The sequence below is a fragment of the Somniosus microcephalus genome, chromosome 1 (genome assembly GCF_052327205.1).
Source record: "Somniosus microcephalus isolate GS21.2 chromosome 1, FLI_Smic_1.0, whole genome shotgun sequence".
NCBI classification, from domain to species: Eukaryota; Metazoa; Chordata; class Chondrichthyes; order Squaliformes; family Somniosidae; genus Somniosus; species Somniosus microcephalus.
Genome location: NC_140987.1, coordinates 162,972,912 through 163,045,000, shown reverse-complemented (window position 1 = coordinate 163,045,000; position 72,089 = coordinate 162,972,912).

The window sequence follows — 72,089 nt, the reverse complement described above, 5'->3', positions numbered from 1 at the left end:
CATTGAAAAACATATACACCAAACAAAAAATGGGAAAATATTCGCCTGTTTCATCGACTTCAAGAAAGCCTTTGACTCTATATGGCACGAAGGGCTCTATTATAAACTTCTTCAGTGTGGAATAGGGGGCAAAGTCTATGACCTTATTAAATCAATGTATCTGAAAAACAAATGCGGGGTCAAAATTGGAGACAAACGCACCGATTTCTTCACCCAGAGAAGAGGCGTCCGGCAGGGCTGCAATTTGAGCCCGACCCTGTTCAACATATACATAAATGAATTAGCAGGAATGCTGGAGCAAAGCGAGTCACCAGGTCTCCGTCTCCTGGATGGAGAAGTGAAATCCCTGTTCTATGCGGACGACCTGGTTCTGCTGTCTCCCACAGAACAGGGATTACAGCAACAACTAGACCTACTCGACAAATACTGCCAAAATTGGGCTCTAACAGTAAATCTAAAGAAAACCAACATCATGATTTTTCAAAAAAGGCCCAGATGTCAGGAAAACAAATACCAGTTTACCCTCAGTGATACCACTATAGGACACACTATGAGCTACACCTACCTTGGTCTAACTATTACAGCATCAGGGAGCTTCAGCATAGCAGTGAATGCACTAAAAGAAAAAGCCCGAAGAGCCCTATATGCAATAAAAAGAAAATTCTACAACATCCAAATCCCAATCAAAATCTGGCTCAAAATATTTGACAGCATAATCCTGCCCATTGCACTGTACGGTAGTGAAGTATGGGGCCCGCTAAATCACCAAAGCTACACTAAATGGGAAAAACACACAATAGAAGCCCTACATGCAGAATTCTGCCGAAGCATCCTTCGCACCCAAAGAAAAACGCCAACAAATGCATGCAGAGTCGAACTAGGCAGATACCCACTGATAATAAACATCCAAAAACGAGCACTAAACTTCCTAAATCACCTCAAATCTAGCTCCCCAGACACCCTTCATTTCAAAGCCTTTCAGACCCAAGAGCTAAACCCAGAAAAGAGTCCCCTGAGTCAGCTGCTACTGAAACTAAGTACTCAGCCGGACCCTGACCAGCCCCAGACCAACACAGCCGTCCAAACACCAATCCGAGTGAACCAAATCATTAAAAAATGCAAAGAAACCTACCTGGAACATTGGAACAAAATAACTGAAAGCCAAAGCAGATTAGAATGTTACCGGGCCCTAAAAAGAGAATATAAACTGGCAGACTACCTCACGACCATCAGGGACACAAAACAGAGACAGACCCTCACCAGGTACAGACTAAGCGACCACCAACTGGAAATTGAAAAAGGCAGATACAAGAAATCCTGGCAGCCTAGAGAGAATAGAATATGCGATCAATGTCTGGCCGGCGAGGTTGAAACAGAGATGCATTTCCTCCTAAAATGCGAAAAATTCAACACATCAAGAAACATATTATTCAACAAGCTAAGCCAAACAACCCCAGATTTCAAGGAATTGGATGACCTGTCAAAATTGAGATTAGTCCTAGGAGAAGGAGACAGACCATACCTTGGGGCCAAATATGTAACAACATGTCACAACCTGAGGACTGTTTAAAAATTAAGACTGTTTAAAATTAATATTGAGCGTACCAAATGAAGTACAAAGACTGTTTAAAATTAATATTGTTTAAAAGTAATATTGTATGTAACCAACAAATGTCAAATCGATTGACACCTACAGAATGTTGGAAAACTGTACCTTTTTGCTATGTAAGCTTTGGCAATATGGTTCTCTGTAAACTTTCAAGCCAATAAAGCATTTGAATTGGAATTGAATTGGAATTGGACTACAGACCCTAATTGACAAACACGTTCACCATAACAAAAGCAAAATCTACGCATGCTTTATAGATTTCCAGAAGGCTTTCGACTCCATCTGGCATGACGGTTTATTCCTGAAACTTATCGAAAGCGGTGTAGGAGGAAAAACATATGATGTAATTAAATCAATGTATACAAACAACAAATGTGCAGTTAAGATTGGAGACAAACAAACAAAATACTTTCCACAGAGGCAGGGGGTGACGCAGAGCTCGCCAATCTCACCGACACTCTTTAATATTTACATAAATGAATTGGCAAAACTACTTGAGCAATCCACAGCACCCGGCCTCACCCTATATGAATCCAAGGTTAAATTCCTCCTCTATGCAGACGACCTGGTTCTGCTGTCACCAACTAAGGAGGGTCTACAGCAGAACCTGGACCTGCTGGAGTCGTACTGCCAGACTTGGGCCCTGACAATAAATCCCCAAAAAACCAAAGTCCTTGTGTTCCAGCAAAGATCCTAACATCAGGGACCCAAAATAAATTTCACACTAGGAACAACCAAAATTGAACAAACCACTAACTACACATACTTGGGCTTAAAAATCAGTTCTACGGGAAACTTCAAACTGGCTGTGAATGAACTGAAAGAGAAAGCAAGAAGGGCTTTCTATGCCATCAAAAAATCAATCCAAATAGAAATCCCAATTAGCATTTGGCTCAAAATTTTCAAATCAGTAATTGAACCAATTGCACTCTATGGCAGTGAGGTATGGGGACTGCTAACACAACAAGAATTTGCAAAATGGGACAAACACCCAATTGAGATCCTACATGCAGAATTCTGTAAAAGTGTCCTCTGGACTCAAAGGAAAACAGTAAACAATGCATGCAGGGCGGAACTAGGCCAATATCCATTAATAATCACTATCCAAAAAAGAGCCACCAAATTTTGGAATCACCTACAAATGAGCAACCCCCAATGCTATCACTATGACGCCCTGAAATGCCAAGAGCTGACCATAAAGAAGAATACCCTCAGTCAACTAGTCCTGGGACTCAGTGAAGTAACTACTAACAATACTAACAACAACCAGCCCCAGGACAGTGACAGGGTAACACAAAGAATTCGACCCAACACAATCGTCGCTAAGCAAAAGGAAAAATATCTGACATATTGGGCAGAAACAACAAAAACCCAAAGCAAACTCAATTGCTACTTGGCCCTAAACAGACAATACAACATAGCTGATTACCTGACCATGGTAAAGGATAACAAACTGAGAAGAACCTTGACAAGGTACAGACTTAGCGAACATAGCCTAGCGATCGAAAAAGGCAGACACAGGCAGACCAGGCTGCCAAGAGAAGACAGGATATGCTCTCACTGCAGTCAGGGAGTAGTTGAGACAGAGATGCACTTCCTCACAGCCTGCCGAAAATATCAGGGCATCAGGGAGAATTTCTACCAAAAATTCTCACAAATATGCCATGAATTCAGAAATCTGAATGACAACCAAAAACTCCCATACCTACTCGGGGAGGAGAGAAGCTGTGTAACACTGGCGGCACACTATGTTACAGCTTGCCATGAACAGAGGGACAACCAGTAAACTAAGAAAAGAGTATATATAAATAATGCGATTGTATATTTATACACTCAGGGATATACCTGTTTATACACAGTATGAATAGAACTGCGTTTATGTGTTCAACCATAAATGTATTATGATGCTTTGGCAACATAAGATGTACCTTATCATGCCAATAAAGCGATTTGAATTTGAATTTGAATTTGAGAGAGAGAGAGAGTAGAGAGACTGGGGTGAGAGAGAAGAGAGAGACTGGGGAGAGAGAGAGAGACTGAGGGGGGAGAGAGAGAGCGACTCAGGGGGAGAGAGAGAGACTGGGGGAGAGAGAGAGACAGATGGGAGAGAGAGAGAGAGAGAATTTGCAAAATGGGACAAACACCCAATTGAGATCCTACATGCAGAATTCTGTAAAAGTATCCTCCGGACTCAAAGGAAAACCGTAAACAATGCATGCAGGGCAGGACTAGGCCAATATCCATTAATAATCACTATCCAAAAAAGAGCCACCAATTTTGGAAACACCTAGAACTGAGCAACCACCAATGCTATCATTACGAAGCCCTGAAATGCCAAGAGAGGACCATAAAGAAGAATACCCTCAGTCAACTAGTCCTGGGACTCAGTGAAGTAACTACTAACACTACTAACAATAACCAGCCCAGGACAGTGACAGCGTAACACAAAGAATTCGACCCAACACAATCGTTGCTAAGCAAAAGGAAAAATATCTGTCATATTGGGCAGAAACAACAAAAACCCAAAGCAAACTCAATTGCTACTTGGCCCTAAACAGACAATACAACATAGCTGATTACCTGACCATGGTAAAAGGGATAGCAAACTGAGAAAAACCTTGACAATGTACAGACTTAGTGAACATAGCCTGGCGATCGAAAAAGGTAGACACAGGCAGACCCGGCTACCAAGAGAGGACAGGATATGCTCTCACTTCAGTCAGGGAGTGGTGGAGACAGAGATGCACTTCCTCACAGCTTGTAGAAAATATCAGGCATAAGGAAGAATTTCTACCAAAATTCACAAAAATATGCCCGGAATTCAGAAATTTGAATGGACGACCAAAAGCTCCCATACCTACTAGGGGAAAGAGAGAAATTGCGTAACACTAGCGGCACACTATGTTGCAGCTTGCCATAAACAGAGGGGCAACCACTAAATATAAGAAAAGAGTATATATAAATCATATGAAAGTATATTTATACACTCAGGGATATATTCTGTTTATACACTGTATGGATAGATCTGTATTTTTGTGAACAAAACATGAATGTTTTCCGATGCTTTGGCAACATAAGATGTAACTTGTCATGCCAATAAAGCGATTTGAATTGAATTGAAATTGAGAGTAGAGAGACTGGGGGGAGAGAGAGGAGAGAGACTGGGGGGAGAGAGAGAGAGACTGGGGGAGAGAGAGGAGAGAGACTGGGGAGAGAGAGAGAGACTGGGGGAGAAGGAGAGAGAGAGACTGGGGCAGAGAGACAGGGAAGAGAGAGAGAGAGACTGGGGGAGAGAGAGAGAGAGAGAGAGACAGGGGAAGGGAAAGAGAGACTGGGAGAGAGAGAGATAGAGAGACTGGGAGACAGAGAGAGAGAGATAGAGAGACAGGGAGCGAGAGAGAGATTGGGGGAGAGAGAGAGAGACTGGAGGAGGGAGAGACTGGAGAAGAGAGAGAGAGAGAGAGAGAGAGACTGGGAGAGAGAGGCTGGAGGAGGGAGAGTCTGGAGGAGAGAGAGACTGGGGAGACTGGGGGAGAGAGAGAGTGGGAGATAGAGAGAGAGAGAGAGAGAGAGAGAGACTGAGGGGGATGATGTGCCTCAATAAATCGAGACTCGATGTTAGCAAAACAAAACAAGGCTTTTATTGACTTAGAAGGTAACACACAGAGGAGAATGTATCTTCCATCCCGAGGTCTGCCATACTGGATGTGCTGCAGGCTGGGCCAGCTTACATAGGAGCCAGGTATGGGCGGAGCCCTACACACAGTACAATACAATGGAAATGAAACTGAAACCAACCACAGTCACAGGCAGAGAAATACTGATGAGTGATGAATGGAATATTTCATCACAGGGGAGAGAGAGAGAGATGGGGAGAGAGAAAGAAACTGGGGGAGAGAGAGAGAGAGAGACTGGGGGAAGAGATAGAGAGACTGGGAGACAGAGAGAGAGAGACTGGGAGACAGAGAGAGAGATAAAGAGACAGGGAGAGAGAGAGAGATTGGGGGAGAGAGAGGGAGAGGGCTAGAAATTCGGTATCGCCCCATTTGGAGAGGGAAGGATAGAGAGACAGAGAGAGAGAGGGAAGGAGAGAGAGAGAGAGGAAAGGAGAGAGAGAGAGAGACGGAAGGAGCGAGAGACAGAGAGAGAGGGAAGGAGAGAGAGAGACAGAGAGAGAGGGAAGGAGAGAGAGGGAAGGAGAGAGAGACAGACAGAGACAGAGAGGGAAGGAGAGAGAGAGAGGACTGGGGGAGAGAGAGAGAGACGGGAGAGAGAAAGAGTAGAGAGACTGGGGGGAGGGAGGGAGAGAGAGAGAGACGGGGAGATAGAGAGAGAGAGAGAGAGACTGGGGAGATAGAGAGAGAGGACTGAGGGGGGAGAGAGAGAGGGACTGAGGGGGAGAGAGAGAGATTGGGGTAGAGAGAGAGAGACAGGGGAGAGAGAGAGAGTAGAGAGATTGGGGGGAGAGAGAGGAGAGAGACTGTGAGAGAGAGAGACTGGGGGAGAGAGAGAGAGGGACCGGGGGTGGGGGGAGAGAGAGAGACTGGGGGAGAGAGAGAGCGACTGAGGGGGGAGAGAGAGAGAGAGAGAGACGGGGATGAGAGAGAGAGGGAGAGACTGGGAGAGAGAGAGAGGGAGAGACTGGGGAGAGAGAGAGAGAGACCGGGGAGATAGAGAGAGAGAGACTGAGGGGGAGGAGAGAGAGCGACTGAGGGGGAGAGAGAGAGACTGGGGGAGAGAGAGAGAGAGACGGGGAGCGAGAGAGAGAGTAGAGAGACTGGGGGGAGAGAGAGGAGAGAGACTGGGGAGAGAGAGAGCAAATGGGGAGAGAGAGAGAGAGAGACTGAGCGGGAGAGAGAGAGCGACTGAAGGGGGAGAGAGAGAGAGAGAGATGGGGAGAGAGAGAGAGGGAGAGACTGGGGGAGATAGAGAGACTGGGGAGATAGATAGAGAGAGACTGAGGGGGGGAGAGAGAGAGAGACTGAGGGGGGAGAGAGAGAGAGACGGGGAGAGAGAGAGAAACTGGGGGAGAGAGAGAGAGAGAGACTGGGGGAAGAGATAGAGAGACTGGGGAGATAGATAGAGAGAGACTGAGGGGGGAGAGAGAGAGAGACTGAGGGGGGAGAGAGAGAGAGACGGGGAGAGAGAGAGAAACTGGGGGAGAGAGAGAGAGAGAGACTGGGGGAAGAGATAGAGAGACTGGGAGACAGAGAGAGAGAGAGACTGGGAGACAGAGAGAGAGATAAAGAGACGGGGAGAGAGAGAGAGATTGGGGGAGAGAGAGGGAGAGGGCTAGAAATTCGGTATCGCCCCCGTTTGGAGAGGGAAGGAGAGAGAGAGGGAAGGAGAGAGAGAGAGAGAGGGAAGGAGAGAGAGAGAGAGAGGGAAGGAGAGAGAGAGAGAGAGAGGGAAGGAGAGTGAGACAGAGAGAGGGAAGGAGAGGAGAGAGACTGGGGGGAGAGAGAGAGAGACGGGGAGAGAGAGAGAGAGTAGAGAGACTGGGGGAGAGAGTGGAGAGAGAATGGGGGAGAGAGAGAGAGAATGGGGAGAGAGAGAGAGAGAGAGAGACTCCCCCAGGCTCGCCCATCTCACCGACACTCTTTAATATTTACATAAATGAATTGGCAAAACTACTTGAACAATCTACAGCACCCTGCCTCACCCTCTATGAATCCAAGATAAATTCCTCCTCTATGCAGATGACCTGGTTCTGCTGTCACCAACTAAGGAGGGTCTACACAGAACCTGGATCTGCTGGAGTCATTCTGCCACACCTGGGCCCTGACAATAAATCCCCAAAAAACCAAAGTCCTTGTGTTCCAGCAAAGATCAGACATCAGGGACCCAAAATAATTTCACACTAGGAACAACCAAATTGAACAAACCACTAACTACACATACTTGGGCTTAAAATCAGTTCTATGGGAAATTTTCATCTGGCTGTGAATGAACTGAAAGTGAAAGCAAGAAGGGCTTTCTATGCCATTAAAAAATCAATCCAAATAGAAATCCCAATTAGCATTTGGCTCAAAATTTTTAAATCAGTAATTGAACCAATTGCACTCTATGGCAGTGAGGTGTGGGGACCGCTAACACAACAAGAATTTGCAAAATGGGATAAACACCCAATTGAGATCCTACATGCAGAATTCTGTAAAAGTATCCTCCGGACTCAAAGGAAAACCATAAACAATGCATGCAGGGCAGAACTAGGCCAATATCCATTAATAATCACTATCCAAAAAGAGCCACCAAATTTTGGAAACTCCTAAAAATGAGCAACCCCCACTGCTATCATTACGAAGCCCTGAAATGCCAAGAGAGGACCATAAAGAAGAATACCCTCAGTCAACTAGTCCTGGGACTCAGTGAAGTAACTACTAACACTACTAACAATAACCAGCCCCAGGACAGTGACAGCGTAACACAAAGAATTCGACCCAACACCAATCGTCGCTAAGCAAAGGAAAAATATCTGTCATATTGGGCAGAAACAACAAAAACCCAAAGCAAACTCAATTGTTACTTGGCCCTAAACAGACAATACAACATAGCTGATTACCTGACCATGGTAAAGGATAGCAAACTGAGAAAAACCTTGACAATGTACAGACTTAGTGAACATAGCCTGGCGATCGAAAAAGTTAGACACAGGCAGACCCGGCTACCAAGAGAGGACAGGATATGCTCTCACTGCAGTCAGGGAGTGGTGGAGACAGAGATGCACTTCCTCACAGCTTGTAGAAAATATCAGGGCATAAGGGAGAATTTCTACCCAAAATTCACAAAAATATGCCCGGAATTCAGAAATTTGAATGACGACCAAAAACTCCCATACCTACTAGGGGAAGAGAGAAATTGTGTAACACTAGCGGCACACTATGTTTACAGCTTGCATAAACAGAGGGACAACCACTAAATATAAGAAAAGAGTATATATAAATTATATGAAAGTATATTTATACACTCAGGGATATATCTGTTTATACACTGTATGGATAGATCTGTATTTTTTATGAACAAACATGAATGTTTTCCGATGCTTTGGCAACATAAGATGTACTTGTCATGCCAACAAAGCGATTTGAATTGAATTGAAATTGAGAGTAGAGAGACTGGGGGGAGAGAGAGAGAGACTGGGGGAGAGAGAGAGGAGAGAGACTGGGGAGAGAGAGAGAGACTGGGGGAGAAGGAGAGAGAGAGACTTGGGCAGAGAGACGGGGAAGAGAGAGAGAGAGCCTGGGGGAGAGAGAGAGAGAGAGAGACAGGGGAAGGGAGAGAGAGACTGGGGAGAGAGAGAGATAGAGAGACTGGAGACAGAGAGAGAGATAGAGAGACGGGGAGCGAGAGAGAGATTGGGGGGAGAGAGGGAGAGACTGGAGGAGGGAGAGACTGGAGGAGAGAGAGAGACGGAGAGAGAGAGAGACTGGGAGGAGAGAGACTGGAGGAGGGAGAGTCTGGAGGAGAGAGAGAGACTGGGAGACTGGGGGAGAGAGAGAGTGGGATGATAGAGAGAGAGAGAGAGGCGAGACTGAGGGGGGAGAGAGAGAGAGATGGGGAGAGAGAGAGAAACTGGGGGAGAGGAGAGAGAGACTGGGGGAAGAGATAGAGAGACTGGGAGACAGAGCGAGAGAGACTGGGAGACAGAGAGAGAGATAAAGAGACAGGGAGAGAGAGAGAGATTGGGGGGAGAGAGAGAGAGAGAGGAAAGGAGAGAGAGAGAGAGAGAGGGAAGAAGCGAGAGACAGAGAGAGAGGGAAGGAGAGAGAGAGACAGAGAGAGAGGGAAGGAGAGAGAGAGAGAGAGGGAAGGAGAGAGAGACAGACAGAGACAGAGAGGGAAGGAGAGAGAGAGAGACTGGGGGAGAGAAGAGAGAGACGGGGAGAGAGAAAATGGGAAAATATTCGCGCCTGTTTCATCGACTTCAAGAAAGCCTTTGACTCTATATGGCACGAAGGGCTCTATTATAAACTTCTTCAATGTGGAATAGGGGGCAAAGTCTATGACCTTATTAAATCAATGTATCTGAAAAACAAATGCGGGGTCAAAATTGGAGACAAACGCACCGATTTCTTCACCCAGAGAAGAGGCGTCCGGCAGGGCTGCAATTGAGCCCGACCCTGTTCAACATATACATAAATGAATTAGCAGACATGCTGGAGCAAAGCGAGTCACCAGGTCTCCGTCTCCTGGATGGAGAAGTGAAATCCCTGTTCTATGCGGACGACCTGGTTCTGCTGTCTCCCACAGAACAGGGATTACAGCAACAACTAGACCTACTCGACAAATACTGCCAAAATTGGGCTCTAACAGTAAATCTAAAGAAAACCAACATCATGATTTTTCAAAAAAGGCCCAGATGTCAGGAAAACAAATACCAGTTTACCCTCAGTGATATCACTATAGGACACACTATGAGCTACACCTACCTTGGTCTAACTATCACAGCATCAGGGAGCTTCAGCATAGCAGTGAATGCACTAAAAGAAAAAGCCCGAAGAGCCCTATATGCAATAAAAGAAAATTCTACAACATCCAAATCCCAATCAAAATCTGGCTCAAAATATTTGACAGCATAATCCTGCCCATTGCACTGTACGGTAGTGAAGTATGGGGCCCGCTAAATCACCAAAGCTACACTAAATGGGAAAAACATACAACAGAAGCCCTACATGCAGAATTCTGCCGAAGCATCCTTCGCACCCAAAGAAAAACGCCACAAATGCATGCAGAGCCGAACTAGGCAGATACCACTGATAATAAACATCCAAAAAACGAGCACTAAACTTCCTAAATCACATCAAATCTAGCTCCCCAGACACCCTTCATTTCAAAGCCTTCAGACCCAAGAGCTAAACCCAGAAAAGAGTCCCCTGAGTCAGCTGCTACGGAAACTAAGTACTCAGCCGGACCCTGACCAGCCCCAGACCAACACAGCCGTCCAAACACCAATCCGAGTGAACCAAATCATTAAAAAATGCAAAGAAACCTACCTGGAACATTGGAACAAAATAACCGAAAGCCAAAGCAGATTAGAATGTTACCGGGCCCTAAAAAGAGAATATAAACTGGCAGACTACCTCACGACCATCAGAGACACAAAACAGAGACAGACCCTCACCAGGTACAGACTAAGCGACCACCAACTGGAAATTGAAAAAGGCAGATACAAGAAATCCTGGCAGCCTAGAGAGAATAGAATATGCGATCAATGTCTGGCTGGCGAGGTTGAAACAGAAATGCATTTCCTCCTAAAATGCGAAAAATTCAACACATCAAGAAACATATTATTCAACAAGCTAAGCCAAACAACCCCAGATTTCAAGGAATTGGATGATCTGTCAAAATTGAGATTAGTCCTAGGAGAAGGAGACAGACCATAACTTGGGGCCAAATATGTAACAACATGTCACAACCTGAGGACTGTTTAAAATTAAGACTGTTTAAAATTAATATTGAACGTACCAAATGAAGTAACAAAGACTGTTTAAAATTAATATTGTTTAAAAGTAATATTGTATGTACCCAACAAATGTCAAATCGATTGACACCTACAGAATGTTGGAAAACTGTACCTTTTTGCTATGTAAGCTTTGGCAATATGGTTCTCTGTAAACTTTCATGCCAATAAAGCATTTTAATTGGAATTGGAATTGGAGTAGAGAGACTGGGGGGAGAGAGGGAGACAGAGAGAGACGGGGAGATAGAGAGAGAGAGAGAGAGACTGGGGAGATAGAGAGAGAGACTGAGGGGGAGAGAGAGAGCGACTGAGGGGGAGAGAGAGAGACTGGGGGAGAGAGAGAGAGACGGGGAGAGAGAGAGAGAGTAGAGAGACTGGGGGGAGAGAGAGGAGAGAGACTGGGGAGAGAGAGAGAGAATGGGGAGAGAGAGAGAGAGAGACTGAGCGGGAGAGAGAGAGCGACTGAAGGGGGAGAGAGAGATGGGGAGAGAGAGAGAGGGAGAGACTGGGGAGATAGAGAGACTGGGGAGATAGTTAGAGAGAGACTGAGGGGGGAGAGAGAGAGAGACTGAGGGGGGAGAGAGAGAGAGACAGGGAGAGAGAGAGAAACTGGGGGAGAGAGAGAGAGAGAGAGAGACTGGGGGAAGAGATAGCGAGACTGGGAGACAGAGAGAGAGAGAGACTGGGAGACAGAGAGAGAGATAAAGAGATGGGGAGAGAGAGAGAGATTGGGGGAGAGAGAGGGAGAGGGCTAGAAATTTGGTATCGCCACGTTTGGAGAGGGAAGGAGAGAGAGACAGAGAGAGTGAGGGAAGGAGAGAGAGAGAGAGAGGGAAGGAGAGAGAGAGAGAGAGGGAAGGAGAGAGAGAGAGAGGGAAGGAGAGAGAGAGAGAGAGAGGGAAGGAGAGAGAGACAGAGAGAGAGAGAGGCGGGGAGAGAGGGAGAGAGTAGAGAGACTGGGGGGAGAGAGAGGAGAGAGAATGGGGAGAGAGAGAGAGAATGGGGAGAGAGAGAGAGAGAGAGACTCCCCCAGGCTCGCCCATCTCACCGACACTCTTTAATATTTACATAAATGAATTGGCAAAACTACTTGAACAATCTACAGCACTCGGCCTCACCCTCTATGAATCCAAGGTTAAATTCCTCCTCTATGCAGATGACCTGGTTCTGCTGTCACCAACTAAGGATGGTCTACAGCAGAACCTGGATCTGCTGGACTCGTTCTGCCAGACCTGTGCCCTGACAATAAATCCCCAAAAAACCAAAGTCCTTGTGTTTCATCAAAGATCCAGACATCAGGGACCCAAAATAAATTTCACACTAGGAACAACCAAAATTGAACAAACCACTAACTACACATACTTGGGCTTAAAAATCAGTTCTACGGGAAATTTTCATCTGGCTGTGAATGAACTGAAAGAGAAAGCAAGAAGGGCTTTCTATGCCATTAAAAAATCAATCCAAATAGAAATCCCAATTAGCATTTGGCTCAAAATTTTTAAATCAGTAATTGAACCAATTGCAATCTATGGCAGTGAGGTGTGGGGACCGCTAACACAACAAGAATTTGCAAAATGGGACAAACACCCAATTGAGATCCTACATGCAGAATTCTGTAAAAGTATCCTCCGGACTCAAAGGAAAACGGTAAACAATGCATGCAGGGCAGAACCAGGCCAATATCCATTAATAATCACTATCCAAAAAAGAGCCACCAAATTTTGGAAACACCTAAAAATGAGCAACCCCCACTGCTATCATTACGAAGCCCTGAAATGCCAAGAGAGGACCATAAAGAAGAATACCCTCAGTCAACTAGTCCTGGGACTCAGTGAAGTAACTACTAACACTACTAACAATAACCAGCCCCAGGACAGTGACAGCGTAACACAAAGAATTCGACCCAACACAATCGTCACTAAGCAAAAGGAAAAATATCTGTCATATTGGGCAGAAACAACAAAAACACAAAACAAACTCAATTGCTACTTGGCCCTAAACAGACAATACAACATGGCTGATTATCTGACCATGGTAAAGGATAGCAAACTGAGAAAAACCTTGACAATGTACAAACTTAGTGAACATAGCCTGGCGATCGAATAGTTAGACACAGACAGACCCGGCTACCAAGAGAGGACAGGATATGCTCTCACTGCAGTCAGGGAGTGGTGGAGACAGAGATGCACTTTCTCACAGCTTGTAGAAAATATCAGGGCATAAGGGAGAATTTCTACCCAAAATTCACGAAAATATGCCCTAATTCAGAAATTTGAATGACGACCAAAAACTCCCATACCTACTAGGGGAAGAGAGAAATTGTGTAACCTTAGCGGCACACTATGTTACAGCTTGCCATAAACAGAGGGACAACCACTAAATATAAGAAAAGAGTATATGCAAATTATATGAATGTATATTTATACACTCAGGGATATATCTGTTTATACACTGTATGGATAGACCTGATAGATCTGTATTTATGTGTTAAACCATGAATGTTTTTCGATGCTTTGGCAACATAAGATGTACCTTGTCATGCCAATAAAGCGATTTGAATTGAATTGAATTGAATTGAGAGAGAGAGAGAGGGAAGGAGAGAGAGACAGAGAGAGAGAGAGAGAGAGAGAGGGAAGGAGAGAGAGAGACAGACAGAGACAGAGAGGGAAGGAGAGAGAGAGACTGGGGGGAGAGAGAGAGACGGGGAGAGAGAAAGAGTAGAGAGACTGGGGGGAGAGAGGGAGAGAGAGAGAGAGACGGGGAGATAGAGAGAGAGACTGGGGAGATAGAGAGAGAGACAGAGGGGGGAGAGAGAGAGCGACTGAGGGGGAGAGAGAGAGACTGGGGTAGGGAGAGAGGGACAGGGGAGAGAGAGAGAGTAGAGAGACTGGGGGGAGGGAGAGGAGAGAGACTGGGGAGAGAGAGAGAGGGAGAGACGGGGAGAGAGAGAGACTGGGGAGATAGAGAGAGAGAGACTGAGGGGGGAGAGAGAGAGAGAGACGGGGGAGAGAGAGAGGGAGAGAATGGGGGGAGAGAGAGAGAGAGAGACTGGGGAGATAGAGTGAGAGAGACTGAGGGGGAGAGAGAGAGCGACTGAGGGGGAGAGAGAGAGACTGGGGGAGAGAGAGAGAGACGGGGAGAGAGAGAGAGAGTAGAGAAACTGGGGGGAGAGAAAGGAGAGAGACTGGGGGGAGAGAGAGAGAATGGGGAGATAGAGAGAGAGAGAGAGAGAGGCAGATACAAGAAATCCTGGCAGAGAGAGAGAGAGAGGCAGATACAAGAAATCCTGGCAGCCTAGAGAGAATAGAATATGCGATCAATGTCTGGCCGGCGAGGTTGAAACAGAGATGCATTTCCTCCTAAAATGCGAAAAATTCAACACATCAAGAAACATATTATTCAACAAGCTAAGCCAAACAACCCCAGATTTCAAGGAATTGGATGACCTGTCAAAATTGAGATTAGTCCTAGGAGAAGGAGACAGACCATACCTTGGGGCCAAATATGTAACAACATGTCACAACCTGAGGACTGTTTAAAATTAAGACTGTTTAAAATTAATATTGAACATACCAAATGAAGTACAAAGACTGTTTAAAATTAATATTGTTTAAAAGTAATATTGTATGTAACCAACAAATGTCAAATCGATTGACACCTACAGAATGTTGGAAAACTGTACCTTTTTGCTATGTAAGCTTTGGCAATATGGTTCTCTGTAAACTTTCATGCCAATAAAGCATTTGAATTGGAATTGGAATTGGAGAGAGAGAGACTGAGGGGGAGAGAGAGAGAGCGACTGGGGGAGAGAGACAGGGAGAGAGAGAGAGAGACTGGGGGAGAGAGAGAGAGAGAGAGAGAGATGGGGAAGGGAGAGAGAGACTGGGGAGAGAGAGAGAGAGACTGGGGAGATAGCGAGAGAGAGACTGGGGGAGAGAGAGAGACCGGGGGCGGGGTTTTGAGAGAGAGAGGGGTGCCTCTCTCCCTCACACTCCTCCCACACACACTCCCACTCTCCCTCACACACTTCACCACTCCCTCACATTCTCCCTCTCTCTCACCCCCTCTCCCTCACACACTGCCCCTCTCCCTCACACACACACTCCCCCTCTCTCCCTCACACACACACTCCCCCCTCTCCCTCACACACACACTCCCCTCCTCTCCCTCACACACACACCGCCCCCCCTCGCACACACACTCCCACCCTCTCCCTCACACACACACTCCCCCCCTCTCCCTCACACACACACTCCCCCCCTCTCCCTCACACACTACCCCCCTCTCCCTCACACACTCCCCCTCTCTCCCTCACATGCTCCCCCTCTCCTCTCCCTCCTTTCCTTTCTCTCCCTTCCTCCCCTCTCCCTCGCTAGCGCCTCAGGCCCGGTCGGACTCACCTTGGTAGCAGAATGGAGTCAGTCCAACAACGGGAGGCCGGGTGCCCAGCGCTCCGAAGTGAGCCCGGGGTTCCTGCTGGTGAATGCGGCGGGCCTTTGGACCCGGTTGGCCGGGCGGCAGACGAACGCCTTTCGCTGCAGACTCCCGTGTCTGATTGCGATCGGGGACAGCTGTTTGGAAAGTCCCGGTTTTGCCGGTCCCGCACTCATGGCAAGAGAGAGAGGGAGAAGTAGAGAGAGAGAGAGAAGGAGAGAGAGAGAGAGAGGGAAGAGGAGAGAGAGAGAGAGAGAGAGAGAGAGAGAGAAATGTTTTGAGCTTCAGGCCTGCCTGCAGCGGGCAGAGAGCAGCCCCGAGTCCCCCCTGCACGAGGGTGAGGAGGAAGGGTGGACGGCGGCGGTTAGAGCGGAGCGCTGAACTCGAGGCCCAGGCTTCCCGCGCTGCTGGGCCGCGGCTTCGCACATCCACTACAATAAAGAGAGATTCCTAAATATTAAAGTTCAGGTTTTGAAGCACCCCATAGCTAAGAAGACAACTGCACAAAAGCACCTAACGGGGTACACACAGAAAGTGGGGAAAATAAAGACACAGAAAGTGTGGGGAAAAAATCGTAAAGAATCAAGATGGCGGCCACTCACCTCGGTTCAGAATGATAAGGCCTGCCCACACACGCACCGATTGGTCAACCATCAGGTCACTGAACTGTAGGATTGGTCAATCGTCAAGTCACTCAACACTCAACTGTAGGATGGCCCGCCCGCACGCGCAACGAACCCGCCCCCGTGATGCAGCGATTGGTCAACCGTTGGTCAACTGTCAGGTCGCTCAACCGTACGATTGGTCAACCTTCACGTCACTCAATGCTAATGAGCAAATGAGCAGAACTTTTCCCATTTAATGAGCAGAATTTTGAACGTTTTTTGGATACCGAGGGCACAAATTTTGTCTGACAGAAAAGTAAATATGCTTATGACCGATCCGGAATCGTAAGCTTTCTTTTGATGAAACACGCGTGTAGGTACGCTCTATAACTTTCGAATGTATAGAAGACAGACAGACAGACAGACAGAAGAGCAATATTTATATATATAGATGGACTCCAGCATTTTCCCCACTACTGATGTCAGGCTTACCGATCTATAATTCCCTGCTTTTTCTCTACCACCTTTTTTGAATAGTGGGGTAACATTAGCTACCCTCCAATCCATGGGTACCGTTCCAGAGTCTAACGAGTTCTGGAAGATGACCAGCAATGCATCTACTATTTCTAGGGCCACTTCCGTAAGTACGCTAGGATGTAGATTATCAGGCCCTGGGGATTTATCGGCATTCAGTCCCATCAATTTTCCTAACACCATTTCCCTACAAATACTGATTTCTTTCAGTTCCACCCTTTCATCAGACCCTATGTTCCCCTGCATCTCTGGGAGGTTATTTGTGTCCTCCTTTTTGAAGACAGAACCAAAATACGTATTTTGTTGGTCTGCCATTTCTTTGTTCCCCATTATAAATTCCCCTGATTCTGACTGCAAGGGACCTACGCTTGACTTCACCAATCTTTTTCTCTTCACATATCTATAAAAGAATTTACAGCCAGTTTTTATGTTCCCTGAAAGCTTACTCTCATATTCTATTTTCCCCTTCTTAATTAATCCCTTTGTCCTCCTTTGTTGAATCCTAAACTGCTCCCAATCCTCAGGATTATTGCTTTTTCTGGCCAATTTTTATGTCCTCTCCTTGGATCTTATGCTATCCCTAATTTCCCTTGTTAGCCACGGTTGAGTCACCTTTTTTGTTTTATTTTTATGCCAAACTGGGATGAACACATTCTGTAGTTCATCCATTCGGTCTTTGAATGTTTGCCATTGCCTATCCACCGTCAACCCTTTGAGTGACATTCTCCAATCAATCCTACCCAACTCGCTCCTCAGACCATCGTAGTTTCCTTTATTTAAATTTAGGACCCTAGTCTCTGAGTCAACTACTTCATTCTCCATCTTAATGAAGAATTCTATCATATTATGATCGCTCCGACCCAAGGGGCCTCGTACAAGATTGCTAATTAATCCTTTCTCATTACATAATACCCAGCCTAAGATCGCCTGATCTCTGGTTGGTTCCTCAACATGTTGGTCCAGGAAACCATCCCGTAAACACTCCAGGAATTCCTCCTCCACAACATTGTTACTCATTTGGTTGGCCCAATCTATATGTAGATTAAAGTCACCCATGATGACTACTGTGCCCTTATTGCACGCTTCTTTAATTTCCCTTTTAATGCCATCCCCAACCTCCGCCTTACTGTTTGGAGGTCTATATACCACTCCCACTAATGTTTTCTGCCCCTTAGTATTTCTCAATTCTACCCATACTGGTTCCACATCATCAGAGCTAATATCCTTCCTTACAATTGTGATAATCCCTTCTTTAACCAGTAATGCTACCCCACCTCCCTTTCCTTTTTGCCTATCTTTCCTGAATATCGAATACCCCTGGATAATGAGTTCCCAGCCTTGGCCATCCTGAGCCACGTTTCCGTAATCCCAACCAAATCATATTCGTTTACCTTTACTTTTGCGCAGCCAATTCATCCACCGTATTACGAATGCTCCTCACATTAAGACACAAGGGCCTAGAAATTCATTAAGGCGCCGGCAGCTTTGCGGCCAGTTACCGCCTAAAGAGGGCTTCTGCGCCAATACAGGAGGTAGCGCTGCGGTAATGGCGGCGGTAGCCGTTAGCGCTGCGCTGGCACCGATGACGTCATCGGTGTGCGCAGTGCCCCGGTTCCGCCCCGATACCGGCCCGATCCCCATATTTAGTTGCGGCCGCCTCTTCCGCAGCGGCCGCAAACAGCGACCAGAAAACGTGGCCGTACTGTAGCCTTAGTGGGGCGCTTTAAGGTGGAGGTGCGGCCGGCTGCTTTTTCAGCGGCTGCCTGCCCGCACCTCCTTCCCCGGCCTCCTCCACGCACCCCCCCCCCGCGGCATTGCCGGCTGCTTTCCGCGAACCCGGCACTTCTCCGTGGTGCCGGGCTCATTTGCCGGCACTATCCAGCGGCGATCTCCCCGTGGCAGGCACCTCCCCCTTAAGAGAAGGAGGAGGCCTGCAGTACCGCAGCCTGCCGCTCCGCAGCAGGTGGCGCAGCGGCGCCTAGAGCGCTGAAATTCAGTTTCAGCGCCCCAAGCGGGGGCGGGCACACCCTGGAATAGCGCCCGGTTCTGACTTGGGGCGCAAAAACTGAATATCTGACGGTCGCAACTGGCTCCGCGCCCAGCGCTAACTTTTGGGCGCTAGCCAGCTGGCGGGGCCATAGTGAATTTCTAGGCCAAGGCCTTCAGGCTTGTTTTTTTAATGCTCTTAGACCTATTAGAATTATTATTTACTGTGGCCACGTTTGATTTAAATCGTTGATTTGTCTGACTGCCACTTTTGTTTTTCTCCTTCCTATCTTTTGCTTTCATCCTTGTTTCCCTTTCCTCTGTCTCCCTGCTCAGGTTCCCAACCCCCTGCCATTTTAGTTTAAACCCTCCTCCAGAGCACTAGCAAACACTCCCCCTAGGACATCGGTTCCAGCCCTGCCCAGGTGCATACCGTCCGGTTTGAACTGGTCCCACCTCCCCCAGAACTGGTTCCAATGTCCCAGGAACTTGAATCCCTCCCCCTTGCACCATTCCTCTAGCCACGTATTCATCTGAAATATCCTTCTATTTCTACTCTGACTAGCACGTGGCACTGGTAGCAATCCTGAGATTACTACCTTTGAGGTCCTATTTTTTAATTTACCTCCTAACTCCCTATATTTCACTTTTAGGACCTCATCCCGCTTTTTACCTGTATCGTTGGTGCCTATATGCACCACGACAACTGGCTGTTCACCCTCCCCTTCCAAGATGTTCTGCAGCCGCTCTGAGACATCCTTGACCCTTGCACCAGGGAGGCAACACACCATCCTGGAGTCTCGTTTGCGGCCGCAGAAACGCCTATCTATTCCCCTTACAATAGAATCCCCTATTACTATAGCTCTACCCCTCTTTTTCCTCCTGTGCTGTGCAGCTGAGCCACTCCTGGTGCCAGGAAGTTGGCTGCTGCTGCTTTCCTCTGATAAGCCACCCTCCCCAACAGCACTCAAAGTGGTGTATCTGTTTGAGAGGGGGATGTCCACAGGGGACCGCTGCACTACCTGCCTGCGCCTAGTACTCTGCCTGTTAGTCACCCATTCCCTTTCTTCCTGTCCAACCTCTACCTGCGGTGTGTCCAACTCCGTAAACGTGCTATTCACAATGTCCCGAGCATCGCAAACGCTCCAGTATGCATCCAATCGCAGCTCCAGTGCCGCAATGTGGTCTGTCAGTAGCTGCAGCTGGATGCACTTCCTGCACATGTAGTTGTCAGGGACACAGGAAGTGTCCCTGAGTTCCCACATATCGCAGGAGGAGCATACCACGTGGCCGGGCTGTCCTGCCATGACTTACACTTTAATTAATTGAATTTGAATTAAATCAATCAATCCCACTAATTACAGTACAGTTAAATGGTTTACCAACAGCCCCCGCTACAGCAGAGAGACCTTAGTAACTATGAACCAGGGTTGAAGTTTAAAAAAGAGAGAAATACTTACCAACCAATCACTTACCTGCTACCTGGTGACGTCACACTTTGATTACTTTTTACCTCTCTCCCCCGCTGCTGAATTGGTATGCCTCGTTCGCTGGCACTTTTAACTGCCGCCGCGCTCCTCAATCCACCCCTAGTTCCACTCCGGCCGTTGTGGTCGGGCCTCGTTCGCTGCTGCTTTTAACTGCCGCCACACTCCTCAATCCACCCCTAGATCCAATCCAGCCGCTGTGGTCGGGCCTCATTCGCTGCCGCTTTTAACTGCCGCCGCGCTCCTCAATCCACTCCTAGGTCCGCTCCAGCTGCTCTGGTCGGGCCTCACTGATGCCGTCGCTTTTAACTGCCGCCGCGCTCCTCAATCCACCCCTAGTTCCGCTCCAGCCGCTGTGGTCGGGCCTCGCTGATGCCGCCGCTTTTAACTGCCGCCGCGCTCCTCAATCCACACCTAGGTCCGCTCCAGCTGCCGTGGTCGGGCCTCGCTGATGCCGCCACTATTAACTGCCGCCGCGCTCCTCAATCCACCCCTAGGTCCGCTCCAGCCATTGTGGTCAGGCCTCGCTGATGCAGTAACAATATTGCAGAGGATTGTGATACTGCTCAATGAATATCATCTGGCTCTACACTACACTTAACTTTGGAATCCTCGTAAAAATATCTTAAAGCACTTGGACTCTTCCTTAAATAGTAAAATTCTTGAGCTTTAAAACAGAAAGAAAAACTAAATAATTTATAAACTAGGAGCAAAAACCTGATTGTAGTTGGAAGAGTGTTTTACTATGTCCCAGTTTGTTTTGAATGTTGTTTCAATTCTTTCTGCATTAATTTTGCTCATCGCTCCACATGTTCCTTTTTAAAATTTGTTCTCCATCTATGAATAACTCCTCCATTCTCTGCACACTCGCAGTCACCCCGGTTGCAAAACCTGTCAGATCCTCCTGCACTTGTTCCTGCAGCTCCAGGATCGCCCTCTTCCTTGATGGCCCCTGAGGCTCAGCGTCTGCATGCAGCTGAGCAGAGCTAGGAGACTCCTGTGCCCTCCGACAAGGTGTCTCCACTGCTGACCCTGTCTCCACCATCTGCTCTTGCTCACGTGTGATGTGTGAGACACCAGGTGACAACATCACTATATCTCGTGACGGACCCACCGAGGTGATTGTATCTGTGCTGGTGCTGGCTTGCCTTGTCTCAGGTGATGCTGCACCCTCAGTGGCTGGAGCCTCCTCTGAGGTGTGCTCCTCCAGTTCCTCATGGACATTGGGAGGGGCTCTTGATGGACCTGTGGGAGAGTAAAGACATCAGTTAGATAAATGAAATGTACATTGCATACACATACCATTATGCACATTATGAGCAATCAATTCCTGTTGACATCAGCACCAATATGAGTGACTGATGAATGACATGTAGGTGTATGGGAAATGATTCTGTAACCAGGTTGTTCTGATGAGCCCCTCTCTCCGTCCCCCACTTCTGGCTGGTCCACCGCTCCAGTGATCCCCAGGCAGCCTCCTCTGCAAGAGTCAGAATGGCCAATGATTGAGGGCCACCTCCCCTTCTCACCCTCTCCCTCTTGTTGTGGGCTCTCTTCTCCTGCAAGAAGGGCAAGAAGAGAAGGTTGCGTGAGAGTGATGGAATGAGTGTAAGGAATGTATGTGTTAGATCTTTATAGGGAGACTATGGCCCAGAAATTCGGGTCCCAATGCGTGAGTACGCACGGGGTACTCACGCATTGGCCCAACGAAAGTGCCGGTTTTGTGCATGCACTGCGCATGCACGGGAAACCGGCACTTCCATTCCCCTGAAAGAAGTGGTTGACAGGTGGCACTCGTGCGCCGGAGAGGCAGCGCGTACACATCGAACTTACGGATTTCTTGCAGGTTTCTCCGGGATGGTAAGTCTCCAGCAGTTACACTTTTAAAAAGCAGGTGCAAGGCCTGCTTTTAACAAGGTAAGTGGTGAATTAATTAAAGTTAAAACATTTTTCCCACAGGTTTATTATTTTTAAATACTTTTTTTTTAGCCCCGTTAGAAAATAAAATTATTTTTTCAAAAATTTAAATTATTGTTTAAAATAGTTATTTCATGTAATTTATAGTTATTTTAAAACTGTGATTTAAAAAAAAAATTATTTGAAGTTTTAGTGATGTTTTGGGGCTTACAGTATTTATAGGTTTGACAGCTCTTCCTGTCAAACTTATGAATGAAGCATTCCCTGTTACCATTGGCTCTCCATGGCCCACGTGATCCCAGGGGACGCATCGAACTAACTGCACCCCGGGATACGCAAGCACTGCGCGCCAGCAGTTGGAGGAGGCCCAGGATCGGAATCCCACGCGGGCCCACAGCTCAACGGCTGGCGCGCTAGGTAAGTGCAGGTCAAGGGCTTGCACCCGTGGGAAGCCCCAGACCCGAATTTCTGGGCCTATAATGGAGTGGGGTGGCTGTAACAAGTTGCCTCCTTTAGTGTTGCTAGTTAGTGGCATTCCATTAGGATGAGGGTGAATGTTCGGGGTGCATAGTAAGATGGGGATGCAATACTGTAGATAGATAGAGAGGGACAGCTGAAGGTGTATGAGATGTTGCATTGATTTGTGATGTGCAGGAGTAGAGTTGGGAATGCTGAATGATGGGGAAGTGATAACAGACACAGCAACATGAAGGTAAGTGTGGCTTTATACTCACTTTTCTAGATCGTAGAAGATCATGAACATGCTTGCGGCACTGAATCCAGGTCTCATCACCACACACCTGCCTGTTACCTCCTCAGTTATTTGCAGCCAGGCTGCCTTGTTCTCGTGGGAAGTTCTCTTCCACCCACTGAACATGGAGGGAATCATCACTGAAGTGAGGAGCAGCCCTCTGTCTTTCTGAGGCCATTCTTGGAGCAGAAAAAGGTATATCTGTAATGCACGCTTTAAATGGAACAAATGAAATGAATTGGGGCCATGAGCCCTTTAAATAAACCGGCAAAAGAAGCGTCAGCGCTGACGTCACCTGACCCGCACCTTGTAATAGGGTCGGGGAACACGAAGGGCGGGCTTAACAAGGTCCATTAATGGAAAATCTTTTTTCTAGGCAGGATGTAGATGGCAGCGGACACGTAGCCCGACAACGACTTCTCCGGCCCCGATCCCGCCTCGGTTGGCAAGATCACGGCCATAGTGTTTCCAGGCTCGCTTGAATCTCCTCCATTTCTCTGCAACATTCACGTCGTGGATTTTGAGAGCCCAAAGTGGTGGTAGAGCGCCAATGCCATCGTTCACACACCAGTTTTTGCATAACTTTGCCACCATGTGTCGATACCTCTTTAAAATAGTAGGCGTAGCCAGGCATTGATGTAAAGAGTATCAACGTTTTATTTACATGTATAAAATAACAAGTTAACTCACAGTAGTTTCAGGAGCTGCAAGTTTTTGCTGCTCACCAGATCACTCACAGAGGACAGAGAGAGAGAACAAAGGAATCACCTGACTCATCACCTGATGAGTCACATGACAAAGCCCATGATGATGATTCAGACGCTACGTACCTACAGCCAACATGTGCTTCATGTCACAGGATCTACCACCCAAAGCAAGGCCAAAGCCTTGGCTGGATACCCCTCCTTACCCAGGACTTCCTGCCCACAAACCTGGATCCTTTCCACGACTGGCAATCTGCAGCTGAGAAATGTAACCTGAAACCTTTGGCAGCTCCCTTCCCCATCAGGCCATACCACAGAAAAGTGAGAGAGAAGCAGAAAGGATTGGAATGTGAGAGAGAACCAGAAGACAAGAGAAAGAAAGAGACTGAAGCAGAAGAGGAAAGAGACAGAGAATTGACAGCATGTAGATGACAGGCTAAGTGAAGCCATATACTCTGAATTACCATGAGTAGCTCCATAGGAGATCCTCTAGTGTGTAATATATATAAATATATATAAATATATACAAACACACCACATGCAATCTCCTTGTAGTCAATTGCAAATGACTTTCACGTGGGTTTGCAGTAAATTGGCCCAGAAATTCGGGTCGGGGGCTTCCCGCGGGTGCAAACCCCCGACCTGCACTTACCTTGCGCGCCGGCAGTTGAGCTCTGGGCTCCCGTGGAATTCCGCTCCGGGGCCTGGCCCAGTTGCCGGCGCGCTGTGCTTGCGTGTCCCAGGGGCATAGTTAGTGCGATGCGTCCCCTGGGATCACGTGAGCCATGGGCAGTCAATCGGAGGAGGGAAAAGCCCATTCATCAGATTGACAGGAAGACCTGTCTAAACTTATCAATACTCCGGCCCCAAAATAGTAGTAAACCTTCAAATAAATTTTAAAAAATCGTCACTCTTTTTAAATAAACTATAAATTACATTAAATAACTATTTTAAACAATAATTTAAATTAAAAAAAATAATAATTTTATAAAAAAACTGGGCTAAAAATAAACTTACCTTGCTTTAAAGTATTTAAAAATAATAAACCTGTGGAAAAAAGTTTTAATTTTAATTAATTGACTACTTACCTTTTAAAATGCAGGCCTTACGCCTGGTTTTTACATTTCTAAAATCTAAAGACTTACCCTCACGGAAAAACCTGTAAAAAAAACGTAAGTTCAAAGCGCACGCGCAGACTCCCGCACGCACGCGTTCGACCTCTGAACCCCTTCGTTCAGAGGAACGGAAGTGCCGGTTTCCCGCGCATGCGCAGTGCATGCAAGAAACCGGCATTTCCATCGGGTCCACGTGTGAATACCCCGTGCGTACTCACCCGTTGGGACCCGAATTGCTGGGCCAATATTGCAGAGGATTGTGATACCGCTCAATGAACATCATCTGGCTCTACACTACACTTAAACTTTGGAATCCTCGTAAAAATATCTTAAAGCACTTGAACTCTTCCTTAAATAGTAAAATTCTTGAGCTTTAAAACAGAAAGAAAAACTGTAAATAATTTATAAACTAGGAGCAAAAACCTGATTGTAGTTGGAAGTGTTTTACTATGTCCCAGTTTGTTTTGAATGTTGTTTCAATTATTTCTGCACTAATTTTGCTCATCACTCCACATGTTCCTTTTTAAAATTTGTTCTCAGGATTTTGCTGATGCTGGCAAGGTCACATTTATTGCCCATCTTTAGTTACATGGATGGTGTAAAGTCTGTGGGTTGTGCAGTTAATAAATACACAGACTTCAGAAGTAACAAACAAACAGGTCTTTACCATTCGAAGGTCCGGGCGAATCTGCCCCAGCAATCATGCCACAACACTTATATACTGGTGTGGTCACTATTGGTATTACAGTATACAGAAGCCAAACAAATAGTGCCACCCGAAAGTAGTCCTCTTAAAGGTGAACGGTTACATTCAATAGTTCCCTTAAAGGTAGACGGGTACATACACTACAATCCTCCCTTTTTAGCTTATTACTTACTAAGTCCATAGTGAACATACATTCTAACATATATACAGGTTTATGTAAGACAGTTCATAGATTCAGTCTTTCCGGGGGTTTCCGGATTCTGTCAGGATAACGCCGCAGTGGTGTCGTCATTTTAGGCGGGCTAGGAGGTGCTTCTGGCAAGGTTGATTCGGCTTGAAAAGCCGTGTCAGGTTCAGCTGACTCCAGTATCACTAGATCGGAAGTAGGTGTTCTGGGTATCTCAGTTTCAACATTACCCGGATAAGGTGGTGAAGTCGGTGGCCCATTTGTGGCGGACCCTATGATTTGGTCAACATGACGCCTTATTATATTGTCTCCAATGTCCACGGTGTACATCAATGGCCCCAGCCTTTTCCCAATAGTTCCAGGCTGCCATTTCTCAGTACGGTAGTCCCGGGCCAAAACTCGTTGACCGATCTGGAAAGATCTAGTGACCCTGTCGTTCATGCCCTGGAATTGCCGGTTCTCTACGTCTCTTCTGACGTTTGGTTTTAGTAAATCCAGCCGGCATCTTAGGCGTCTATTACAGAACATCATTGCGGGAGTTTGATTTGTGACCGCATGTGTCGCATTTCGGTATGCCAACAAAAAGCTATCCACCTTATGTTGCAGACTTATATTTTCATTACTCATGGCCTTTACGGCCTTCTTGAAGGTCTGGACAAACCTTTCAGCCAATCCATTGGAGGCGGGATGGTATGGGGCTGACGTGTAATGTTTAACCCCATTGCTCTTTAAGAATTTCTTGAATTCTTCGGACACAAATTGTGGTCCATTATCAGAACAGATCTGTTCTGGCAGGCCATTCCGAGCAAACATAGTCCTTAACACTGCGATGGTTTTTTCCGTCGTGGTGGTGGTCATCTTAATTACTTCCGGCCACTTGGAGTGGGCATCCACCGCTATTAGAAACATCGAGTCCATAAATGGACCAGCAAAGTCGATGTGTACTCTTTGCCAAGGCGATGAGGGCCACTCCCATGGATGCAGAGGAGCCTGGGGTGGCGCGTTCTGAACCCTCTGACATCCTAGGCAGTTCTTCGTGATCTCCTCTATGTCTCCATCAATGCCTGGCCACCACACAAACGCTCTTGCTAGATTTTTCATCTTTACTCCCCCCAGATGTCCTTCGTGCAGCTCCTTTAGCACCTTCTTTTGGAGTTTGGGTGGAATCACCACTCTAGATCCACACATCAGGGTTCCTCGACACACTGACAGTTGTTCTTTCCTCTGTGCAAATGCGTGCAGTGTTGGGTCGCTCTGTGCTGGCCATCCCTCCACCGTTACATCATAGACTCGTGAAAGAGTCGGGTCATTCCTTGTCTCATTCTCAATCATTGAGTTTGTTATCGGTAGACACTCCACTATGGATGAGTGGAACAACTCTACTGGGTCCACTATACTCGCTTCTTCTACCATCGGCAATGGCAAGCGTGACAACCCATCAGCATTTCCATGCTGTTTAGACCTTTTGTACTCAATTTCGTATTGGTGTGCCCCAAGTAACACGGACCACCTTTGTAACCTTTGTGCTGTCATGGTGGAAACGGCCTTATTTGGGTTGAATATGGACACCAACGGCTGGTGGTCTGTCAGCAATGTGAACTTTTTACATTGTAGGTAATGGTTGAATTTCTTCACGCCCCACACAAGACTGAGGGCCTCCCTATCTACTTGGGCGTAATTTCGCTCCGCGGGTGTCAATGATCGGGACGCGAAAGCCACTGGCCTTTCCGAGCCATTTGGTAGCCTGTGCGAGAGTACTGCCCCAATTCCGTACGGGGAAGCATCGCAAGCTAGACGAAGGGGTAATGCTGGGTTGAAATGAGCCAACACTTCTTCAGAGGTAATCAACTCCTTGCTCCTGCGAAAAGCCTTTTTGCATTCTTCACTCCACTTCCATGGTGTTTCTTTCCGCAACAGGTCATTCAGCGGATGCAGTACCGTGGATAAATTCGGCAGAAACTTGTGATAGTAATTAATCAACCCCAAGAATGATCTTAACTGAGATACGTTTCCTGGAGCGGGGGCCTTCACAACCACTTCTATCTTTTCGGGTGACTTATGCAGTCCCTCTCGGTCAATGACATGACCGCAGTATGAGATCCGTTTTTGGAAGAACTCACACTTCTTGCGATTAACCCGAAGGCCATACTCCTTCAACCTGGTGAGTATCAGTTTCAAATTCGTGAGGTGTTCTTCCTCATCTTTTCCCGTGATTAAAATGTCATCTAAATAGCACTGCATGCTTGGAATTCCTTGTAACACCTGTTCCATGGCCCTCTGCCAAATTGCTGGCGCCGAAGCTACCCCAAAGACCAGTCTATTGTAGCGATACAAGCCTCTGTGAGTGTTGATGGTGAGGTACTGGCGTGACTCTTCCTCGACCTCCATCTGTAGATATGCTTGAGCCAGATCTATTTTCGTGAAATGTTTCCCTCCAGCCAACGAAGCAAAGATATCTTCAATCCGCGGAAGCGGGTATTGTACCGTGTGAAGCACCGGATTCACAGTAATCTTGAAATCTCCACAGATACGGACCTTTCCCGGTCCCCCTGGCTTATTACTCGGTGAGGACTTCATGACGGGAACAATGGGCGTGGCCCACTCACTCCAGTCCACTTTTGACAGAACCCCTGATCGTTCAAGTTCTTCCAGTTCTGCCTCCACAGCTGGTCGTATTGCGTAAGGTACTGATCTGGCCTTAAAAAACTTTGGGCTTGCATTTTCTGCAATCTTAACCTTTGCTTTAATACCTCGCAGTGTTCCCAGTCCCTGCTGGAATACCTCCTTAGCTTCGTCCAATATTCTGGACAACCGTTCAGGTTTGACATCCTCTTTTTCGGAATCCACCGTCATGGTGTTTAGTGACTGCCAGTCCAATTTTATTTTTCGGATCCACTCCCGTCCCAGAAGTGGTGGTCCTCCCTCAGGCAATACATACAGGTCCAACCGGTGATGATCTTTATCCTTGTATCTCACCTTGACTTCTATCATTCCGATGGGGAATACTTTGTTCCCCGTGTATGTCTGTAGTACTAGTTCCGTATCCCGTAGTGGAATATGCTTGAAAAATTTCTTATAGTCATGCTTATTCATGACCGTCAACGCTGATCCGGTGTCCACTTCCATTTTTACTTGGACCTTTGCAATCTGTAGCGTTATCCAGATAGTTTGTCGGTCAGCTTCATTACTCACGTTGTGAATTCTCAGACTGTCCAGTCCTTTGCATTTGGAGTGTGAGACCGACTTCTGTTCCCTCACACTCTTCTTAGTCACCTCTTGTACCTTCCCGTACCATTTTTGTGGTGACTTCTTATTGTTGTACGTTGCTCCTGACCGGCATACCTTAGCTATGTGCCCGATCTTGCCACATTTCCTGCATTCTTGGTTTTTACCCCAGCATTGATTCTGGTCGTGTGTTGTCTTCCCACAACGGTAGCATTTTGTTGTGCTCGAAGTAATTTGGTCCACCCCTAGTGCCGCCGCCTTTAGCTGCATTTCCGCCGTTCCTTTCACTGCGGCTTCATGCGATGCAGCTATGAGGACAGCCCTGTCCAGTGTGAGGTCATTTTCTTCCAGTAGTCGCTTCTGCGTTCCTTCTTTGGACAATCCGCATACGAACTTGTCCCGCAGTGCCTCTGTCAGATTCCCTCCAAACTGGCAGTATTTCGCTAGCCTACGCAGTTCGACCAAGTATTCCGCATTGCTTTCGTCTTTCCTCTGCGTTCTTGCGTAGAATTTGAATCGTTCAGCCAGCATCAACGGTGTGGGGTTCAAGTGATCCTTCAGCACTGCTACAATATCATCGAAAGTCTGATCTGCCGGTTTAGCTGGTGAGAGAAGATTCTTCAACACCCCGAATGTTTTCGCACCCATCATATTAAGTAAGGTTAAAGCTTTTTCCTCCTTAGCTATTTTGTTAGCCTTACAATGTATCTCAATACGTTCTACGTACGTGGCCCAGTCTTCTATCTCCGAATTGAACTCGTTGATGTCCGCCCGCTTAGGCATCTTTCTTTCCTTGGGTACAACACAAGTATTTCTTCAAGTATTCTTATTTATTTGTTTATTTCTAAGATGGCGGTTTTCCCGCGAAAATGGCGGTTTCCCGCTCTTTCCTTCTCGCCCCGCCCACTTCAATCGTCTTCCCCGCCTAATGGCGGCTTCCCGCGTTTCTTCCCTGGTGGAAGGGGTACGCTTTCCCCACAGCGGACAGGTTCAGCCGCTGGGCTGGCTTCCGCACAGCTCCCCTTACTCGGCTCTGTCTTTTCCTCCCGCCCGCACGGCTCTACCGGCGCTGGGTACACCCCGTTAACGGAGGACAGTTCAGCCGCTGGACTGGCTCTCGCGCAGTCTCTCACCCCGTTTTCGGCTGTGTCTCTCTCTCACTCCCGCACGTACGGTTTTGCCGGCTCTGAGTACCCCGTTGGTGGAGAACAGCTCAGCCGCTGGACTGGCTCCTCGCAGTCTCTCTCTCCGCACCCGGCTCTCACCCGCACGGTTCCCGTTCGCCTCCCCAGCCCTCTCGCAGACCGGTGTTTCCCTCCCCGGCTGCGGCTGGGTTTCTCTTCCCGCGCCTACTCGCAGGCTCAGCGCATCGTGGCTGCGGTCGCTGCCCGGATTTTTCCCGCCGATCGCGGTCCGGCTGTCACCCGACGCTGTTGGACCCGACTTTTGGCCGGCACAGCTCCCCCTCGACCGAGGTCGAGTGCTCTGCCCTTATCCTCCGGATACTTCTACACCTTCCCCTACTCACAGTCTCTTCGGCCGCCTTGTTTCTTGCTGGTCGGCTCACTCCGCACCGTGGCAGAAGGGTAGTCAGTGCCTGTTGCTGATACGCTTTTGTTGTTAGTCTTCCTGCTTTCTGATGTTGCAGCCTCGTGTTTTCTTTTGGTAGCACGACGAGGGCGGTTGTCCCTCTTCGACGCTCTTCGTTGCTTTTGGTAGTCTTGCCGCAGGGTACGATCGGACTCGTCGCCACTGTAAAGTCTGTGGGTTGTGCAGTTAATAAATACACAGACTTCAGAAGTAACAAACAAACAGGTCTTTACTATTCGAAGGTCCGGGTGAATCTGCCCCAGCAATCATGCCACAACACTTATATACTGGTGTGGTCACTATCGGTATTACAGTATACAGAAGCCAAACAAATAGTGCCACCCGAAAGTAGTCCTCTTAAAGGAGAACGGTTACATTCAATAGTTCCCTTAAAGGTAGATGGGTACATACACTACAGATGGGCCTTCTTCTTCAACCAATGCAGACCCTGTGGTCATGGTGCTCCCACAATAGTGGTAGGTAGGGAATTCCAGGTTTTTGATTAAGCAACGATGAAGCAATATATGCCCAGGTCAGGATGGTGTATGACTTGGTGGGCAACTTGAAAGTGATGGTGGTCCCATGAGCTTGCTGTTCTTGTCTTTCTCAGCGCTAGAGGTCATGGCACTGAGAGGTGCTGAGAGCTGCTGTCAAACTAAACTTGGAAAGTTGCTGAAGGTCATGCTGTAGATAATACATATTGCAGCCACAGTGTGCCTGGAGGGGTGCAGGGTCAATACTGAGTCTAGCGGCAGGGGTGCCAATGAAGCAGACTGCTCTGTTCTGGATATTGTTCAGTGTTGTTGCAGCTGCACCCATCCAGGCGAGTGGTGAGTATTCTATTGCACTCCTGACTTGAGCCTTGTAGATGGTGGAAAGCCTTTGAGGGATCAGGGGCGGAGCCACTTATCACAGAGTGCCCAGCCTCTGCCCTGCTGTTGTGACCACAGTGTTGATATGGCTGGTCCAGTTCAGCTTCTGATCAATGGTGACCCCCAAAATTTTGGGCAGTTTACATTTTACAACAACAACTACAATCACTGAAAGCATATGTACAACAATGCAAATAAATAAGGTTGATATTTGTTCAACATGACTTGCAGTTACATCATGCTTGAAATTTCTCCAGCCTGTCTTTCTTAGTTTTCCAGTGATGGAAAATTCGGTAAAGGTTGACATCTTTGTTTGCTGCGAGGTAGAATTTTATCCCCATAAGATGGTCCAGATGGGTAACTTCCAGTCTGCTGCAAGACTTGGTTTTGATCTGATTCATTAATCTGAAGCCACACTCGCAATCAGCGCAGGAGGTTTGAAAGGTGCCACATTTATCAACCAACCCAGCAAAGTCTATAAACTGCTCTTCTTTCATTGTGTAAGTTATCATGTTGGTAAATGTACTAATCGCATCTGCTTTCAGTTTTACCGCAACGATAAATTTATAGTCTGTGTACTGCTTGCAGAAGTGATTGGTTATTCATCCATCGGTTTGCACTGGTAGATTCAAGACTGCTTGGTTCTTGTGAATGAGTTTGCTTACATTTTCTGTGCTGTAATCAAATTTGGCAGAAACCAGTGCTTTGATATTGAATACAGACGACTCTTGCAGTTCATTCTCCGGAAATCGAGCATCTAAATGTTCACATAGTCTTGTAAAGAAAGAAAGAATATCTGTTGTATCAACGGTATTGGCGAGAGATACCATTTCTTGTTTCACTTTCTCACTCCAGTGAGTTTTCTCTCTGAGGTACAGGGTGCACATTTTTTCAATTTTGGCCTTTGCATAGTGATAGTCTTCAATGACACTGAGACTACTCCCTACTATGTCTGATTCCTCGCAATGCTTGATTGCCTCCAGCTCCCCTGTTTTATTATGGACACTGTGTGCATTGCTCTACAGCCTTGGTCCAAACATGGACAAAGGAGCTGAATTCCAGAGCTGAGGTGAGAGTGACTGCCCTTGACATCAAGGCAGCATTTGACCGAGTGTGGCATCAAGGAGCCCTAGTACAACTGAAGTCAATGGGAACCAGGGGGAAAACTCTCCAGTAGTTGGAATCATACCTAGCACAAAGGAAGATGGTTGTGGTGGTTGAAGGTCAATCATTACAGCCCCAGGACATCGCTGCTGGAGTTCCTAAGGGCAGTGTCCTAGGCCCAACCATCTTCAGCTACTTCATCAATGACCTTCCCTCCAACATAGGGTCAGAAATGGGGCTGTTCGCTGATGACTGCACAGTGTTCAGCACCATTCACAATTCCTCAGATAATGAAGCAGTCCGTGTCCATATGCAGCAAGACCTGGACAACATTCAGACTTGGGCTGACAAGTGGCAAGTAACATTCGCACCACACAAGTGCCAGGCAATGACCATCTCCAACAAGCGAGACTCTAACCATCTCCCCTTGACATTCAATGGCATTACCATCACTGAATCCCCCACTATCAACATCCTGGGGGTTACCATTGATCAGAAACTGAACTGGACGAGCCATATAAATACTGTGGCTACAAGAGCAGGCCAGAGGCTGGGAATTCTGTGGCGAGTGTCTTACCTCCTGACTCCCCAAAGCCTTTCCACCATCTACAAGGCACAAGTCAGGAGTGTGATGGAATACTCTCCACTTGCCTGGATGAGTGCAGCTCCAACAACTCTCAAGAAGCTCGACACCATTCAGGATAAAGCAGCCCGCTTGATTGGCACTCCATCCACCACCTTCAACATTCACTCCCTCCACCACCGGCGCACTGTGGCTGCAGTGTGTACCATCTACAAGATGCACTGCAGCAACTCGCCAAAGCACCTTCCAAACCTGCGACCTCTACCACTTAGAAGGACAAGGGCAGCAGACGCATGGGAACATCACCACCTACAAGTTCCCCTCCAAGCCACACACCATCCTGACTTGGACCTGTATCGCTGTTCCTTCACTGTCGCTGGGCCAAAATACTGGAACTCCCTTCCTAACAGCATTGGGGTGTACCTACACCATATGGACTGCAGCGGTTCAAGAAGGCGGCTCACCACCATCTTCTCAAGGGCAATTAGGGATGGGCACTAAATGCAGGCCTAGCCAGCGACGCCCACATCCCATCAATGAATAATTTTTTCTTTTTTAATATGTAAAAAGCCCAACAAGGGAAGATTCACTATTGGATCTAATAATGGGGAATGAACCAGAGCAGATAAGAGAAGTAAAAATAGGGGAACATCTAGGCAATAGTGATCATAATATAATATGCTTTAAAATAATAATTGAGAAGGACATAAGTATGACGAAGACCAGGGTAATAGATTGGAGTAAAGCTGATTTTGAGGGGCTGAGAATAGAACTTGTGAAAATAAAATGGACAACAATATTGGCAAACAATGACGTAGAACAGCAATGGGAAACATATAAAATGGTCCAAGAAAAATATATTCCATTAAAAAACAAGAACAAGCTAAACACTAATGAGACAACATGGATGAATAAAGCCATAAGGGAAAATTGAGGGTAAGGAAAGAGGCAGACACTAAGGGCCCGATTTTTGGCTTGTGTGGGAAATGGTCGGGTTTCCCCGAATGTGGGGTTTCTGACACACAAAAAAATGTGTCAGCCAGCTCCACGCAATTTTCCCTCAAGTGGCCAAATAATTCCCAGCATGTGGGCAGCCTTGCTAATTGTCCAATTCGTGTCAGAAAGCCCCACAGTATGATGTCATCATTCGTGGTGCTTTCAAAGTGTCCAGCAAGCTTCTCCACCTCTGCAGGCTTCTCAACCACTCTTGCACAATGGCAGAGGAGCCTGCACCAGCTGCTGCCAACGGCAGAGGCCGAGCTGCGGCCAAATTCAATGAGACATTATTGCAGACCTTGGTGGATGGGGTAAGGGCCCACAGGGAGGTCCTCTACCCTCGCTCAGGGAGGAAGAGGCCTCCCAAAGAGCCCACGGCTGCCTGGATGGAGGTGGCAGCAGAGGTAAACTCTCTGGGTGTCACCCGTCGCACCTGGCTGCAGTGCAGGAAGCGCTTCCATGACCTTCACCGCACAGGGAAAGCAAGTATGAAGTTTCCATCACCCTCAACCTGATCCCCATTGCCTTTCCCCAATAGCACTCAGCTTCAGCAATCTCTTCTTTCACATCCCACTTCACAGTCACATCCATGCACCCTTACCCATTCCGTCTCTCTCTATGCTCACATTCACAGAACTATTCCACCATCCAGTCTTGTAAATAGTTTTAATGCCATTATTTTCCTGTACATAAAAAATCTGGTGCCAGCTGCTGCAGTTATGGCGTCTGTCATTTGGCAAATGGGGATGTCACATAGAGGCCTTAGGATAACTTGCAGATGACTGCAAGCTGGTCAAAGTTGTTGGAAAGTGCAGGCATGTGCCACTGTCTATGGTCAATTCAGAAGCAGTGATGCTGCAGTGTTTGATGTTCCAGGCTACGCAAATCTGCCCAGGATGAGTGCATTCCTTGCATTCCGCCCAGCAATGTTCTCGCGCACTGGTGCCGCTGGTTGGCGGGCCTCTGCAGGATGCTCGTTTGTGTCCTCCTCCTCCTCCTCAGCATCATCCTCATCCGAGGTGGCTCTGTGAGGAGCCTCTTGGTCCTGCGGAATTGGCAAGCCACGACACTGTGCCATGTTGTGAAGCACACAGCATACCACAACGATTTTGGAGGCCCTGGCTGATGGGTACTGTAGGGCTCCACCTGATCTATTGAGGCATCTGAAGCGCATCTTCAGCAATCCGATGGTTTGCTCGATAATGCATCTGGTGGTAATGTGGCTGGAGTTGTAGCACTCCTCAGCTTCGCTGGCTGGTCTCCTCAACGGCGTCATTAGCCAAGAGCGCAGGGCATATCCCTTGTCTCCAAGTAGCCATCCTTGAAGATCGTTTGGCGGACTGAATAGCGGAGGCACTGTAGACTGGTGCAGTATGAAGGAGTCATGGCAGCTGCCAGGGAACTTGGCACAAACATGCAAAATCACCTTCTTGTGGTCACACACCAGCTGAACGTTAAGGGAGTGGAAGCCCTTGCGGTTGACAAAAACTTCTGAATTGCGGTGGGGTGCACTAAGGGCCACATGTGTGCAGTCAATGATGCCCTGCACCCTTGGAAAGTCTGCCAGCTGAGCGAATCCACGCGCTCGCGCCCTCACACTTGCGCGATCCCTGGTGAAATGGATGTGATTGTGCGCGAGGGCAAAGAGGGCATCGGTTACCTGCATGATGCATGTGTGTGCGGCCGCCTGGGAGATGCCACTGATGCCTGCTGCTGATCCCTGGAAGGAGCCTGAGGCATAAAAGTTGAGTGCAGTGGTGACTTTGATGGCCACTGGCAAGTAGTGTGGACCTGGTGCTCTGGGCTCCAGGCCTTGCTGCAGCATTGCGCAGATGTCAGTCACAACCTCTCGCGAAAGTCGGAGCCGCCTCTGGCACTGCTGCTCAGTCATGTTGAGGTAGCTGACCCTGTGCCTGTACACCCTGCTTGTGGGGTATCTCCTGCGCCAACGGCCTTCCATGCGCTGACCCCTTCTGGCCTGTGCTGCCTCAGGTGGGTGAGCTGCAGCCTGCCGCTCCTGCTGGTGCTGCTGGTGTTGCTGGTGGTGCTGTTGCTGGAGTTGCTCCAGCCTCCTCTGCTGTTGGAGATCCTCTAATGCCAGGAAGGGAAGGAACAAAAGGCCTCCCATGCTTCTGGCAGATGCCTCCATTGAGGAGGTGCTGAGTTAGGATGGTGAGAGGGGCTTCCCAGGAGCTCACACTGGAGAAGTGTGTGAGGCTCCAACTTTCTACAGCTGTGCCTAAGCCTTCAAAAAGTTCCCCCAAGCCTTCATCAACAAGATCCTGCAGCCTGCAAATGCTGCCTGTTTAAATCTCTTCAGTCCTCATTGACCTGCAGCTGAAGTAAGCAAGCCAACTGTTTTCACGCCAGGTCTCATCAGCGGGGTTCCCCGCAGGTGTGTTTCACATGGGGAAAGCCCCAAAATCGCAACGGCCCCTTAAAATCTACTTAAACAAGGTAATAATTGGTGATTTGTGTTCCGACGGCCAGTTCCACCAGCGGCGGCCGGGACTGAAGCGGATCACGGAGAAACGGCGGTCCGAAAGTTGGACGGGGCGGGGAATCAGGTGGGGGGGGGTCGCGACCCGCTTTTTCGGTGATTTTCGGCCCCCGGCCGCCTGGAAAGCCGCTCGACGGCTGGCAGAAAATCGGTGCCTAAGTACATGGACAATAGGAGAGAGCATGATTTGGGAAACTATGAAGTGATTCGGAAAGGAGTCAAAAATGCAATTAGGAAGGCAAAGAGGAACTATGAAATTAAATAATCAAGTAACATAACACAAAATATTAAATAATTTATAGGCACATCAATAAAAAAAGGATGGTCAGGTTGTGAATAAGGCCACTAAGGGATGGACAGAATAATGCCACAGGCAGTGATAGAGAGATGGCAGAAATATTAAATAATTACTTTGCCTCAGTATTTATCAGGGAGATAGAACATGTAAGATTAGTAATGAAATAACAGCATTTAAAATAAAAAGAGGAGATATATCGAATAAACTAATCAAACTCAAAGAGGAAAAAGCGCTGGTCTGGATGGATTACAGCCGTGCATTTTAAAAGAATCTAGGGAAGAGATAGAAGAGGCATTAATACATATATTTAATAATTCATTAGAAAAAGGTGTAGTGCCAGAGGACTGGCGGATAGCTAACATAATACCTATATTGGCAGATTAAATTCAACACAGATAAATGTGAGGTATTATATTTTAGTAGGAAGAATAGGAGGGTGCGAGTCTAGGTGGGGTAGAGGAGCAAAGGGATCTCGGATTACAAATACACAAATTACTAAAAGTAATGACACGGGTTAAAAAAGCCATAAAAAACCAAGCCAGGCACTAGGGTTTATTTCTAGAGGGATAGAATTGCAAAGTAGTGAAGTTATGCTAAACCTGTATCGAACCTTGGTTAGACCACACTTGGAGTACTGCGTACAATTCTGGTCGCTATATTATAAATAGGATAGAGACACTGGAGATGGTGCAGAGAAGATTTACAAGGATGATACCAGAAATGTGAGGGTGCACATATCAGGAAAGAATGAACAGGCTGGGTCTCATTACTCTTGAAAAAAGAAGGGGTGACCTAATAGTGGTCTTTAAAATTATGAAAGATTTTGGTAGAGTAGATAAAGAGAGATTGTTTCCACTTGTGGGGAAGAGCATAACTAGAGGCTATCAATATAAGATAGTCACCAAGAAATCCAATAGGGAATTCAGAAGAAACGTCTTTACCCAAAGAGTGGTGAGAATGTGGAACTCGCTACCACAGGGAGTGGTTGAGGCAAATAGTATAGATGCATTTAAGGGGAGGTTAGATAAGCATATGAGGGAGAAGGAAATAGAGGGTTATGCTGACAGAGTTAGATGAGGAAAGACGGGAGGAGGCTCGAGTGGAGCATAAATGCCGGCATGAACTGGTTGGGCCGAATGGCCTGTTTCTGTGCTGTATATCCTATGTAATCCTATGTACTTTGCTATAGGATCATTATTATCTTTGGCTTCCACCTTGCAGTAGTCTACTAGAACATCATAGTTTCTCAGAAGGGCATTTACAGCAAATTTACGTGATAACCAGTGCACTTCATTCAAAGGCCTGAATGATAACGCATCAACTTTCAAAACACTGGCTAACTCCTCAAACTTAGCTTTCTTAACAGATGATCTTTTAAATATTGCATATACAGTTTGTACTAATGTTTCCATTTCTTTCATCATTGGTACAACTTTCCAAGCATCATCGATTCCCTATGAGCAACACAGTGTTGTTCTCGTAAGTGTGGCACACAATCTCTAAGCTGGGCAGCTACACCATTATGCCTATCTAGCATGACAGATTCACCATTTGAAGTCAACATCAGCATTCTCTGTAGATCCAGATTATGATCCATGTAGAATTGCTTGATAGCATCTTTAATGCTCCGAGCATTACATGCACTTAACTGGATAATGCAGCAAATGCCTTGTGGCTGACATCATCCTGCTCTCGAAATTTGATGTACAGAATTAACCTTTTATGTACTACAATGTCGGTGCTTTCGTCAACTATCAGTGTATGAACTCGGAAGTTGCGTACAGCTGCCATTATCTCATTTTGCACTACAGCATTAATAGACTGTTCAAATTCAAAGGCATAGTTCTTGCTTCTCCCGTTGGGAGGAACAGTAACATATTGCGCTACATGGTCAGTAATTTTCTGCACCGACAACATGGATGTGTTTATTTTTCTCGCAAGGAGCACATTGTCAATCAGAATTTTTATTTGTTCGCTGACATTCCCCCATTTCAATGCGCTTCTTTCGGTTTTCAGCAGATTCTGCAAATAAATGCTAAATTTCAATGCCATGTTTCCGGATGTGTAAGCTTTTAACTGCATCAATATGAGCTTTATCAACTAAGTGGCATTTCAGATTCCATTCAGTCCATCTTTTACCACTTATAACTTTTGATCTTCTTTCCCGCTCCGATGTTGTCCTCGATCTCCTTTCTGCTCTGATGTCGTCCTCAATTTCCTTCACGTTCCGATATCTTCCTCAATCTCTTTTCCATTCCGATGTCATATTGCCGCTTTTTCGACCTCGCCCTTTGATTGCTTGCTTCGAATGATACTGTTCCATTGCTATTGGGTCGATTCGAATTTCAAATAATGCTGCTCCATTGCTTTCTGTCAATGTGCGTGGCCCTTTCACTGTAGTGTTACTTCTTGGATCGCTGTGCAGCCGCACAGAGAGAACATTGGCTGGGTGGAGGAAGAGTGATTGGAGGTCAGGGCCAGAGGAGCTGGAAGGGCAGGAGGAGCTGGCACCGGCAGTGCTCGGGTGTTTACATACCTTATTTTTGAAGGCAATCTTTAGCATTGGTTTCCCTGAATGCTGAGGGCTCTGATGGTGACTGCCTCAGGGTAAACCAATGTTACAGCTTGAAGGAAGGATTAGCCCCCTTATTTGCATATGCAAATAGTCTAACGCCAGTTTTTGGTGAGGGTAAAGGACACTGCTTGTTTTTAATCTTTTTATTCATTCATGGGATGTGAGCATCACTTGCCCATTCCTAATTGCCCTTGGGAAGATGGTGGTGAGCTGCCTTCTTGAACCGCTGCAGTCCGTGCGGTGAAGGTACTCCCACAGCGCTGTTAGATAGGGAGTTCCAGGATTTTGACCCAGCGACGATGAAGGAACAGTGATATATTTCCAAGTCAGGATGGTGTGTGACTTGAAGGGGAACTTGCAAGTGATGCTGTTCCCATGCGCCTGCTGCTTTTGTCCTTTTAGGTGGTAGAGGTCGAGGGTTTGGGAGGTGCTGCCGAAGAAGCCTTGATGAGTTTCTTGTAGATGGTACACACTGCAGTCATGGTGTTCCAGTGGTGAAGGGAGTGAATGTTTAAGGTGGTGGATGGGGTGCCAATCAAGCAGGCTGCTTTGACTTGGATGGTGTCGAGCTTCTTGAGTGTTGTTGGAGCTGCACTCATGCAGGCAAGTGGAGAGTATTCCATCACACTCCTGACTTGTGCCTTGAAGATGGTGGAAAGGCTTTGGGGAGTCAGGAGGTGAGTCAGGCGCTGCAGGATACCCAGCCGCTGACCTGCTCTTGTAGCCACAGTATTTATGTGGCTGGTCCAGTTAAGTTTCTGGTCAATGGTAACCCCCAGGATGTTGATGGTGGGGGATTTGGTGATGGTAATTCCGTTGAATATCAAGGGGCGGTGGTTAGATTCTCTCTTGTTGGAAATGGTCATTGCCTGGCACTTGTGTGGCACAAATGTTACCTGCCACTTATCAGCCTAAGCCTGAACATTGTACATGTCTTGCTAAATGCGGGCACGGACTGCTTCATTATCTTACACATATCCTTACACAATGTGGTGGGCAGTGCACTTCCAGTTGTAAGTGTGCTTGCGCTTCCAGCCCACCACTTTGGGGCCTTATCGGCCATGTAATGCCTGAAAAACATTCGCAATGCGACCCAATTTAACTCCCATAGAGTTGTGAGTTCTTTCTGTGTATGCTTTGGGAGTTGGGTGATGGAGAAATGTAGATTTCTGTCTTAGGAAGGATGTTGGTAGTAGTCTTGCAGAGTGAAGGACTCGATGGGCCAAATGGCCTCCTTCTGTGCTCTATGGGGGTGATTTCATCAATGGGAACGTGATGGAGGTGAGACTGCTGCTTTTCGGGTTTTAGTCCCGCCTCCATCGACGTCCGGCCAACCCATGCTATTTTCCCTTGAATGACCTTGTTAGGCCCGCCCAGCGGGCTTAGCAGGCCAATTAAGGGAAAGCCGGTGACAGAGAACATCAGCGTATGATGTTTCATCTGTCAAAAAATTTTGACAGATGAAACGTCATACGCATTTTTGACAGATGAATTGTCATCGTTTGACACCTTTGAGAAGCTGTCAAACATTGACAATCTCTGTTCATTGGTGAGTCCTTGTACTCAAGGCTCACCAAACCTCTTTCCTGAGCAGAAATCAGATGGCTGTTGCATCGGAGAGTGCAGCAGCCATTTTGTCACCTCTGCCATGGAAATGAGGCAGCTCTGCAGCCTAAAGGGATGAAGCCAGGAGGAAGAAGCAAAGGTAAGTAATCTTATTAAAACACTTTTAACTCACCTCACACACTTACCTCTCCACATTTGCACTTATCACTCACCTGCACACCGGACATTTCGGCCCCTTCGACCCCCGTAGACCCATGGCTCGTCTCGCTGACCCTGGCAAGGTTTGGAGCCGTTGGGAAGCCCACACTTTAGGGCTCAAAATAGGGATTAGCAAAAAAGCTGCCTGTTAACAGGCAGTTAATTGGCACTAATCCCCTTCCTGCCTCGAGGAGATGGGACCAGGCGCGGGTCGGATACCTGCCTCCTGGGAAGGTGGCATGGAGACGTGTTGGGGGCGGGATGGGTACCCTCTCCCAGATTCTGCCATTTTCCAGGCAATTCCGCCTCTATACCCACCTCCCCAGGGCTGGGAAAATTGACTATGGGGGCAATTTTCTCACTGGAGGCGAGATGGAGGCAGGTTTCAGTTTGGGTGGGTTTGAAACCCGCCTCCATTGATAGTTTTCAAAAATTTGCGATTTTCCCCTGATTGGCCACTTGATTGCAGAGGTGTGGGATGCCCTGGGTCAATTAGTGTTTTGAGGCTGAAACTCGCCTCTGCTGACATCACTTTTCCAGTCTGATTTTATGGCTTCTTGCTGCCTTGGATCACTCCACAGGATTTCTGCCTATGCTGCACCACCTGCAACATATTCTGAGAAACCACTATGTCCAATTCCAAGGCAAGGGCCTCCCAATGGCTCTCGGATGAAGTGCTGCAAATGTTGGTTGAGGGGGTGAGAGCTAGCAGGGAGGTGCTCTTCCACTCATCTGGGAGGAAGAGGCCTGCCAAAGAAACCTCTGTGGGTACAGCTGGCAAGGGATAGTGACGGGATAATTACTAGTCCTAGCCCCTTTAGGGCTACCCCAGATCAGGCGTATTCCCCAGACGTTCACTTTCAACTAAAGTTAGAGATAGCCGAATCCTAAAGACGCTTAATTGGGTCTAAAGGTCCAGATTATCTCTCCCTAAAGGAAAGGAGCAACCTGAAGATGATACCGTCCTCCAGATAGCACTTTTAATAAGTTTAGCTAGACTGTAACTTTCTGGATATTATGAGGGTCCGGAAAACTCCCCCAGAATTCTGCAACTCCTCTCCAAAGAGTGTACAGAGATTGAGTTTGTGAGTTTGATACAGAATTACTATGTGAGACAATTCTAAAAATATATAGATTTATTAAAGAACAGACATGTAATTACAGTAAGTACTTCAATCGCAACATTAACAGTTCCAAATACAAAAAGCTTACAATTCTTATTATCAGAGATCCTTATTCTCAAATCTTAACGTCTCTACATTTTTACAGTTTTTAAAGTTTTATTCCAGGATATCCATCAAAATCAAATACCTTTAATACCTTGATCCCTGCGATACAAGGAGTTGAAGACTTATGGAGCTTGCCTCTGAAGCTGAGAATCACTTTGCCCCTTCAAGCGAATCTGTCTTCCCATTTGAAAGTTCAATTTTTATACCCTTTCTCAGTGGTATATCCTTTGAAGTTTTCTGCTGATGTAAGTTAATTATCTCTAGTCATTTTTCTGTTGACCCCTGCTATTTTTACAGTTAGCTCAGCTTGTAGCAATGCAGATTTGTGTCTCTCCCTTTAGGTGTTTGATGCACCATCAATTACTCAAAAGACTGAGGTTAAGCGAGTAACAACCAGGCTTTTATTAACTAAAGAATGAAGGTCTAGTCTCGAGTGGTCGACCCGTCCAGAATACTAAGGGACTGGGAGGTAGTCACTTATATACCTGGAATAGTGGGAGGAGTCAGCCGAGGCATGTCCAGACCTGTACCTGGTGGAATACACATACACATACAGACAGGTATAACAGTGGTTTACCACATTCACCCCTTGTTTAAAAATGAGTCCGGCGGGGTGAAGTGTATTTAAAAGTTCATGTATTGGAGTCTCTCCGGAGGTCTTGTCTGCCGCTGTGATCGACGTGGCGACGGCAGGGGTGGTGGAGCTTCCGGCGTCGCGTCCCGTGTAGGCTGGGGCACTGGATTGTAGTCCTCGTGAGTGACGGTCCAAGGCGAGCCGGCTGCTGGGGTTGGATATCGGGTCGTGGGGGTGGGGTAGTAATGGGTAGTGGGTTACAGCGGTCCCTGAGGGTGTCGTGGGGGGTTGGTAATGGGTAGTGGGTTACAGTGGTCCCCGAGGGTGCGAGGTCTCGTATGGAGACTGTGTCCTCCCGCCCGTCCGGGTACGCAATGTAAGCGTACTGGGGGTTGGCGTGGAGGAGGTCAACCCTCTCGACCAGGGGGTCCGTTTTATTGGTCCTCACGTGTCTTCTCAGTAGTACCGGCCCTGGGGACACCAGCCATGGCGGTAACGCTGTCCCCGATGTGGACTTCCTTGGGAAGACAAACATTTTCTCGTGAGGGGTGGCATTGGTGGCAGTGCAGAGCAGTGACCGAATCGAGTGGAGCGCATCGGGCAGCACCTCCTGCCAGCGGGAGGTCGGAAGGCCCCTAGACTTTAGGGCTAGTAGGGCGGCCTTCCAAACTGTTGCATTCTCTCTTTCCACCTGTCCGTTCCCCCGGGGGTTGTAACTGGTGGTCCTGCTTGTGGCTATACCCCTAGCGAGCAGGTACTGGCGGAGTTCATCGCTCATAAACGATGAGCCCCGGTCGCTATGGATATAGCTGGGGAAACCGAACAGGGTGAAGAGGCTGTTCAGACATTTAATGACCGTGGCACTGGTCATGTCCGGGCAGGGGATAGCGAACGGGAAACGGGAGTACTCGTCAATGATGTTGAGGAAGTACACATTGCGGTCGGAGGAGGGGAGAGGCCCTTTAAAATCGATGCTCAGGCGTTCGAAAGGGCGAGTGGCTTTTATCAGGTGGGCTCTGTCTGGTCTATAAAAGTGTAGTTTGCACTCAGCGCAGACTTGGCAGTTCTTGGTCATGGTCCTGACCTCCTCAATGGAGTAAGGCAGGTTGCGGGCCTTGATGAAGTGGAAGAACCTGGTGACCCCCGGGTGGCGGAGGTCATTGCGGAGGGCCCTCAGCCTATCGATCTGCGCGCTGGCGCAGGTGCCACGCGATAGGGCATCTGGGGGTTCATTGAGCTTCCCAGGCCGGTACAAGATCTCGTAATTGTAGGTGGAAAGTTCGATTCTCCACCTCAAGATCTTGTCATTTTTGATTTTGCCCCCCTGCTTGTTGTTGAACATAAAAGAAACTGAACGCTGGTCAGTGAGCAGGGTAAATTGTTTTCCGGCCAGGTAGTGCCTCCAATGACGCACAGCCTCCACAATAGCCTGGGCCTCCTTCTCGACCGCGGAGTGTCTGGTCTCCGGGCCCTGGAGGGTTCGTGAGAAGAATGCCACAGGTCTCCCCGCCTGATTAAGGGTGGCGGCCAGAGCGAAGTCGGACGCATCGCTTTCCACCTGGAAGGGGATGGATTCGTCCACTGCGTGCATGGTGGCTTTAGCAATGTCCTCCTTGATACGGTGGAAGGCCGAGCGGGCCTCTGCCATCAGGGGAAAAGAGGTGGATTTGATCAGCGGACGGGCTTTGTCTGCATAGTAGGGGACCCACTGGGCGTAGTAGGAGAAAAACCCTAGGCACCTCTTCAGAGCTTTTAGGCAGTGGGGCAGTGGGAGTTCCATAAGGGGACGCATCCGGTCCGGGTTGGGACCGATGACCCCGTGTTCCACAACACAGCCAAGGATGGCGAGGCGGTCTGTGCGGAATATGCACTTCTCCTTGTTATATGTCAGGTTCAGGAGTTGGGCGGTGCAGAGGAATTTCTCGAGGTTTGCGTCATGGTCCTGCAAGTCATGGCCGCAGATGGTCACATTGTCTAGGTAAGGGAAAGTGGCCTGCAGCGCGTTTTGATCGACCATCTGGTCCATCTCCCTTTGGAAGACGGAGACCCCATTGGTAACGCCAAAGGGAACCCTAAGGAAGTGATAGAGGCGGCCGTTTGCCTCAAAAGCAGCATACTGGCGGTCTTCGGGGCAGATGGGGAGCTGGTGGTACGCTGATTTCAGGTCAATGGTCGAAAAGACGCGGTACTGCGCGATCTGGTTGACCATGTCAGCTATGCGGGGGAGTGGGTAGGCGTCCAGCAGGGTGTAGCGGTTTATTGTTTGGCTGTAGTCGATGACCAGGCATTGTTTCTCGCCGGTCTTAACGACCACAACCTGGGCTCGCCAGGGGCTGGAGCTGCCCTCAATAATCCCCTCCTTCAGGAGCCGCTCCACTTCGGTTTTGATGAAAACCCTATCCCCGGCACTGTATCGCCTGCTCTTTGTGGCGATGGGCTTACAGTCGGGGGTGAGGTTAGCAAACAGTGGGGGGGGTGGGACTCTGAGTGTGGAGAGGTTGCATCTGGTGCGCGGCGGGCAATTTGGAGGCTGCTGGCTGCGGACTGTGAGTGGGGGGAGGGGGCCTCCGTATGCCATCGTAACGCTTTTGAGGTGGCACTGGAAATCCAACCCCAGTAGAACGGCAGCGCAAAGTTGGGGCAGGACCAGGAGTTTAAAATTATTGAACACAGTCCCGTCTACTACTAGTGTCACCACGCAGTAGCCGCCAATGTCCGCTGACTGGGACTCGGCGGCCATAGAAATCCGCTGGTGCGCAGGCAGGACTGGGAGAGAGCAACGCCGCACCGTGTCGGGGTGGATGAAGCTCTCTGTGCTCCCGGAGTCAAAAAGGCAGTTTATTGCATGGCCGTTTACCTTAACGTCCATTTTGGACCGAGCTAGTTGGTGCGGTCTCGTTTGGTCCAGCGTAACAGAGGCCAGCGTAGGGGTCGGTGTGTCGCTGCGGGTATCAGGTGGGGGGGGGGTTGGCGGCCTGCTGCATCCCGGCTGCTGTCCAAGATGGCGGCGTCCATGATTCCCATGTGGCTGGAGTCGTCCAAGATGGCTGCTGCTGCGGTGGTTCGCACATGGCTGGGGAGGCCCAAGATGGCGGCTCGCACGGCCCACACGCGGCGCTGCTGGCGTTCGGGGTGGCTTTGGCCTTGCAGACGCTAGCGTAGTGTCCCTTTTTCCCGCAGCCCGAGCAGGTCGCATTCTTCGCCGGGCAGCGCGCTCTGGGGTGTTTGGCCTGGCCACAGAAGCAGCATTTCTGGCCTTGGGATACTGCTGTCTGGCTTTGGGACACTGCTGCGGTGGTTGGGCCATTGTTGGGCTGTGGCTGGGGTGGCACGGTGCTATGGGGCTGTCCTACCGTGTCCCAGGTTGTCGTTCCCTGTGGCGTCCACGGTGCAGAGGAGTAGGCATCCATGCCCCGGTAGGCTGCGTCCAGCGTTAGTGCGATTTCGGAGGCTTTGTTGAGGGTGAGGTCACTCTGCTCCAGCAGTCGCTGTCGGGTGTAGTTGGACCTGTGGCCCGCTACGAAGGCATCCCGGATCAGTTCCTCCGTGTACTTAGTGGACGTTACCGCCTTACACCCACAGGCCCGGCCAAGCACAGACAGTGCTTGGAGGTATTCCTCAGTCGATTCCCCAGGTTGTTGCTTGCGACTCCCCAGGAGGTGCCTGGCATAAACTTCGTTCACAGGGCGTGTGTACTGGGTCTTGAGGAGCTGGAGGGCGGCTGTGTACGAGGTCGCATCCCGGATGACTGAGTACACTCGGTGCTTCACCTTGGAGATCAGGACAGACAGTTTGTTCGCATCCATTACGACCGCAGTGGAGGCAGTCAGGAATGTCTCGAAGCACATGAGCCAGTGAGCAAACTTGGTGGAAGCGTCCGCTTCCCGACTGTCCAGGTCCAGGCATGCTGGTGTGAGGATCTTCTCCATTATAAAAAATTTAGTTAATAAAATTGATGCACCATCAATTACTCAAAAGACTGAGGTTAAGCGAGTAACAACCAGGCTTTTATTAACTAAAGAATGAAGGTCTAGTCTCGAGTGGTCGACCCGTCCAGAATACTAAGGGACTGGGAGGTAGTCACTTATATACCTGGAATAGTGGGAGGAGTCAGCCGAGGCATGTCCAGACCTGTACCTGGTGGAATACACATACACATACAGACAGGTATAACAGTGGTTTACCACAGTGTTCGAAACTTATCATAAAAAATGGTGTGGAGCAGATGTTTCTATTTGATGTCATTCTTACCAAAGTCTTCTGTTTGTGTCTCTTTCCGAAGTGTAAATTAAAAACACCTCAACCGGGTGCACCATTGTCTTCTGTCCAAGGCTTCAGACTTTCAGGAACCTTTAACCTTCTGTTTAAACAAGGCTATTGATTCAGTGTTCACAACTTATCTTATCTCAATAGCCTATATGCTGTTCACAGCTTTAGATTGTTGAGGCTTCCAGATATTAAAGCCCAGTTAATAAAGTCAAAATTCTTTTATAGAATGGTGTATTTTACTAAATAGGTATATTGCTTATTCCTTCGCAATATAACATCCAGATCTGTGTGCAGATTGGGAGAATGTATATGTGTATTGATGAAATGCCATCCCTGTTGGAAAGCATTAAAATGATTTGAAGCCAAAATGTTGGCATTATGGCATCTGTTCTTTCACCTTAGGCAGCTCCACATTGCGACCTCCACCACACTTGCGTTGTCAGGTTGGTGGCCTGAGTGAAAGGAGGCCAGAGAGTCATGTCCATTGTTAATGATGTCCTAGGCTGGAGCCAAGGATATGTGCCAACTTGGGCAACCTATGCAAATCTAGCCAGGATAAGTTCATCCCTTGCATCCCGGGCAGCCATGTGCTTGCATGCTGCCACTGCTGCTGGTCGATACACTGGCGCTCCTCCTGCTCCTCCTCCTCCTTCTGTTCCTCCTCCTCCTCCTCCAGATCCTCCTCTTCCTCCTCAGCCTCCTCCTCTTCCTCCTCAGCCTCCTCCTCCTCCTCCTCCTCCTCATCCTCATCTGAGGAGGGCTGGAACTGAGCCACTTGCTCATCAGGAAGCTGCAAGCCACGATGCTGTGTGATGTTGTGCAGTGCACAGCAGACCATGACCATTCTGGAGACCCTGTATGGTGTATACTGCAGGACTCCACCTGATCGGTCAAGGCAATGGAAGGACATCTTCAACTACCCAATGGTTTGCTCGATGATGGACCTGGTCGAAGTGTGGCTGGCATTGTAGTGCTCTTCAGCCTCGTTAGCTGGCCTCCTGATTGGTGTCATTAGCCACTTCTTCAGGGGGTAGCCTTTGTCACCAAGGAGCCATCCATTAGGTTGGTTTGGTGGGTTGAAAAGCAGAGGAACACTAGAGTGCCGCAGGATGAAAGACTTATGGCAACTTCCACAGAACTTGGCGCAAACATGCAAGAACTCCTTCTGGTTACACACCAGCTGAACGTTGAGGGAGTGGAAGCCCTTTCGGTTGACAAAGATAGCTGGGTTGTGATGGGGTGCCCTAAGGGCCACATGTGTGCAGTCTATGACAACCTGCACCATTGGCATGCCTGCCATATTTGCAAAGCCAACCAAACGGGCGGTTATACTTGCTTGATCCCTTGAGAACTGGATGTAATTGTGGGCCTTAGCAAAAAGGGCATCAGTAACCTGCGTGATGCAACAGTGGGCGGCCGACTGGGAGGTGCCACTGATGTCTGCTGATGATCCCTGGAAGGAGCCTGAGGCAAAGAAGTTGAGTGCGGTGGTGACTTTGACAGCCACTGGTAAGGGGTGTCCACCCATTCCTCTGGGCACCAGGTCTTGCTGCAGTAGGCTGCAGATCTCTCGGACAACCTCTCGCGAAAGTCTCAGCCTCCTTTGGCACTGCTGCTCTCTCATGTTGAGGTAGCTCATCCTTTGTCTATAAACCCTCTGTTGGGGGCATTTCCTGTGGCGAGGTGCCTCGATGTGCTGGCACCTTAGAAACATAGAAGAAAACAAAGAGTTGGGATAAATGGTTCGTTCTCGGGCTGGCAATCAGTAACTAGTGGTGTTCAGCAGGGGTCAGTGCTGGGACCCCAACTCTTTACAATCAATATTAACGATTTGGAGGAAGGGACCGAGTGCAACATATCCAAAATAGCAACAGAAAATGCTGGAAAAACTCAGCAGGTCAGGCAACATCCGTGGAGAGAAATTTGAGTTGACGTTTTGGGTCGAACCCTTCTTCAAAACTGGAAAGAAAAGAAGATAGATCGGAGGCAGGGCTGCGATCGGACAAAAGAATAAAAGAAACAAAAGAAGTAAAAGAGACAATAAAAGGTATTAGAAGCTAGACGAGATGGTAATAGGCTGAGATTAGGTGTACAGTGTACTGGCAGGGCAAGAGATAGCTGCCAGGTGTGAGAGAGAAACAAAAGGAAAGGAGTGGGGGGGGAGGTGAAAGGAGTGGAAAAATTACAAGAAAAATTGAAATAGGGGCCACCAGCCTCCACTTTCAACGGATCATCCTCCGGCATTTCCGCTACAAACCAAAGTGATCCCACCACCAAACGTATCTTCCCCTCCCCTCCCCTTTCAGCATTCCGCAGGGACCGCTCCCTCCGAGACACCCTAGTCCACTCCTCTATCACCCCAAACAGCCCTTCTCCTTCGCCTGGCACCTTCCCGTGCAAGCGGAGGAGATGTAACACCTGCCCCTATACCTCCCCCCTTCCCACTGTCCAGGGCCCCAAACACCCCTTCCAGGTGAAACAGCGATTTACTTGTACTTCTCGCAATCTAGTATACTGTATTCGCTGCTCACAATGCGGTCTCCTCTACATTGGGGAGACCAAACGCAGATTGGGTGACCGCTTTGCGGAACACCTCCGTTCAGTTCGTAAGGGTAACCCCGAGCTTCCGGTCGCCTGTCATTTTAATTCACCGCTCCATTCCCACTCGGACCTCACCGTCCTTGGCCTCTTGTATTGTTCCACGGAAGCTCAACGTAAACTCGAGGAACAGCACCTCATCTTCCGATTAGGCACTCTGCAGCCTTCCGGACTCAATATCGAGTTCAACAATTTCAGATCATAACCTCGGCCCCTATTTCATTTTTTCTTGTAATTTTTCCACTCCTTTCCCCCCGCCTTTCCTTTTGTTTCTCTCTCACACCTGGCAGCTATCTCTTGCCCTGCCAGTACACTTTACACCTAATCTCAGCCTATTACCATCTCGTCTAGCTTCTAATACCTTTTATTGTGTCTTTTACTGCTTTTGTTTCTTTTATTCTTTTGTCCGATCGCAGCCCTGCCTCCGATCTATCTTCTTTTCTTTCCAATTTTGAAGAAGGGTTCGACCTGAAACGTCAACTCAAATTTCTCTCCATGGATGTTGCCTGACCTGTTGAGTTTTTCCAGCATTTTCTGTTGTTATTTCGGATTTCCAACATCCGCAGTATTTTGTTATCGTGCAACATATCCAAGTTTGCCGACGATACAAAGATGGGAGGGAAAGCAGTGAGTGAGGAGGACATAAAAAACCTGCAAAAGGACATAGACAGGCTAAGTGAGTGGGCAGAGATTTGGCAGATGGAATGTAATATTGGAAAGTGTGAGGTTATGCACTTTGGCAGAAAAAATCAAAGAGCAAGTTATTATCTAAATGGAGAGAAACTGCAAAGTGCTACATTACAAAGGGATCTGGGGGTCCTGGTGCATGAAACATAAAAAGTTAGTATGCAGGTGCAGCAGGTGATCAGGAAGGCCAATGGAATCTTGGCTTTTATTGCAAGGGGGATGGAGTATAAAAACAGGGAAGACTTGCTGCAGTTATACAGGGTATTGGTGAGGCCACACCTGGAATACTGCGTGCAGTTTTGGTTTCCATATTTAAGAAAAGATATACTTGCTCTCGAGGCGGTTTAGAGAAGGTTCACTCAGTTGATTCCGGAGATGAGGGGGTTGACGTATGAGGAAAGGTTGAGTAGGTTGGGCCTCTACTCATTGGAGTTCAGAAGAATGAGAGACGATCTTATCGAAACATATAAGATTGTGAGGGGGCTTGATCGGGTGGGTGCGGTGAGGATGTTTCCACTGATGGGTGAGACTAGAACTAGGGGGCATAATCTTAGAATAAGGGGCTGCCCTTTCAAAACTGAGATGAGGAGAAACTTCTTCACTCAGAGGGTAGTAAATCTATGGAATTTGCTACCTCAGAGAGCTGTGGAAGCTGCGACATTAAATAAATTTAAAACGGAGATAGACAGTTTCCTAGCAGATAAGGGAATTAGGGGTTACGGGGAGAGGGCAGGGAAGTGGACGTGAGTCTAAGTTCGGATCAGCCATGATCCTATTGAATGGCGGAGCAGGCCCGAGGGGCCGTATGGCCTACTCCTGCTCCTACTTCTTATGTTCTTGTGTTCTTATAGGAGCAGAAGTAGACCGTTCGGCCCTGCGAGCCTGTTCTGCTATTTAATGAGATCATGGTTGATCATCCAAATTCAGTAACCTGTCCCTGCTATAAAAACATAGATGCAGCATCAGGTAGCTGAGCAGGAGGTTGGGGCTCCTGCTGATGTTGCTCCTGAGCTGCCTGGTTCTGCTGCTGCCCTGGATGGTCCTCATCTGAATCTGAGGTCCATGCAGAAAGAAAACGAATGGTTCCCATGCTGCTTGCAGATGCTTCCTTTGAGGAACCGCTCATTGCAAGCGGGGAGAGGGTCTTCCAAGGAGGTCCCACAGTTGATTGATTCAAGCTGCAGCACCTCCGACTTTGAAAGGCCTTCTAAAAGTGCTCAGAGACCTTTTAAAGCCAAGGCCTGGCACCTGCAAGTAATCCTTGCTGCAATAGATGATGTCTTGTTAGACCTGCAGCTGTGAGGAGGCCACCCATGAGTCAACCCGCCAGGTTTACCTGGCGTGTTTCAGGAGGTGCGTGGAGCACACTGAAATCATCGAAAAATCACGAGGACCTCTCAAAATAAAACTTAGAGAGGCCTTTAATGATTATTTAATGATGACAAATATCGCTATGGCCAGCTGGAGGTGGGACCGTTTCCCGACCTCCAAAACTGGCACCGGCAAAATCCTGCTGAGGTGGGTTGGAGGTGGGTTCTGAACCCGACCTCATTGATGCTGACTTTCCCGCCTTTCCCGCCGCCAAACCCCCCTCCTCCGACGGCAGAAAATCGCCCCCTATGACTCTATGAGGGTGTGAGGGGGATGAACAGGCAGCTGTGAAGTAACTTTATTTGGTGGTTCAACGTTTATTTAATGAACGTTCTGGGCTCTCATTTGTGTTGTCCTTGCTCTGGCTGCTGGCTTTCCTGTTCCACTTCCTCTCCTTTTTGTACATGCTACTTGTGCTGTGGAGATAGCTATGTAAGGACCTTCTTGATCTATAGACCCTGGTGACTGAGTGTCTATGTTTCGTGAAGAAACACCTTCAGTGATGCCTGATGCTAAGAGCCTCCAACCTATCCTCTTTCATGTCTTAATCCTCCCCACCGTCATAACATCAAAATAAACATATTCCCATTGAGAAATCCACATTGAGTGCAAAGCAATTCTTTCAGTAGAGTTGAGCAAATTACTAAAAGGATAGCTATGAAGGCAAAGACATTAACCTTCAGTAGCAGCACACAAAAGGGCTTCCTGAAAGTGGCATCCACCTCAGAGATACCTTCCAGCAGCTCTGACCATCACCGATATAGTGGCAGTAATTATTTGCGGCAGAAATGGAGGGGTATAGGGCAGAGCGGTTAAATGTGGTGGAGTGGCTTCTGAAAAGCCTTAAAGAAAAATGGTGTTTTTGTGGGAGGGAAATGCAAAATTTATGAGATAGATTTGAGGCAATAGTCTTTAAGAACACATTTTACTCTGTTTACCACACCAAATCTGCCCAAAGTAGGCAGAATAGGAGAATTCATACAGCACTGGCAACAAACTGAAATGGCTGCCAGAAGTTAGCATTTATGTTCTGACAAAGATTGTTTTAGATCTCAGCTTACCCGCACAAGCAGCAGTACAGTTTTTTTAAATTTGTTCGTTCATTGGATGTGGGCATCGTTGGCAAGGCTGGCATTTATTGCCCATCCCTAATTGCTCTTGAGAAGGTGGTGGTGAGCCACCTTCTTGAACTGCTGCAGTCCGTGTGGTGAAGTCACTCCCACAGTGGTGGCTTTGTTGCAGTGGTTTGCTATAACTGAATAGCTTGCTCGGCCATTTCAGAGGGCAGTTAAGAGCTGTGGGTCTGGAGTCACATATAGGCCAGACGGGGTAAGGATGGCAGGTTTCCTTCCCTAAAGGATATTAGTGAACCAGAGAACAAAGGGGAAGGTCTGTGATAGTGTGGAAGGCCAGAGAGATTAAATGACAAAAGGTATGATTGTACAAAGCAAAAGGAGATGGTAATGGGACAAGTAAAGAAACAAAAGAGAGGTGTAAATGGGAATGGCAGAATCATCAACAGCTGCCATCTGAAAAAATGGGGACAGAGGTTATGGTCTGATGTTGAGTCCAGAAGGCTGTAAAGTACCTAATCGAAAGATGAAGTGCTGTTCCTCAAGCTTACGTTGAGCTTCGTTGGAACAGTGTAAGAGGCCGAAGACAGAGAGGTCAGAGTGGAAGTGGGGCAGAGAATTAAAGTGCCAGGCGACTGGAAGCTCAGGGTCACACTTGTGGACTGAACGGAGGTGTTCCACAAAGCGGTCACTCAATCTGCATTTGGTCTCCCCAATGTAGAGGAGACCGCATCGTGAGCAGCGAATACAGTATATTAGATTGCAAGAAGTACAAGTAAATTGCTATTTCACCTGGAAGGAGTGTTTGGGGCCTTGGACAGTGGGAAAGGAGGAGGTAAAAGGGCAGGTGCTGCATTTCCTGTACTTGCACGGGAAGGTGCCGTGAGAAGGGGAAGGGGTGTTGGGGGTGATAGAGGAGTGGACCAGGATGTCGAAGGGGGAGCGGTCCCTTCAGAATGCTGAAAGGGGAGGGGGAAGATGTGTTTGGTGGTGGGATCACGCTGGAGGTGGCGGAAATGATCCGTTGAATTTGAAGGCTGGTGGGATGAAAGGCGAGGACAAGAGGAATCCTACCATGGTTCTGGGAGGAAGGGGAAGGGGCGAGAGCAGAAGTGCAGGAAATGGAACGGACACCGTCGAGGGCCGTGTCAACCATGTTAGAGAGGAATCCCTGGTTGAGGAAAAAGGAGGACATATCGGAAGCACTAGTATGGAAGGTCAGAACAGATGCGGTGGAGACGGAGAAATTGGGAGAATGGAATAGAGTCCTTACAGAAGCGGGGTGGGAGGAAGTGTAGTCCAGGTGGCTGTGGGAGTCAGTGGGCTTATTGTGGATGTTTGTCGATAGCCTATTCCCAGAAATAGAGACAGAGAAGTCGAGGAAGGGAAGGGAAGAGTCGGAGATGGTCCATGTAAAGGTGAGGGAAGGGTGGAAATTGGAAGCAAAGGTAAGGACTCTATTCCCTTCCCCCAGTTTCTCCGTCTCCTGATGATGCCACCTTCTGAGGTGGTGCAGTCTGCAGCCGGGTTTTCTAGGGCCAGAGCTGCTCAGGGTCAGCCTGGAAGGCCATCTGAAGTTTCCCCCACGAAAACTCAGCAGCCTTCCACCAGCCATGGTGCAGCCACTGGGGGAGCACTTCATTGGAGCACTAGGACAGGAAAGGGCACCCGAATGACAGGCACTAATGGATTGCACAAGGGTGATTAGTTCATATCATTAATGTAAATATGTGGGAATTGATTTTTGATAAATGTATTCATTTTGTTTGGAATCTTTTGAGGTGTCTCTCATTTCAGCTTTGTGCTCAGGAGGATGCTGTGATATTCTGTGACAGAGGGATGGTATGATCACCTGGAGCACAGATTTCAGTGTGTGTCAGCTGCGGCTCAGTTGATTGCACTCGTGTCTCTGAGTCAGAAGGTTGTGGGTTTCAGTCCCACTCCAGCGACTTGAGCACAAAAATCTAGGTTCACACTCAAGTGCAGTGCTGAGGGAGTGCTGCACTGTTGGAGGTGCTTTCTTTTGGATGAGATGTTAAACCGAGGCCCCGTCTGCTCTCTCAGGTGGGTGTAAAAGATCCTATGGCACTATTTTGAAGAAGAGCAGGTGAGTTATCCCCAGTGTCCTGGCCAATATTTATCCCTCAATCAACATAACAAAAAACAGATTATCTGGTCAGTATCACATTGCTGTTTGTGGGAGTTTGCTGTGTGTAAATTGTCTGCCGTGTTTCCTACATTACAACAGTGGCTACACTCCAAAATACTTCATTAGCTGTAAAGTGCTTTGGGACGTCCTGAGGTTGTGAAAGGCACTGTATAAATGCAAGTCTTTCTTTTTCCTTTTTTGATGGGAATGTGGTGAGCAACGGGGATCTGGGGCTTCATTCATTGGAATCAGAGTCTGATGAGGTGTTCACGGACAGCCCGTCTGGCTGGGGTCTTGATTGCCTGCCTCCTCCCTCTCTCCTCTTCCTCTTGCTCCACTTCCTCTTCCTCCTCCTCCTCCTCCTCTCCCTCTTCCTCCTCCTGAGGTGGTCCCACAATCCCTGCTGGCAAGGGCTGCACCCTCATGATGGCCAAGTTGTGAAGCATGCAGCAGACCACCAACCAACATTAAGCGAGTGGTAGCCTTTGCGGTTACAGAAGATCACAGGATTGTTACACAGTGCCCGCAAAGCCACATGCAGTTGATGGGGCCCCGCACCATGGGTAGCTTGTTATCCTGGCAAAGCCACATGTGCGCTTGTCCTGCTTGTCTCTGCTCAGAGAGAAGACAACGTAGTCCCTTCTCCTGGTGTAGAGAGCCTCAGTGACCTCTCGGATTCAGCGATGGACAGTGAACTGTGAGATGTTAGCTATGTCTCCTGCTGCAGACTGGAAGGATCCTCTGGTGAAGAAATTGAGGGCTACAGTGATCTTGACTGCTACTGGGAGAACCGTGGTCACCCTGCTCTCAGGCTGCAGGTCTTATTGCAGGAGACGGCAGAGTTATGTGACCACTTCTTTGGTGAAGCGTAGTCTCCTAATACACTGCTCCTCGCTTAATAGATATAAGAGAAGTGCTCTTGGAAGACCCTAAGTGGGTAAGGCCTCATGTTGAAAGCCCTTCTGGCACTCCTCCTCCTCCCTCTCCTCTTCTTTGCTGCCTCTACTCCCTCTCCTGAAGATACTCGAGCGCAAGGGGGAATGCCTGTAGAGCCACCATGACTGTGAGCAAATGCTGTGAGCAGGAGCCTTTAAATAATAATGAAGGCATTCTCCACTTGAAACAACTGTGAGACATTCCTTGTTACCTTAGAAACTTGAAAGAAGTTAACAAAGCTGCTGGAGTTGCAGAAAGTTTCACAGAGCCAGTCATACTGCAGATAACATGTCAGGTGCAAGTTGTTGCTGATAAACCCTTTAAATACCGCTGCTGGAGCCTCCTTCCTGCTTGTCAATGTCTGCTCAGCTCGTCACTCTTAAGGCATGCCTGTAAGTTAAACAACAAACTCCAAACTTGCAGATTGGGTGTCAAGTGAGCGTTGCACACTCACTGATGTCATGATCTGCATCATTTCCATGATTTTACCGATCACTGATATTGGCAGCGCTGCTGGCCATCTGAAAATGGCGACCACTGTGGGACCCGCCGGAAGCTGGCGGAAGAGCGACGGCCACCATTTTGTTTCACCTGAATCTGGCAGTAACAGATGGCACGAAACCCCTGAATTTCTAGGCCTGCATGTGCAATTGCTTTAGTACTGTCACCAGTGCTTTGAATTCCACTCTGCAAAGTAAATAAGGCAAAGTCAGAGCATTAGCAGTTTGCCCACATTGTAAAAGCATTTCCACTGACAGCAATCCCACATTACAAATATGACAAGAATGACACACTGAAGTTTTACCAAGTTATTTGTGCTTTTATTTTTTTTTAAATCAGTATTTGATGTTATATACATTACAGTGATGCTAAACCAAGCTCTCCAAATATCAAAAACTTAAAAAGAGTAACCAATTATGCTTTCCTTACTTTTCTCCCTTGGCTTATCATGCACCATCCCTGGTCAAGATGCCTTATCTAAAGTTTCTAATCTTCTTGATTTGCTAATGCATCGGGCAGTGCTACTTTCTGGGTAAGACATGTCATTACCATGGATTCTGTCTGCTTAGCAGCTTAAAAGGATTGTAACTGTTACCACATAAGGTTATGAGCAAAACACAAGGACCGTCTTGTAAAATAGCGTATTGATTAACCCATTTATCAGAGGTGTTGAATGTTGAAATTTATATAGTAGTCATCCTAGTTGGGAATTTGATATGGGGGCATTTAAAAGTCAAACAATGGCTCTGAAATGGCTAGAAAATGTGAACTATCCCCTCTACATTTCTGTGGCAATGTGTTCTCTGGGTTGTTATGGCATATTGCATTGGAGGCTGTCAGTGAAATCAAAAGTAGCAGGCTGGATTTCATTCCTGTGAGGAATGAATGGGATAGTTAGATGGTAGAACATCATAAGGCTGAAATAAAACCTACTTATATTGTATTCATCAAAAAGTTTCACCCTAGTTGTGGTAAACCACTGTTATTGTTGTTCACCGTTGTTGTTGCACACTGTTGTATCCATGCATGCCTCAGCATGCCTCTGCTGGCTCCGCCCCTGGCTCCACCCACAGGCCCAGGTATAAAGGTGACTGCTCTGCAGCCCCCTGCCTTCTTGGAAACCAGTCAACCACAAGAGGCATGCTCTGTTCTTTGTTAATAAAAGCCTTTTAGTTACTCTCCTAACTCTCCGTCTTTTATGAGTAATTGATAGCGCATCAATTTTATTAACAAAAACAAAATGTTGGCACCAAACGCTGAGCAGCAGGAAACGACAGCACCAAACGCTGAGCAGCAGGCGCTGCGCAAATGACGGCACCAAACGCTGAGCAGCAGGCGCTGCTGCATGCCCTCAGACCAACATGCCTGGACCTAGACCCTCAAGAGGCGGGTTCATCTACCAAGTTCGCACAATGGCTGCGTTGCTTCGAAGCTTACCTGGAAGCCTCAGCCATGACACTAGATGGAAACAAACTAAAAATCCTGGCCTCCAAGGTGGGCCACCAAGTCTACACGCTCATCCAGGACGCGACTACCTACACGGCGGCTATCGATCTGCTAAAAGGACAATACACACACCCGGTAAATACGGTTTATGCCAGACACCTCCTGAGATCCCGCAAACAGCAGTCCGGGGAATCGTTGGAGGCATTCCTACGGGCACTACAGATACTCGGCCGAGCCTGCGATTGTAAAGAGGCATAGGCCGCGACACACGCGGAGGGACTTATCCGAGATGCTTTCATTGCGGGCCTCAAATCCGACTACTCCCGGCAGAGACTGCTGGAGAAGGGCGAAATCGATCTGAAGAAGGCAGTGTCCCTCGCGCTCTCGCTAGACGCGGCCCACCGGAATATGGACGCATTCTCCCCTAACCGCTCCGCACCGTGGACGCCGCAACCTTGGGTCATGGGACCCCCAGCACCAACTGCTGCAGCGATGTCCAAGGGCCCGAAATGTTACTTTTGTGGCCAGGCAAAACACCCCAGAGCACGCTGCCCAGCGAAAAACGCTACCTGCTCTGGCTGCGGGAAGAAAGGACCTACGTCAGCGCCTGCAAAGGTAAAACCGCTAACGCCAGCAGCGCCGCGTGTGAACCGTGGGGGCAGCCATCTTGTCCACCATCTTGGACACCTCCAGCCGCGTGGGGATCGGGATCATGGGCGCAGCCATTTTGTCCGCCATCTTGGACGCCTCCAACTCCAATCGCGGGTGACCCGGACTCAACCACCGCCTCGTCTGACGACCACAGCGACTCGCTCGACCATACGCTGGCCTCCATGACGCTGGACCAATCTCTCCCTCACCAACTGTCCAGGTCCATGATGGACATTATGGTAAACAGCCGCGCCACTACCTGCCTTTTCGACAGCGGGAGCACGGAGAGCTTTATCCACCCCGACACGGTGCGCAGTTACTCTCTCCCGGTCCTGCCAACGCGCCATCGGATCTCTATGGCTTCCAAATCCCATTCAGCAGACGTCGGTGGCTACTGTGTAGTGACCCTTTCAGTAAAGGGCACAGAATACAAAAATTTTAAACTTCTTGTCCTGCCCCATCTCTGCGCTGCCATTCTACTGGGGTTGGATTTTCAGTGCCACCTTAAAAGTGTCACATTAGCGTACGGCGGACCCCTCCCCCCACTCACAGTCTGCAGCCAGCAGCTTTTAAATTGCCCGCCACGCACCATTTGCAGCCTCTCCACGCTTAAAGTCTCCCCCCCACTTGTTCGCTAACCTCACCCGCGACTGTAAGCCCATCGCTACCAAAAGCAGGCGGTACAGTGCCGGGGATAGGAGCTTCATTAAATCCGAAGTAGCAAGACTCCTGAAGGAAGGGATTATTGAGGGTAGCACTAGCCCATGGCGAGCACAAGTGGTGGTAGTGAAGACTGGTGAAAAACAGCGCCTAGTTATTGACTACAGCCAGACGATCAATCGCTACACCCAGTTAGATGCATACCCACTCCCCCGCATATCTGACATGGTCAATCAGATAGCACAATACCGGGTGTTCTCGACGATTGATCTGAAGTCGGCATACCACCAGCTCCCCATCAGGGCTGAGGACCGCCAGTACACAGCTTTTGAAGCTGACAGTCGTCTCTACCACTTCCTCCGAGTCCCCTTCGGCGTCACCAACGGGGTTTCGGTCTTCCAAAGGGAGATGGACCGAATGGTTGACCAGAACGCGCTGCAGGCCACCTTCCCCTATTTAGACAACGTCACCATCTGCGGCCACGACCAGCAGGACCATGACGTTAACCTAGAGAAATTCCTCCGTACGGCCCAGCGGCTGAATCTAACATACAACAAGGACAAATGTATGTTTCGCACCACGTGCCTCGCCATTCTTGGCTGCGTAGTGGAGAACAGAGTCATCGGCCCCGACCCCGACAGAATGCACCCCCTTATGGAGCTCCCCCTCCCCCACTGCCAAAAAGCACTGAAGAGATGCCTAGGGTTTTTCTCTTACTATGCTCAGTGGGTGCCCAACTATGCGGACAAAGCCAGACCCCTCATCAAGTCCACCTCCTTCCCCCTGACAGCAGAGGCATGTGCAGCCTTCACTCTCATAAAAAAAGCTATTGCGAAGGCCACAATGCACGCAGTGGATGAGTCCATCCCTTTCCAAGTGGAGAGCGACGCATCTGACTTCGCCCTAGCTGCAACCCTTAACCAGGCGGGGAGACCCGTGGCCTTTTTCTCAAGGACCCTCCAGGGCCCCGAGATTCGACACTCCTCTGTCGAAAAGGAGGCCCAGGCCATTGTGGAAGCGGTGCGACATTGGAGGCATTACCTGGCCGGAAAACGATTTACCCTGCTCACTGACCAGCGTTCAGTAGCTTTTATGTTTAACAATAAGCAGAGGGGCAAAATCAAGAACGACAAGATCTTGAGGTGGAGAATTGAACTCTCCACCTACAATTACGATATCTTGTACCGGCCCGGGAAACTCAATGAGCCCCCAGATGCCCTATCACGTGGTACATGCGCCAACGCGCAGGTTGATAGACTGCAGACCCTCCACAATGACCTCTGCCACCCGGGGGTCACCAGGTTCTTCCATTTCATCAAATCCCGTAACCTGCCCTACTCCATCGAGGAGGTCAGGACCATGACCAGGAACTGCCAAATCTGTGCCGAGTGCAAACCGCATTTTTATAGGCCAGACAGAGCAAGCCTGATCAAGGCCACTCGCCCCTTCGAGCGCCTGAGCGTTGATTTTAAAGGGCCCCTCCCCTCCTCTGACCGCAACGTGTACTTCCTCAACATAATTGATGAGTACTCCCGTTTCCCGTTTGCCATCCGGTGCCCAGACATGACCAGTACCACGGTCATTAAATGTCTGAATGACCTTTTCGCCTTGTTCGGCTTCCCTAGCTATATCCATAGCGACCGGGGCTCATCCTTTATGAGCGACGAACTCCGTCAGTACCTGCTCACGAGAGGTATTGCTACAAGCAGAACCACCAGCTACAACCCCCAGGGGAACGGCCAGGTGGAAAGAGAGAACGCGACGGTTTGGAAGGCCGTCCTCTTAAACTTAAAATCTAAGGGCCTTCCGACCTCTCGCTGGCAGGAGGTCCTCCCTGCGGCGCTCCACTCCATTCGGTCACTGCTTTGTACGGCCACCAATGCCACCCCCCATGAAAAAATGTTCACTTTCCCCAGGAAGTCCACATCGGGGACCTCGCTACCGACATGGCTGACGTCTCCAGGACCCGTCCTACTGCGGAAGCACGTGAGGTCCTATAAAATGGACCCCCTGGTCGAGAGGGTGAGCCTCCTCCACGCCAACCCCCAGTATGCTTACGTGGCGTACCCGGACGGGCGGGAGGACACAGTCTCCATACGAGACCTCGCACCTTCGGGTGCCCCTGAAACACTACCATTGCCACCCACCACTACCCACAACCCAACCCCGGTAGATGGCATGCCGCAGCCCCAGGACCGTCATTGACCACCCAACCACTCAATGAGACGCCAGATTCAACGTTGGATGCTGCACCATCACCGCCGCCACCACGACGATCAGGACGGCATACAAGGCCACCTGATAGACTTACTTACATGAACCTTTAGTACACTTCACCCGCCAGACTCAATTTTAAACAAGGGGTGAATGTGGTAAACCACTGTTATTGTTGTTCACCGTTGTTGTTGTTGTTGCACACTGTTGTATCCATGCATGCCTCAGCATGCCTCTGCTGGCTCCGCCCCTGGCTCCACCCACAGGCCCAGGTATAAAGGTGACTGCTCTGCAGCCCCCTGCCTTCTTGGAAACCAGTCAACCACAAGAGGCATGCTCTGTTCTTTGTTAATAAAAGCCTTTTAGTTACTCTCCTAACTCTCCGTCTTTTATGAGTAATTGATAGCGCATCACTAGTACTCCATGCAACCCTCATGAAGAAACTCGACTCTAGGTTAATTTGACAGTAAGATAACATGCCTGCTAATGGGAAAATGGAACTGAGTTGATCCCCTATGGCAGACTCAGTAATCCAAAACCTGAGCCAAGTAGGTCCAAAGTGTTGTTGATGACTGATCAGCTCTTCTTGGTCATTGATGAGACCTGGAGTACTAAACCTTTCACTGATAACTTTATCACTAATAGGAACATTGGAACATAATGAGCTGGTTTGCCCTAGCTGGACAGGTAGCAGGAAGCTCACATGTGCTCTATGCTCATAGGTGCTCAGTTTTAGCTCTTTATACTCCAACCATCCCCTGTTCATATTTGGGAGTCTCTAATTCTGGGCTCTGACTTAAGTGATGTCCCCAGAGATAGAGAACGAGAGCGAGATTGTATATGCCATTTCAGGCAAACTGAATCCTTATCTGGATTTCTCATTTGGGGAAATTTGGAGAATTGTAAGCATAAGATGGGTCTCTGTGTGCCAAACACTCGGTTGACCAAATATAAGTGATGAATTTTGAGAGGTTTTGCAAGGGGAAGGAAAACTGTGAAATCAACCTGGTTTGATTCACAACCACAGTACAGCCCAATGGAAGAACCAAGAATACAATTGCAAATGTAACCTTGTAGCAAATAGGTTCCCTGCAAGTAACTTAGGATATCACTAAATTACATGTTAGTCCCAGTCCTATAAATGTAAACTCGATAATATTTTCTCTTCCATCCCTTAAACCTGGTGCATGGACAGAGGGAGAGGACAATGTGGGAGACATAACAGTTCAGCTCAGCAGTACTGGGACCATTGACATGACAGCTTTGTTTGGAGGAAGTGAAAAAACTCCAGGAATATTACAACTAGGATTACTTCAGCCAAGAAAAACTTATTGTCTTTATTATTTCCTCTGCAAATGTTCATGTTTATCTATGAATTCCAACCCATCTGGAGTCCTTCATTAAGGAAGCAGTAGCAGGGCATTTGGAAAATCATAATGCAGTCAAGCAGAGTCAGCATGGTTTTATGAAAGGGAAATCATGTTTCACAAATTTGCTAGAGTTCTTTGAGGATGTAACGAGCAGGGTCGATAAGGGTGAGCCAGTGGATGTTGTGTATTTGGATTTCCAGAAGGCATTCGATAAGGTGCCACATAAAAGGTTACTGCATAAGATAAGAACTCACAGAGTTGGGGGTAATATAAGCATGGATAGAGAATTGGCTAACTAACAGAAAGCAGAGAGTTGGGATAAATGGGTCATTTTCCGGTTGGCAAACAGTAACTAGTGGGGTGCCACAGGGATCGGTGCTGGGGCCTCAACTATTTACGATCTACATTAATGACTTGGATGAAGGGGCCGAGTGTAATGTAGCCAAGTTTGCGGATGATACAAAGATGGGTGGAAAGCAAGTTGTGCAGAGGACTCAAAGAATCTGCAAAGGGATATAGACAGGCTAAGTGAGTGGGCAAACATTTGGCAGATGGAGTATAATGTGTGAAAGTGCGAGGTTATCCACTTTGGCAGGAAAAATAAAAAAGCAAATTATTATTTAAATGGAGAGAGATTACAAAATGTTGCAGTTCAGAGGGACCTGGGGGCCCTTGTGCATGAAACACAAAAAGTTAGCATGCAGGTACAGCAAGTAATCAAAAAGGCAAATAGAATGTTGGCCTTTATTACAAGGGGGTTGGTATATAAAAGCAAGGAAGTCCTGCTACAACTGTACAGGGTATTGGTGAGACCACACCTTGAGTACTGCGTAACAGTTTTGGTCTCCTTATTTAAGGAGGGATATACTTGCATTGGAGGCAGTTCAGAGACGATTCACATGGTTGATTCCTGAGATGAGAGGGTTGACTTATGAAGAAAGGCTGAGCAGGTTGGGCCTATACTCATTGGGATTTAGAAGAATGAGAGATGATCTTATTGAAACATATAAGATACTGAGGGGGCTCGACAAGGTAGATGCAGAGAGGATGTTTCCCCTCGGGGGAAATCTAGAACTCGGAGGCATAGTTTCAGAATAAAGGGTCGCCCTTTTAGAACTGAGATGGGGAGGAATTTCTTCGCTTAGAGGATCGTAAATGTAATGTATGTACCTTTAAGGGGGGAACTACTTTCTACAGCTCATGTATACTGTAGTACCGGCAGTGAACACACCTGTATATAATGCTGAGTAGTAATCTGTTGTTTCAGTTGCAGTTTGAACCACGTTGAGTAAACACCTGTTGTACCGTTCTTGTTGTGTATGTACCTTTAAGAGAAGAACTGATTCTATACTGCAGTACCGGCAGTGACCACCCCTGTATATAAAGCCATAGCAGGCTTCTGTTTTTCAGTCTTAAGTTACCCTCTGTTCAGTTTGCACAGCATTGTTGGCTGTGCAGCTGCATGCACGAGCAGAGGGAGCAGCTAGACTTTGGAGAGTGGATTAAAGTGGTGGTCCCCTGACCAGGAAGAGGAGGAGAATGTTGGACCACCACCACCACCACCACCAACTCCACCATCATTACATCAACTGAGGTGCCTGGAGAGAGAGGACAGAGGAGGAGAAGGAGAAAGGAGGCCTACATCAACATCAACCAGGGGAGAGGCCTTTTCTATCACTGCCTCCCCAAATTGGCCTCCACTTCAGGAGAGGGAGAGAGGGGAGAGAAACCAACTGCTTGAAAGGAGGGAAGAAAACTTCATCCGGAACATCTACAGGTGGGTGTTATTTGGGGCACTCGCCCAAGACTTTGTATTTTAGGTGGGGGGAGAAAAGAAGAAGCAAGGCCGGATCATCAAGGGGTGTAGTGTGTGTGTGTGTGGCTCTTGTTAAAAGCTAGGCCACACACACCACTAATTAGCATCCCTTCTATTGCCTGCCCTGGGAGAGCTTGGAGCTGCCCAAGGTGAAGTCCTTAATTTACTTTAATTACATCGTTAAGACCTGTTGCAGGACTGAGCCTGAAAATAAAAGGCTTCTCCAGCTTTTCCAGGTGAAGACGTCTTCTCCCCCTGCCAGAAGACCACCACCACCAAAGACTTTTTCCATCGGAGAGTGCAACCCTGCCAACACCCACCCACCATCCTGAGTGGCAACACTGCCCTTTGCGGCCTCCCTCCTTCCCACCCCCCCACCTCTCTCTCTCTCTTTGTCTCTCTCTGCCTGTCTTTCTAAGGCACCTTAGTTTCATCTATTTTATTAATTGCCAATTGAGCAGAGGGGAGAGGGCCCCTCTCCCAATTTAAATCAATAAGGAGAGAGGTGTGTCCTCATTTTAATCAGCTCCCTCTGCTCAATAGAGGACAAAAAATATATATATACACCGAGGCCATTAACACCTTCAGGCCTGTGACTTGGGGTGAGTGTAGCCCTTAAAAAAAAGCACCCCAGAATGGCGACTGCATCTTCGCCGGTGGCAGGGCCAGCCGGGACCTATGCGAGAGTGGTAGCCACAGCCACTCCCACTGTTCCTGCTGCCCCGTCACCTTTTCGATTAATAACAAAAAAGCTTGGGGTGAAGAGCTACACTCACCCCACTATGACCATCGAGGCCTGCGTCAAGGCCATGGCTGGGGTTGTTGGCCTCTCAGCCATCGTCGCGGCCTCGAAAATGTATGGGAAGGCTGTGTTCTTCCTGGGGTTGGAGCGGGCGGTGTCCCTGGCTGTCGCCAAGGGGCTCACCATGGGCGGGACCTTCCTGCCGGTGGATCCTCTCGAGGCCACCGCGCAGAGGATCATTATTTCCAACGTCCCGCCCTATGTTCCTGGTGAGCTCCTCCTTCCCCATTTGCGACAACTTGGGGAGGTGAGGTCGGGGATCACACCCATCCCGCTCGGCTTCCGGGAGGCCAGCCTTCGCCACGTCTTCTCCTTCCGGCGCCAGCTGTTTATCCAGCTGGCGCGGGAGGAGGACACTGACGGGTCGTTCGTCGTCCTCCACGAAGGGACCGCCTACCGCGCCTTTTGGACGTCGGACGGTGTGAGGTGCCATGCCTGCAGGGAGGTGGGGCACATCAGGAGGAACTGCCCTGCCTCCAAGGCCGCCGGATCATCTCGTGCGGCCGAGGCTGGCGCCGCCGCCGCCGCCCTTCCCCCCGGATCTGCCCGCGCGTCAAGTACGTCTGATGCGCGGTTGACGTCGGGGGCCGATGCCACCAAGGCCTCCGGCGGGGGGGAGGGAGCGTGTCCGGCCGGAAAGAAGGCGCGGGGAAAAAAGAAGCACCTTAGGGCGGGTCCCCCCGTGGATGGCGAGCCCTTGCCCCTTGAGCCCCTTACACCCGCGCTCCTCGCGGAGTTGATCAGGGCAGATGTGAGCGGGAGGGGCCTCGTGCCCGAGCCTGTGGCCGCAGCCGCCGCAGCGGTAATGCCAATACCTGCGGCCGGGCTCGGGCCCAAGGAACCCGACAAACCTGCTCCGCCGGAGGGAGTCGAGGAGGAGGCCTTTGCAGACATGGAGGTCTCCCTCGCTCCCTCCGTGCTAAAAAGAAGGTGCGACCCCCTGGATGAGGAGGAGGACCGGGAGGAGGAAGGTCCCTCCGAGCAGGGGGAGTCGTCGCCCGCCGCGGGTACTGCGCACCCGCCCCCCCAGCGCTGTCGTCATCACCAGCGATCGGCAGGGGTCGCCTGTCCCTCGGGAGGCTGAGGCAGATGTGTCTGTCCAGCACGTGCCTCCCGGGGATGGGGATGAGACCCTGCCCGTGGGGGGGGTTGCGGAACAACCCGCGGCAGTAATTGAAATTGACCTTTTATCGGTGCCGTTACCCCTCGCCGGGTCGGGCAGCCTGGGGGCTGGGTCGGGCGAGCTCGAGGATAATGAGCTCGCCCAATGCGACCCGGACGTCTCCCAGGGGATGCTCGTCCTGGTAGAGCTTGTAATTCAAAACCCCCCGTCCGCTGGGTCGGAGGTTGGTGGCGGGGAGGAGGATGGCCCCCTGGCTGCGTCTCTGGTGCCGGACGTACTGGAGGAGCTGGAAATTGTTCTCTCCCCGGTTTCTCCGGTCGTTCCGGCGTCTGAGGCGGAGGGGAGCTCTGAACCGCCGCCGTCTTCTGGCCCGGCACCCCTAGAGGAGCCCAGGGAGAAATCCTCTGCCGCCGATCCTGGGGGTGGGATCCGGGCGGAGGCGGGGCTGGCTGGCGCGGCCGAGTCATTCGCTTCGCACTGCGCGGCGGACGGGTCGGCCGCTGGTGACGACCCCCTGGAGGAGGATGGGGACTCGGTGATGGGCACGGAGGATGATTCGGACTCCAGCGCCGACGTGGCGATGGATGACCTCGTGCCCCTTGCCGAGTCTCCCCTCATTTCCGTAAGGGAACTCCGGGATTTTATGGCCACGTGCCTGGGTCAGCGCAATAAGGTCCGGCTGGCCTTCGACAGGTGGTCGGAGCTGGCGCTGCTCATCGATTCCGTCCGCGCCGCCGTTAAGATCTTGGGCGCGGACGAGGGTGTGAACCCGCTCGAGCTGCGTCGGCTCACAACGTTTCTCACTGGGCTGCTGAGGAAGTGGCGGCGGACCAGCGGCTGCGCTTCCTCTCCCCGTTAGGTGTAGGTAGAGGTTGCACTATGCTTCTGACATGAAGATAACCATAGCCAGCCTCAACATCAACGGCAGCAGGGAGGCGCGCCGCAGATTCAATAACTTCTCGGTCCTTCGGGACGGGAAGTATGCGGTGTGCTTCCTGCAAGAAACCCACACCGTTCCGGGAGACGAAGCCACGTGGCTCCTGGAGTGGCAAGGAGGGGTCAGCATGAGTCACCTCTCCAACAATTCCAGCGGGGTGGCTATCTTGCTGGCCCCGCATTTTCAGCCGGAGATCTTGGGGGTCAAGGAGCACGTGCCGGGCCGCTTACTCCAGGTCACTGTTCGCCTGGGGGGCGTGCCGCTCCATCTAGTGAACGTGTACGCCCCTCAGACCAGTGCGCAGCAAGTGCGCTTCTTCGAAGAAGTGTCCGCTCTCTTGGGCTCCATCGACGTGGGCGAGTGCGTCATCCTCGGGGGGGATTTTAACTGCACCCTCGAGGCGAGGGACCGTTCGGGTCCCCCGCGAAGCCCGGCGGCGATGGAGAAGTTGAGGGACCTGGTCGGGTCCTTCGACTTGGTGGACGTCTGGCGAAATCTCCACCCCGACTCCAGCGCCTTCACTAGCGTGAGGTCTGGGGGAGGAAGGTCCAGAATCGACCGCCTCTACATTTCCCGGGCGTACGTCTCCTGCGTTCCGGCAGCTTCCATGCGGCCGGTGCCGTGCACGGACCACCACCTGGTGTGGGCGGAGCTCGCTCCGCTGCGCGTGCGGGGGGGGTCCGTGTACTGGCATTTTAACAACCTGCTGCTGGAGGACGCACGGTTCCGGGATTCGTTTCGTCGATTCTGGGCCGACTGGAGAAGGAAGCAGGGGGGCTTCCCCTCCTTGAGGCTATGGTGGGATGTGGGCAAGGCTCACATCCGTCTCTTCTGTCAGGAGTACGTGAAGGGGTCGACCAAGAGGCGGGAGGCCCGGGTCGGGCGGTTGGAGAAGGAGGTGCTCGACCTGGAGTCCCGCCTCGGTCAGGTCGTCGAGGACCCGGCCCTGCGGAAGGTGTACGAAGAGAAGAAGGGCACGCTGAAGGACCTGCAGCTCGTCGGGTCCCGAGGCGCGTACGTGAGGTCGCGGATCCAGCTCCTGCAGGACCTGGACCGCGGCTCCCCCTTCTTCTACTCGCTGGAAAAAAGACGGGGGGTCCGTAAGCAGCTCTTGGGGCTGCTGGCCGACGATGGATCTCTGGTCTCGGATCCGGAGGGAATCAGCGTGGAGACCCGCGCCTATTACGGGGCTCTGTTCTCTCCGGATCCATCCAGCGAGGATGCGCGCAGAGTTTTGTGGGAGGACCTGACGAAGGTCAGCCCGGAGGGCGCCGAAAAATTGGACGCTCCGCTAAGTCTGGCGGAGCTGACCGGCGCCCTCCGCCAGCTCTCTAGGGGAAAGTCCCCGGGGCTGGACGGGCTGACCGTGGAGTTCCACAGGGCGTTCTGGGACGTCTTGGGGGGCGACTACGCGCGGGTCCTGGGGGAAAGTTTGGCGACCGGGGAGATGCCCCTCTCTTGGCGCAGGGCGGTCATTGTCCTGCTGCCTAAGAAGGGCGATCTCTGCCTCCTTAAGAACTGGCGCCCGGTCTCCCTCCTCAGCACGGACTATAAAATCTTTGCCAGGGCCATGTCTGCTCGCCTTGGCACCGTGCTGGCCCACATGATCCACCCCGACCAGTCCTACACGGTCCCGGGCCGGACCATCCACGATAACATCCATCTGGTCCGGGACCTGGTCCACCACTCCCAGAGGGCTGGTCTGTCGGTCGCCTTCCTTTCCCTGGATCAGGAGAAGGCGTTCGACAGGGTGGATCACGAGTATCTCTTCGGGACTCTGCGCGCATTCGGGTTCGGGACGCATTTCGTCGCCCGGATCCGACTTCTGTACGCCGCCGCGGTGTGTCTGATTAAAGTTAACAGGTCCTTGACGGCGCCCCTTCGCTTCGGGAGGGGGGTGCGTCAGGGATGCCCCATGTCCGGTCAGTTATATGCCATTTGCGTGGAGCCTTTCCTGCTCCTCTTGCGGAAGAGGTTGACGGGACTGGCTCTGCAAGGGCCGGGCGTGGAGGTGGTCCTCTCGGCTTACGCCGATGACGTGCTCCTCACGGTCACGGATCCCGCTGACTTGCGGAGGATGCGGGAATGCCAGCAGATTTACTCGGACGTATCCTCCGCCAAGATCAACTGGGAGAAATGTTCCGGACTCCTGGTGGGTCAGTGGCGGGTGGACTCCCTGCCGGAGGAGTTCAGGCCTTTTGCCTGGAGCACCACGCACCTCCTCTATTTGGGAGTCTACCTTAGCCCTGCCGAGGACGCTTGGCCGGCGAACTGGCAAGAGCTGGAGGCCAAAGTCACCGCTCGCCTAGGACGCTGGACAGGACTGCTCCGAGTGTTGTCCTACAGGGGTCGAGCGCTGGTCATAAACCAGCTGGTGGCCGCCATGTTGTGGTACCGGTTGGTCACTTTGATCCCTCCCCCTGCGTTTGTCGCCAAGATTCAGAAGAAGCTCATCGACTTCTTCTGGGACAAAAGGAAGCACTGGGTCTCTGCCGCGGTTCTGTGTCTCCCGCTTAGGGAGGGCGGTCAGGCGCTGGTGTGCCTTCGCACCCAGGCTGCGACTTTCCGTCTTCAGACGCTGCAGAGATACCTGTACGTCGAGAATCCTCCGAGATGGTGTGCGCTGGCGACGTTTTTCTTCCGCCAGCTGCATGGCCTCAATTACGACACGCAGCTCCTGTTTGCGAAAGTGGGCAGCAGGCGTGCCGGCCTGCGGGAGCTGCCTGTCTTCTACCAGGAACTACTATGGGTTTGGAACTACGTCGCTTCCAGGCGGAGCTCTCCCCCGTCAGGAGCGGCGGCTCTCCTTCGGGAGCCGCTGCTCAGGAATCCGCACCTCCACGAACACGGGTTCAGGCGGCTGGCGGAGGGTAGGGCTGTGGCTGGCAAGGTGACCAGAGTCGGGGACCTGCTCGATGGCGGAGGAGCGGGCTGGATGGCGCCGGAGGAGCTGGCGCGGCGCCTGTCCTGGGCCAACGTCCGGCTCGCGGTCGAAACCATCGAATCGGTAAAAGCGGCACTGGGCCCCGACTCCACTAGGTGTATCGAGGCGGCTCAAGCACGTGGGGCGATCCCGTCCGAGCTTACCCCCGTTCGGACGGAATTCCTCATCGGCGCCCGGCCCCGAAACTCCCCTCGGGAACCGGCGCCTCACAACTTGAGCCGTCTCGAGGAAATACCCTCTGTGCCTTTTCATTCCGCGCGGAGGGGTTTCCTGTACGGGCTGCTCCTGCACACTCTCCACTTTGCCATCTTCGTCTACCGTCCGGACACGCCTTGGCGTGGCGTTTTGCCGACCGGCGGTAGCGGAGGTCCCCAATGGAGGGCTCTCTATGCGGGAGTCCTCCCTTGTTCCATCGGGGACTTGGCCTGGAGGGTGTTGCACGGAGCGGTCCCGTGCAATAAGGTTTTAAGTAGGTTCACGGACTCCCAGGCCGCCTGCATTTTTTGCGGCCTGGAGGAGTCCGTGTTTCACGTTTATATGGATTGTGAGAGGTTGCAGCCCCTCTTTCACTACTTGAAGGGGCTGCTCCTCGATTTTTGGTTGCACTTCAGTCCCACGCTCTTGATCTACGGTCACCCGGTGCGGAGGGGAGCGGACAGGTTGGAGGACCTCCTTGTGGGCCTGCTCCTGGGCCTGGCTAAAAGAGCCATCAATTGGTCCAGGCAGCGGGCGGTCGAGGGGGTCGTCCAGCCGGATTGCCTGCATCTCTTCCGCGGCCATGTTCGCGCCCGGGTGGCCCTGGAGATGGAGCACGCGGTGTCCGCCGGTGCGCTTGAGTATTTCCGCGACCGGTGGGCGCCGCGGGGACTGGAGTGCATCATCAACATGAAAAACCAAATTTTAATTTGATTTGTTAAGCTTTAGTTGAACTTTTGTTTATTTACAGTCGAATTGGGTTTTTTTTGGTCCAAATAAAAGAGTACCCTCTGTTCAGTAAATACCTGTTATTATTGTTCTCCTGCAGTCCGTGTATTATTTATACTCGGACACTACAGTTCTCTGCAGTCCTTTTCTTATTATTACACGGATGTATCAGTGGCGACGAGCAAGTTCGAACCTACCCGCAACTCTGCATCACCTCCCAGGGATTCGCTCCTGGAGAGCAGTGGAAGAAGGTCGAGTCCAGAAGCACGGGCGTCGACCACGGGCAACTGCCCAGTCATCCAGCAGAGATTTGAGCATTGCAGGGGAGGCTGTCGAGAGCCAGGCTTGGCTTTCCAGTCACGGTGGTCCAGCGAAACGGGCTGGCAACAGGTACTGCGCAGACCCTTCCCGGACAGCGACGGGCTAGAGCCCGACCGAGCGGCACAGAAAAAGGCCGAGCAACGTTTACAGGGGAGAGAGAGAGGGCAGAGCACACAGGATGCAGCCGGTGTTCAGGACCGAGCGGCGTCAACGGGGGAGAGAGACGAGAGAGAGCAGAGTGCAGCCGGTGGTCAAGGGCCGAGCAGCGTCAAAGGGGGAGAGAGGCGCGCAGGAAAATGCGAGGTGCTGCCATTACCATGAGGACCGCAGAGAGCAGCATTGGCAGCAGCGCAGGAGCAGGGCACGCAATGCACAGGGCGTCGCCATTTGCCATGAGGACCGCCGAGAGCGACGTTGGCAGCAGCGCGGGAGACACCATTTTAAGCCGCAGCGGGGAAGAAAGGAAAGCGCGGGAGATGCCATTTTAAGCCA